The 72089-nt window shown below is 41.0% G+C and overlaps 3 protein-coding genes across 3 annotated transcripts; all 3 read right to left on the reverse strand.

The window, feature by feature from the left end:
* Nucleotides 1-9622: 9622 nt before the first annotated feature.
* Tas2r41 (taste 2 receptor member 41) lies at nt 9623-10549 on the reverse strand. The gene has a single exon (XM_021653279.2). The coding sequence runs from the start codon at nt 10547-10549 to the stop codon at nt 9623-9625; it is 927 nt and encodes a 308-aa protein (XP_021508954.1).
* A 30820-nt stretch (nt 10550-41369) lies between these two features.
* Tas2r60 (taste 2 receptor member 60) lies at nt 41370-45828 on the reverse strand. Its single transcript, XM_060380106.1, has one exon. The coding sequence runs from the start codon at nt 44016-44018 to the stop codon at nt 43053-43055; it is 966 nt and encodes a 321-aa protein (XP_060236089.1). The 5' UTR covers nt 44019-45828; the 3' UTR covers nt 41370-43052.
* A 1655-nt stretch (nt 45829-47483) lies between these two features.
* LOC110558411 (taste receptor type 2 member 143-like) lies at nt 47484-51587 on the reverse strand. Its single transcript, XM_060378687.1, has one exon. It carries the CDS (start codon nt 49381-49383, stop codon nt 48430-48432), a length of 954 nt encoding a protein of 317 aa, XP_060234670.1. The 5' UTR covers nt 49384-51587; the 3' UTR covers nt 47484-48429.
* Nucleotides 51588-72089: the final 20502 nt, after the last annotated feature.

Consider the following 72089-nt stretch of genomic DNA (forward strand, 5'->3'; position numbering starts at 1 on the left):
ATCTGAATAGTAATGGCATGTACCTTGGAATCTTTTTTTTTATAAATTTGTCCTTTTCATCTTATAAATCTTTTCATAATAAGATTCAAATGCAGTTTATGCCTTCCAGAAATTTAAGGCACATATTTGCTGAGTCAGTGAACATCAGGATAATTGCCCTAATCATTTTTGTCATTGACCTAAATATCAAGTTCTCCATCCACAATCAATCAATTCAATCAAATTCTTCATTTAACCAATACTTTTCTGTGTCTAACCACGGCCCCTGTCGTCACCACTATTGTCCCAACCTCCTTCCCTCTTGTGTGTCATAGGACCTGGAATACCACACAAGTCTTGGGAACAAATTCCACATCAAGCTCCAGGGAGTGCAGGGCCCAGTGTCAGAAACTCCAAGAAACATGTCCTCCCACAGCCTAGAGAGTATGTGGAGAAATTATTGTCAGAATAAGTAAATCATATGAAAGAAAGGAGAGTTAGTGTGACCTGGAGAGGACAGGAGCTCCAGAAGGACCAAATATATCTGGGCACAGGGGTCTTTTCTGAGACTATTTCTCCAACAAAGGATCATGCATGGATATACCTAGAACCCCTGCTTGGACGTAGCCCATGGCAGCTCAGTATCCAAGTGGGTACCCTAGTAAGGGGGACAGGGACTGCTTCTGACAAGAACTCAATGGCTGGTTCTTTGACTTCTCCCACCCCGAGGGAGGAACAGCCTTGCTAGGGCACAGAGGACATTGAAGCCAGTCCTGAAGAGACCTGATAAGCTAGGGTCAGATGGAAGGGGAGGAGGTCCTCCCCTATCAGTGGACTTAGAGAGGGGCAGGGCGGAGATGAGGGAGGGAGGGTAGGATTGAAAGGGAAAGAGGGAGGGGGCTAAAGCTGGGATACAAAGTTAATAAAATATAACTAATATTAAAAAAATTAATAAAAAACAAAAACAAATCCCAACATAATCTTGCAGTGCAGGGAGGACAGATTTATAGTAGCAGTTAAAGGCCAAACAAGAGACAGTTAGAAAACCTTAGAAGTTAGTGCAATTTCATCAGAGAGGTGATAAATCCCTGTGGTTTGAAATGGAATTAAAAGAGGAGAAAAACAGAGTGAATCTTGGTAGATAACTGAGTGGCATGACCCAGGTGGGGAAGCAGAGACCAGGAAGGCTCTGCCGAGAGTTGAGTAAACCAGTTTAGTAAAGATCTCATTCTGAGGAGTTGTGGGGAGAAGTGAGGTCTGTGGAAGGGGTATGTATGGTAGATCTCAAAAGATAAGGCCAAGGAAGTTGCTTTATAGGTGATAACCGCACAGCAGAGTTTTTGATATGGGACAAGCAAATCAACCTCAGTAACTAACAGATGTCTCCCTCCATGCCTGTGGGACTTAAAGGGATAGAACAAATATTGTATTGTCTTCTGTCGTTAGTCCAACGAGTCTCTATCTCATGCTTTCAGGGATGGAATAAGTGAAACAATATTTATAATTCAACTTCCCTTCATTAGGGTGGACTTCATAGACTGGGGAGGGTTAAGAGACCAAAATATTGGTGAGCTACAGCACACAGACTGGAAGGTATTCATAACTTAGAAAAATTTAGAAGCAAAATGGAATCTTGACATTGACAACTGAACCAAAGTTACAACTGTCTACAAAGTGCCATCTTCTTTCCAGTATCACACTTTGTTTTGTTTTGTTAATATGAGAAGACACCAAGGCATCTGGGAGGCACTCTGAAAACTCAGCAAAAATAAACAGAACTCTGTTGGTGTTTTCCCTATCATCTGTGATAGCAACCGTGTCTGACCTCATGCCATGCTTCAGAAAGACAACTCCTGACTAGACAAGTTCCACCAGGTGAGATTGGCCTTTGGAACCTGCTTTTCTGATACTGATTCACAAAGGACTCTGAATCTCACCTGTCCCTAGCCTGGAAAAGGGTTCAGATCATTTTTTTTTCAATGCAGTTTATTCAGGAACCTTGAACAATCATCGGACCCTGGGGAAAGCCAGCCCACAGCTTAAATAGCCTCTGGGTAGCCAACCCCAGCGTGCCACGTGGGCAATGCAGATAGGTCCACATACATGGAAGCAAGCCAGATCCTCAGCCTTAGCCAAATGTGGAGTTGTTTGTGACAGAGAGCACTCACCATCGGGAAGGTGGAAGGCAGAAACCAGCTCCATCTTTAAGGCACAGCATTCCACAGCTCTCTACAGTTCCCCCTTTTTGTTTTAGACTCATCAGGCAAGAGTAGAGGTCTGATCTCTGATATTAGAAATAAATTGGGACTTTGTATTTATGTTCATTTAGGTGTCATCCACCCAAAGAGCATCAGACCCATCCGATACCTTTTTCTCAGAGGCGGGACCTGGGGCATCAACCCGCATACAATCAGACTTGCTCTTCTCTGGGTCGAAAGCAGCTGACCCTGAGTGCAGTGCTTAGCCTCGCATCCTGAGCATAACATTTTAGCTTTTTATGGTAGCCAACCATGCTTGGGGAGACTGTCCTGCTTCAATGGCTGTAAAGGCCTGAATGATCATGGCTGCATTACACTGTTGTGAGACTCTAATCTTGCATATACACCACAGGCAAACCAAGGAGACCAACACCCTATCAGTGGACTTGGGGAGTGGCATGCATGCAGAGGGAGGAGGGAGGGTGGGATTGGGAGGGGAGGAGGGAGGGGCTTATAGGGGGATGCAGAATGAATAAAGTGTAATTGAGGAAAAATTTAAAAAAAAAAAGGGGGGGGGAATAATTTAAGAACCTTAAATGACTTTCAAAAGTGGAGCAAAACATGGAGTTAGTCAATTTACACGGAGCATGTCTCGCCCCTGGGGGCAATGGTCTCCTGAACCTACTCAGACCTCGGACACCACCACTGCTAGTTCTAGAACTGATGCAAGATGTTTCAACGAGGGGGTTAAGGCTTCTCATAATATTTCCTATAAGCCCACACCTGTTTGTTTATATCCCCCATTTTTATTCATTATTAGCCAGATAGAGCCAAGTAATTGTGGTGATGATACTTGCTTTTTTGCCCAAATGCTGGAATGCTAGTGAATTTAGGTATGCCCTGGTTACTCGCATGCCTCACTGGGTGCCTGTGCCCGTTGATGCCCCTCACGCTATGACTCTCTTCAGACAGAAAAGGGATCTTGGAACTACAGCCGCCACTGTTACTGCCATCTTGTTGGCGGCTATTGGAGCTACCACCATGGCATTAGCCATGAGTCATACTGTGCAGACTGCTCAGACCCTGAATAATCTTTTAGCCAATGTAGCTCATGCCTTAGATGTACAAAAAGGAATTAATGCTCAACTAAAAGGAGGCTTGATGGTGTTCAATCAGAGGATTGACCTCATGCAGGAGCAAATTGGCTCAACTTGGCTGTCAATGAAAGTATGCTGGACTTTGTGTCACTAGCATACAACATGAGAATTTTTCCTGTGCTGCAAATCTGTCTAAACAATTGTCTAGCTATATTTTAGGTAATTGGACTGGAGAATTCGATACTACGATGGAGCAGCTGAGAGTGGCCATTATCACAGTAAATTCTACCAGAATGGACACAGGACTAGCCACAGGATTATCACCATGGATTGCTGCAGCCATGAATCATCTGAAGGAATGGGCGGGCATGGGAGCGTTAGCAGGCCTTCTGGTTCAGATCATTTTAATAGAGGATAAACCAATGGGTGATGGCCCCGAGATCAAAACTCAGCATCCATGGTCATTGTGTGAGCAAGTACTCAGTCTCCTAAAGAGCAGTGAAGAGTCAGGCAATAGGGGCTTAAAATTAGGAAGTGGTTACAGAATCTTTTAGAGACAAGAAAGAAAGCAAATGACCTTTCTTGATATGCCTGAGTAACCCACAAACAGTGCTTCCCCAAGGCAACACAAACCCAAACTTCTGTCCAGAATACAATCGCCCCATTCAGTACTCTTCATTCCAAACACCCCCTACCAGGAAACCCACTAAGATAGCAGGGGATCTTAGCTGGAGCTACTGACAGCCTTCGGGGTGTGTCTACTCCGGGAGTTGTGTTTCCAAATGTAGATCTCATGCACTTATCACCTCATTAGGGAACTGCTCCTTGATGACAGTCTCACCCTGAGTCTCTACCATATAAAGCCATGTCTTCCTGCTGCAAACACTGATAGGCCATGCACTTTCCCTTCCAGGCACTTTTCCCGATGTGTAACCATATGATTACTCGTCTGACACTTAATTCCTGACTCCTACAGGACTGCTGACTCCCTGAGGAGGAGGCTCCACCTATGAGTCCACTCTGTTAACACTGATACAGTCATTGCCTTCACCGGCATATTCAAAGTATTAACTGAAGCAGTTCTCAACTAATTCTGACCGACAGATCATTCAGAGCACATGAACAGGCTTTTCTATTGTATGGAATGTCTTTCACAAAATATTTATCAGTGTTGGGTGCCTTTAAGCACAGCATTCTAGAGGCAGAGGCAGGTAGATCTCCGAGCTCAAGGGCAGCCTTATTATCAAATGAATTCTAAGCAAGCCAGAACACACAGTGAATCTCTGGCAGCTGAGGGGAGCTTTTTACCCTTGGAATTTCCTGCTAGTGAGGTTGAGGCTACAAAGACTTTCATAACACCAGGACACTGTACACCATGGAAGCACAGTGCATATGGCAGCCCTGATCCAGAATTAATTCAAGCATCTAATTTCTCATTAAAACAGTCTGATTTCAGAAAAAAAAAGGTTTGAAAAAATAGCCCTATTTGGAAACTCTTGATTTTCTTAAAATTTTCTTTTTCTCTTCAAAGGAATAAAAATCTCTTTTAGATCTTTCATTTCATCTTCATTAGCTGACATTAAAATACTCCTTGGGTAAGTTTTCTATTAGAACTACACCCAATTCCAAGCATGCTTCAGTATCAGAATCCCTCTCCAGTCGTTTTCTACCTGCCATAATAGTTTTTGTCACTTCAAACGCTTGGTTTTTTTTCCTGTTTGCAAGAAGACAAATGGAAAACCAGAGACAAAAGATCAGAGTCAGGGAAAGTGTTAGATTGTGGCTGGAAAACATCCTCACCATACTTTGCTTTCTTCATACCAATGCAGAAACTGAAAATAATGAAAATAGCAGCAATAATTATGAGTTATTATAATTATTCTTAAACTATGATGAGTATTACTTATGTGTCATGTTTCAACTCTTACACTATTAGAAAGTATCCACCTCATTTAACATACCAAGAAACTGAGACACAAAGGATTAATTATACTTAGGATTATGCATTTATGAATTTCCAGTAATATTGAAGATCTGCATTTTGGCTATTTTTAAATCAGACTTCAATTTTTTAATTTATTTATTTAATTAATTAATCACTTCACAACCTGATAGCAGCCTCCTCCCTTCTCTCCTCCCAGTCCCACCCTTATGCCCTCCTCCTCATTCCCCCTTCTCCTTCTTCTCAGAGATGGAAAGGCCCTCCATGGGTATCCCGGCATTCAAGTCACAGCAAGACTAAGTGCATCCTCTCCCATTGAGACCAGACGAGGCGGTTCAGCTAGGGGAAAGAGATCCAAAGGCATGAAATATAGTCAGAGGCAGCCCTCACTCACATTGGTAGGGGACCCACATGATGACCAAGCTGCACATCTGCTACATATGTATAGGGGCCCTAGGTCCAGCCCATCAATGTTCTCTGGTTGGTGTTTCAGCCTCTGTGAACCCAAGTGGGACCAGGTTAGTTTACTCTATAGGTCTTCTTGTGGTGTCCTTGTCCCCTCTGGCTCCCTCAATCCTTTCTCCCATTCTTCCTCACAACTCCCCTAGTTCAACCAATCATTTGGCTATGGGTCTCCAGATCTGTTTCCATCAGCTGCTGGGTGAAGCCTCTGAGAAGACAGTTATGCTAGGCTTCTGTCTGCAAGTATAACAGAGTATCATTAATAGTGACAGGGGTTAGCTCTACATTTGTGTTGTTGTTTGTTTGTTTGTTTGGGGAGGGTTGATGTTTGCTTTTTTTTTTAACAAGGTTTCTCTACATAGCCCTGGCTGTCCTGAAACTCACTCTGTAGACCAGGGTGGCTTTGAATCCAGATCCACCTGCCTCTGCTTCCTGAATGCTGTGATTAAAGGCATGTACCACCACCAAGCTCTAAGATCTCCACTTTTAAAAGTTAAAACACTCACAAGTATGATTATCATTTCATATGACCCATCATTCCTCCAAGTAAGTTTTTAAGTTATTACTAAAGTCAAGAAGAAAATTAAACTCCAAGATTTGGGGATTGATTTACTGCTCATGAGACAAAGGAAGATTTGATTTCTCCACAACAAGAGCTCCAACAACCAAAAGAAAAGGTCAAAGGCCAAGTAATAATAATAATAAGGCCTAAAACAAACATGTTTTAAAACATGTAAGATAATGACAATCCTATCATAGTGAGTCATATAAAGTATAAACATTTAAAACTTCTTGTGGGATTTTTAACCTAACAGGTTGGTCAAAAATAAAAAGGGTAAAAATAAGCTGCTTGCTGTGAGAAAATAAATTATTGTAAACCCAGGGATGGCAATTTTATCAAATGTAGATAGGTGCATGCCATTTGACTAAGCCCATTTCATAAAATGTGCACACATGCAGGATTATAATGTGTGTGTGGGGGGGGTCTTGTGGAGTATCTATATGATGCATGCACAAGAGTGTGCAAGTGTACACACTCATGTGTTCATGTACAAAAACCAGAGCAAGACATTGTATGTCTTCTTTCACTGCCTCAGCCTTGAGATAGGGTTTCTCTCTAAATCAGAAGCTCTCTGTTTTGCCCAGGCTGGCTTACCAGCAGCCTTTTAGGATCTATTGATCTTCATTGCCCTAGTGCCATGGTTACAAGCATTCACAGCCATATCAGCTTTTTATGGTGGTGCTGAGGATTCAAATTCAGGTCCTTATGCTTGCAGAACAAGCTTTCTTACCTGATGGCCCAGATCCTCAGTCCCTATATTGTCATAATACCAAAAGATAAGAAATATCATTGATGACCACAGTCAGGTCACTAAGTCATGTTCCATTATACCAAAGAAGAAGAAGAGAAGGAGGATGAGAAGGAGGAAGAGGAAGAGGAGGACAAGGAGAAGGAGGAAGCAGAGGAGGAGGACAAGGAGGAGGAGGAAGCAGAGGAGGAGGACAAGGAGGAGGAGGAAGCAGAGGAGGAGGACAAGAAGGAGGAGGAGGAAGAGGAAGATGAGGAGGAGGAAGAGGAAGAGGAAGAAGAAACTCATTGTTTGCATACACAAGCAGACCTCTGAGATATACTGTGAGGTGAGGAGAGCAAAGAGCTGAGCAACACACATATTACTCAACCATTTGCATAAAAAGACACAGATGCAGCATGGGTAATAAGGCATTTGGTTAGGAGTGTAGAGTTACCAGTTTGTAAGTCAATGGACTGGTTCTTTAGGTAGGTATTAATAAAGAATAAAATATTTCTAGAAACACAAACATAAAACTGATAAAAGTGCCCCCAAACAGGATAGGTAGAACAGGGACTTCCCACATATACTCATCAAATACAGTTTGAGTTCTTAACATTTCAGTGTACTGCATAAGGAAAATGTTTAAGTTTAATATGTAGAACCACTTTCTCCAACACTGTAGTCCACAAACCCATGTTCACCTAGTCACATATATGCTAGCTGACAGGGCAACCATTTTTATTCTCAGGGAAGAGTGCAATCTCTCTCTATCAGAAATCCAGTTATAAACTAGTCTCTGAAATCTACAACTTGATGCCTCTTATCAAAAGTTCTTCTTCCCTATAATGCCAGAGAGAGAGAGATAGTGAACTAACGAATGGCACAAAAGGGTAAAAAAGGCTACAGGATTCCGGGAAGCCCTGCTGAAGGCAAGAGCAATAAGCTGGGATTGACTACCAAGAGCTTTTTGTTTTGTCTTACATAGCCAATCACACTTTTTCAAAAATTACCTTTGAAGACATTTGTAAAACAATTAGAGCAAGTTATTTTAAAAACAATATTTTGGTGGGACTGGAAGGAGATGAGGGTGGGGGCTATAGCTGGCATACAAAGTGAATAAATTGTAATAAATAATAAATCAATAAAAATAATATTTGGGACATTTAATACAGTGATTTTTTTGAAGTGGCATTTGGATATAAAATAAGTGAGATTCTTGAGTCTGTTTTTCTGAATGAAATATCATGTTTATTCAATGTAGATGTCTTTGCAGCATTTGCTTGAGGGAGGTAAAAAGATTCCCAAAGACAGAAAAATGAAGAAATCACAATCTTTTTTTAATTTTTAATTTTTATTATTTTCTTCATGTTTTATTCATTATATATCCCGATTGAAGCCCCTCCCTCAACTCCCCCCAGTGCCACCCTCTCTACCTCTTCTTCCTATCCCCTTCCCCTAGTTCACTGAAAGGGGGAGTTCTCCACTATTGCCATCTGCCTATATCTTATTAAGCCTCATCAGGACTGCTGGAGAGATGGTTTGGTGGTTAAGAGCACTGTCTGCTCTTCCTTAGAGGTCCTGAATTCAATTCCCAGCAACCACATGGTGGTTCATGACCATCTGTAATGAGATCTGGTCCCCTCTTCTGGGCATGCAGGTAGAGTACTCACATATATATATATATATATAATAAATAAATATTTTTAAATTATCATTTATTACAATTTATTCAATTTGTATGCCTGCTGTGGCCCCCTCCCTTGTCTCCTCCCAATCCCTTCCCCATCCCTCATCTCCTCCACTTATACCTCTCCACTAGTCCACTAATAGGGGAGGACCTACTCCCCTTCTATTCGACCCTAGCCTATCAGGTCTCATCAGGGCTGACTGCATTGTCTTCCTCTGTGGTCTCCAAGGATGCACCACCCCCCAGGGGGCAGTGATCAGAGAGCCTGCCACTGAGTTCATGCCACAGAAAGTCCCTGCTCCCTAACGAGCAAGGGAAGCTGAAAGGGGGAAATTAAAGGAAGAAAAACATATTAATGAGAAATAAAACAGAGTAGCAGCAAGCATTTTCCCAGTAATCTTCATAAAAGTAAGGCCAAAGCTTCCAAATTTGGCAAGACAACAGCAATCTCCATAAGGGTGAAGAGTAATCAGGAGTCCTTGTCCCGGCCACTGCAGCCACAGCCACCTGTTGCTGGGGTTCTGGTATTGACTGCAACTCAGTCTCAAGAACACTGTTGCTTCCCCTGCACACATACATCCCAGTGCTGCTGTGACAAGCATCTTTTTTTTAACCTCCCCAGTAGCCAGCCAAGATGAGATGATCCAGTTGGTCAAGACTACTCTCTAATGAATTAATCAGCAGCAAAGGGTAACAGACACTAAAGCAACAGAGCATATTGTACTTTGCTCTTCAGATCAATACTGATCCAGGATTCAGAATATCCATTTTCACAATATCCCAAGGTAAGGAAGAATGCTCAGAGAAATGCCCTGTATTTTCTTCTCCTCTTTCCCAAGAAGGAACCCCACAGCACAACCCTATGTCTGCTTACAAAGACATTTCCATGCAGGTGAGCTTGCTTCCAAGAGAGCTGACCCTCACCTGAGTCTCCTCAAAGCATCTAGATAAAGAGACTGCGCCTTCTAGGCCACCCAGAAACCCCTGGCCAACAACAGTAGCTGCCTAAAGGTGCCTCGAAACCTGAGATTATTGGTGATAAGGATAAACGGGTGTACAGACATGCACAAGTAAAGTATTATTTGCCAGGGCCAATACCACATGGTATCTGTGGAGATGATGACTGTAGCATCAATGACCATGGACAAAAATGACAGTGCGTAAAGAACCAGGAATAAGACGAGTGACTTCAGAGCTTTGCTGTGAGTTTGGGCGCTGGGGTCCTGCAAGCTGTGGCCATTGTGCTGCATTCTCTGGGTATGTCTCCTGAGAGAATTGATCAACAGCAAAATTGAGACCAGAAAAAGAGAGCAAGGAATTGACAAGGTGACAAGTTTCAGAGGCATGAAATAGTCTATTTCCAACCTTCTGTTCCACTCCTTAAAGGTTACATTCCCAGAAATTTTTCTTCTTAAAAATGCCTGATATATAGTGTGGTTTCCCCAAAAAAACAGCAGAGTCACGACCAAGGACACCAGGACAGAGCCCAGCAAGAGCCAGGGTACCAATGCTGGGAGCCTCCATTTCAACCACAAGAAGGCTGGATGCGAGAAGTTAGCAATCTTGATACAGAACAGGACACTGAGCCAGGTGCCAAACCAAAAAGTAGCTGAGTTCAAGAAGTCCCAGTGGAGACTAATGAGCTGCCGGGCAAGTCCCCTGGAGTACTCCACCAGGTAGAGGAAATAGTATAAACTGCTCACCAGCCCAATACACTGCTGGCAGAATCGAGAGGTGCCCAAACTGAGGAGGATCATGTCCGAGGGGAGCAGCCTACCTCGCCGTCGCCATTCCCTGCTCAGCATTACCACAATGAAGCCGTTGGCCAGGATTCCCAGGAAACAGAGCAGGACAAAGAGCAACATGAAGAAAACTGTTAGTGTTGGTAGCATTTCAGCCTCCGGTCACCACTGGTTGCCTTGGCTCCTGGACTCCTCCCTGCCCTGCTACCCGCAGTCCCACACACTACCTTCTGGAGATGTGAGATGAGTGGCTGGGTGCCGCATCTGAGCCAGAACTTCAATTGGAAGGATGCTCAGGCAGTAGTAAAAGTGCTCTTGGCTCAGATATGATGCAAATATCTCCTGGCCTTGGGTACCATGGGGCACCAGCTGCCCATGATTTGCCTTCTTTTTGCCTATGCGCTGCCATGCTTGGAATAGCATCAGTAGGGAGAGATTTTCAGTCTTTTTAACTCAGTTGTCTTTCTTATCCCATCATTAGACTCAATGACCACTCCTCTTCCTATTAGATGTACATAGGTAAGTAGATAGGTAGGTAGGTAGATAGATAGACAGATACATAGATGCATAGATATCTGGCATAAGGGATACCTAGGAAAAATCATGACACTAATGAAGTCTGTCTTACCTGAGTTTCCCTGCCATGTATGTACCCTCAGTCATGGATAACCACCCCTTCAAAGTCAATAACTCCGTCTAATTTTCTACTCAAATCTCTACTTAAATCCCCTATTGCTCCTATGAAGTAGGTAATTTGTAACCGTTTAACACGGCTCTCTTTTCAGTGAGAATACATTTCCTTATAGTTGTAGGACTGAATGCATCACTTTCCTATTGGATATGGGTTGGGAAGTACTTAGGTCCCAGAGGCTGTCCTCAGTCTTTGCCAAGCGGCCATATAGAAGTATGGCCTTGCATACTTGATTAGACCAGCAGAGGGTGGTATGAGCAAGACAGAAACAACACAGTCCTGGGAATGTCAGCCTACCCTCCTTGGCCTACATTATTGACTAGAAACACACAGCTGTTACAGGGTACACAGCATTTTGGACTCCTTGGACTTGAATCAAGTCACAGCTCTTACCAACTGAAAAAGGGAGGGATCTACAAAGTCGCAAAAGTCATGGCTGGTGTTCATGAAGGCCGGCTTAGATCTGTCTACCACAAAGACACACGTGAGTGCCTGCCTACCAGCACCAACATGAAAGAGATCCCCACTAGCCCACATTGAAAAGTAAAACTGCTTTAACAGGTCTGTCATCTCAGAGAGACCTACTCTTTCCATTACTTTTATGTGTGACAAAGACACATAAGATCTACTCTTTCAGAAAATTGTAAATGTATTCTTTGGTACAACTAGCTGCTGTCACATGGCTCAGCCTTCAGGACTGACTTGTTTAGCATAGCTGAGATTTTTTAGCCCATGGCCAACGTCTCTCCAATCATCCCCTTATCCTACATTCCTGGCAACCTTGCTTTTCTTTCAACTTCTGTGAATTTGGCTGTTTTGGGTCCCACATGTGAAGTCCTGCAATATTTGTCTTTCTCTGTCTACAGTTCTTCACTTAATTTAATGTCTTCTAAAGCATAGTGCTCTAGTGTGTTGCTTCCAATAGCAGTGTTTTGTTTATTAAGACTGAATAATATTCTATAGTGGTCGTGTAGCATATTCTCTTTACCCATTTACTTATTAATACTTTATTAGGTTGTCACCATGTCTTGGCTACTGTAGCTGACACAGCAATTGACATGAAAATGGAGATATTTTTTATTTATGATTTTACTTCCTTTGGATATTTGTCGTTTTGGTTTGAATATGCTTGGTCCACATCAAAACTCATGCTGAGCCTTGGTTCCAATGTGGCTATATTAAAAAGGTGTCAAGAACTTTCAGCGGTAAGAAATTCATTAACAGAGTTTAATTATTTTTCATGTCCATTCTCACTCTTGTAGGACTGGGTTGATTTCCTTAAGAATATAAAGTGACAATTGTGTCTCCCTGGTTTCTTTTTAAAAAAAAAACAGCATTGTATTTGGACATAATCATAGGTTCACATGTAGCTGTAAGAAATAATAGATGTATAATTTTCTTTTTTTTCTTTATTAATTACACTTTATTCACTTTGTGTCCCCCCTGTGGTTCCCTCCCTCCTCCCCTCCCAATCCCTCCCTTCCTCCATCTTCTTCATGCATGCCCTTCCCCAAGTACACTGATAGGGGAGGGCTTTTTTTCCTTCCTTCTGATCCTAGTCAATTAGGTCTCATCAGGAGTGGCTGCATTGTCTTCTTCTGTGGCCTGGTAATGATGCTTCCTCCTCAGGGGAAGGTAATTAAAGAGCAGGCCAATCAGTTCATGTCAGAGACAGTCCCTGTTCCTATTACAGTGGAACCCACTTGACTACTGAACTGCCATGGCTACATCTGTGCAGGGGTCTTAGGTTATCTCCATGCATAGACCTTGGTTGGAATAGCAGTCTCAGGAAAGACCCCTGTGCTCAGATATTTTTGGTTCTGTTGCTCTCCTTGTGGAGTTCCTGTCCTCTCCAGATCTTACTGTTTCCCACTTCTTTCCTAAGATTCCCTGCACTCTGCCCAAAGGTTGCCCATAAGTCTCAGCATCTGCATTGATAGTCTGCAGGGCAGAGCCTTTCAGAGGTCCTCTGTGTCAGGCTCCTGACTTGTTTCCTCTTTTCTCCTTCTTCTGATGTCCAGCCTCTTTGCCTTTCTGGATAGGAATTGAGCATTTTAGCAAGAGTCCTCCCTCTTGATTAGTTTTCTTAGGTGTACAGATTTTAGTAGGTTTATCCTATATTTTATGTCTATATGAGTATATACCATGTGCATCTTTCTGCTTCTGGGATAGCTCACTCAGGATGATCTTTTCCAGATCCCACCATTTACCTGCAAATTTCATGATTTCCTTGTTTTTTATTGCTGAGTAGTATTCCATTGTGTAGATATACCACAATTTGTGCATCCATTCCTCCACTGAGGGGCATCTGGGCTGTTTCCAGCTTCTGGCTATTACAAATAAGGCTGCTACAAACATGGTTGAGCAAATGTCCTTATTGCGTACTTGAGAATCTTTTGGATATATGGGTAGGAGTGGTATAGCTGGATCTTGAGGAAGCGCTATTCCTAGTTGTCTGAGAAAGCGCCAGATTGCTTTCCAGAGTGGTTGTACAAGTTTACATTCCCACCAGCAGTGGAGGAGGGTTTCCCTTTCTCCACAACCTCTCCAGCATGTGTTGTCTCTTGAGTTTTTGATCTTAGCCATTCTGATGGGTGTAAGGTGAAATCTTAGGGTCGTTTTGATTTGCATTCCTTTGAGGTTGAGCATTCCTTTAAGTGTTTCTCTGCCATTTGATATTCCTCTGCAGAGAATTCTCTGTTTAGCTCTGTACCCCCATTTTTTAATTGGATTACTTGATTTTTTTTTTTTTTTGCTGTTTAACTTCTTTAGTTCTTAAAGTCCTAGCTAGAGCAATAAGACAATTGAAGGATATCAAGGGGATACAAATTGGAAAGGAAGAAGTCAAAGTATCACTATTTGCAGATGATATGATAGTATACCTGAGTGACACCAAAAACTCTACCAGGGAACTCCTACAGCTGATTAACACCTTCAACAAAGTGGCCAGAAACAAAATTAACTCAAAAAAATCAGTAGCCTTCCTGTATATAAAGGACAAATGGGCCGAGAAAGAAATTAGGGAAACAACACCCTTCACAATAGCCACAAAGGACATAAAGTACCTTGGTGTGAACCTAACCAAGCAAGTCAAAGACTTGTATGAAAAAAATTTCTAGTCTCTGAAGAAAGAATTAGAAGAAGATATCAGAAGATGGAAAGATCTCCCATGCTCATGGCTTGGCAGGATTAATATAGTAAAAATGGCCATGTTACCAAAAGCAATCTACAGATTCAATGCAATTCCCATCAAATTACCAACACAATTCTTTACAGACCTTGAAAAAAAATTCTCACCTTCATATGGAACAACAAGAAACTTAGAATTGCTAAAACAATTCTCTACAGTAAAAGATCTTCAGGAGGTATCTCCATCCCTGATCTCAAGCTGTACTATAGAACAACAATACTAAAAACTGCACGGTACTGGCATAGAAACAGACTGGTGGATCAATGGAATCGAATAGAAGACCCTGACATAAATCCACACACTTATGGACACCTGATTTTTGACAAAGATGCCAAAACCATTCAATGGAAAAAAAGAGCATCTTCAACAAATGGTGCTGGTCTAACTGGAAGTCTACATGTAGAAAAATGCAAATAGATCCATACTTATCACCCTGCACAAAACTAAAGTCCAAGTGGATCAAAGACCTCAACATAAAACTAGACACACTATACCGCTTAGAAGAAAAAGTGGGGAACAGCCTAGAACTCATTGGCACAGGAGACAACTTCATGAACTGAATATCAACAGCACAGGCTCTAAGAGCAACAATCAATAAATGGGACCTCATGAAACTGAAAACCTTCTGTAAAGCAAAGGACACTGTCCTCAGAACAAAAGGACAGCCTAGAGATTGGGAAAGGATCTTCACCAACCCTATATCTGACAGAGGGGTAATATCCAGTATATATAAAGAACTCCCTGGTCTCTTGATGTGGCATTCTCTTCCACATACGCCTGTTTTCTTTCCACCTTCCTCACATGACACCTTCCTTCACAAGAAGCTAAGCGAACACCAGCTACTAAACACTGAGTCAGAACAAACCTTCTGTTTAGAAATTACCCAGCCTAAGGTATTCTGTTAGGATGACCGAACGTGAACTAAGACATAACATGCATTCAGGAATGGAACTTCTGGATAATACATTAATTCTGTTCTCTGTTAATGTCTCTCTCTGTGTGTGTCTCCCTGTCTCTGTCTCTGTCTGTCTCTCTCTCTCTCTTCTGACATATTGTTTCCCAAACTGGCTATGCCAATTTACATTTCAACCAATGTATATAGGAACTTGTTTTCTCTGCCTCCTCCCCAACATTTATCTCTTTTTGATAACCACTAAGAGGTGTGAGGTAATGCTTCTTTGTGATTTGGATTTGCATGTCTCTGAAGCTAATGATGCTGGGCACATCATGCATTTCTTGTTTGTTTGTATGCCACTTTTGAAAATGATCATCTCCTCAGATCCTTTGCTCACATTTAAATTAAGTTCTTTGAGGGATGATTTTGCTATTGGGTTGGGTAATTCCCTTACCGTTTTCTCCTTTCTTGCTGAAGAAACCATTCTTTCCACATTGCATATTCTTGACATTTGAGTCAAAAATCAGTTGCCTGCATCTGTGTAAACATGAGTCTGAATTCCCTGTTGTGTTTCTTTGTGTCTGTATGTTGGGTTTTATTCCAGTACCATGTTGTTTGCATTCTTCTGGGCTAGTTACTGGAAATTTATCGTATTCCTTCTGTTTTGTTTTTCTTTGAGCTTCTGTGTCCCATATAACCTGAAGTGTTTGTATGCCTGAAGGAACAGTTATCTTTTCCACTGTACTGATTGTTTCCTTTGCTGTATATGGGCCTTTTAGTCTGATGTAATTCTCTTTCTCTATTTTAATTTTCCTTGTCTGTGCTCTTTGAGAGATGTTCTAAAGCTCAGAGTCCATATCATTGTCAGGAAGTGTTCACCTGTCTTTGCTTCTTACAGATTTATTATTTAAGATGTTAAACTTGAGCATTTAACCTACCTTAAGTCATTTTTGTGTATCATATGATATAAGGATATGACTTCATTTGTCTATCTCTGGAAATCCAGTTTCCCCATTTTCCCCAGAATCATTTCTTAAGGAAACCCTCTTTTCCCCACTGCATATTCGTTGCACTCTAGTCAAAATTCAGTTGATTACACATGTGTAAACTTATATCTGTGCTCTATATTGTGTTTCATTGTCTATGTGTCTGGTTTTCAGTACCATATTTGTATGCATTACTTTGAGATAGTTACTGGAAATTTATTGTGTTCTTTTAGTATGTGTGTTTTCTTGGCTTTTTTTTTAATGTTCGTATTACCTGAGGTGTGAGTTTTGCATAATCAAAGAAGCAATTATCTTTCCCAGATTCTACATGAAAAACCAAGCCAGATATGGTTATCCCAATAGAAACAGGGGGATTCAGGAGCCCATAATGATTCACAGCTATACAGTGAGTTCAAAGTCAGCTCTCATGAGACCCTGTGTCAAAACAGAAAAAATAAATAAATAAATAAATAAAGGTTTTAAGATATGAGTAGGTATGAAGTCACAGGCTAGATGGGACATTACCCTCCAGTTCCATGGAGGACAATGGTGGTTCCCGCTTCAGATGATGCAATGGCTCAGGCTCTGAGGCAGAGGGACAACAGGGCAGAACCATCAGCTGAGGTCCAAGTTGGTAAAAACAAAACAAACAAACAAAACTACAGGTAACCCCAATGGAAAGAGCTTCAGCTGTTTCTGATGGCAAAATGCTGCTAGAAACAGCAATGAAGGGTGCCATGTGCCTCCCGCTCCACTTTCCACTGCTGAGGAAGGAAGCGCTACAGCTGAATACCTCTGTCCCGGCTTGAGCTGTGATAATCGCTGGCAAGGGTCACGCACATCAAATGCTCCCTATGCTCTTCTGTGTAGGTGTCCTAGCTTTTGTCCTCTGCTGCATAGCTGCAGCTAATCATGGTCTGGAGCGCTCCCAGAACAACTGGTAACAGTAGCAAGTTACTACTGTGTTGTGGGAATATGTGGATTATGACCCTTAGTCCGCCATCTTGTTCCAAAAATATTTTTCTAAGTGAAAATATATTCAGGTTAAGCTACAGTAAGAGATTTTTTGGTTTAATAATTCAAATGTGTTCTAATTTGCCCGTGGCAGTTTTTTAAACATTCACATATATTTTAGAATATGATTTTATTATGAAAGTCACCTCAGAAAACTAGTCCAATTAATAATGTGAACATTGCCATCCCCACAGCATAACATCGGCGCGCACATCCATGCGCTTTAAGCATCTCTAGATACTTATAATGCCTGTTCAATGTCGACACTACATCGGCAGTGTGCTGGATTTCTTTTTAGGTAACAATGACAAGAAAAGGGTCCTTATGTGTTCACTACAGACGCAGTATTCATTGTGCTTTCTATCAATTCACACCCTGGACCCAGAGGTCACACTACCACTGTGTGAAAATTAGGGATCTACAATTAAAAAGGGGGGAGATTCCACTGAAATCATCTGAATATGCATCTCAATGTTTCTTATATTGCTTTTCATTTATTTATTTACCTCCTAAACAACATATATATAGATGTTTGCTTGTGATTCAGGGGACTCCTCCTAGAACCACGCATGTGCTAGAAGAACACTGTAAGACTAAGCCATATCTCTCACACTCGACACAATATTTATAAGTACTTTTATTTGCTATCACAATTCTGGTCCCTGAGCCCATAGCAGTTGACTAGCCAAGTACACCTTAGCTTTTATAGAAAGTCCTATAGGATGTAAGTGATGATAAGCAAACACATGAACAAGGTATTTTCAAATATTTATTAGTTCTTTGGAAACATAAAAGAATATCACTGGAGATTTCTGGAGAATGGAAGTTGTTCCTTTGTACTTATAGGAGATAAGAAGGCTAGGAGAAATTCTCTCAAGACAATATATGTAAGTTTAGAGGCCCAGGAAAGCAGAGGCTTTCTTTGTACCAATGTTCATTCTCATAATCTTATCTAATTGTAACTATAGTCATTCTCCCACTATTATTTTTTTATTTTTTCACAATTTATTCATTACATATCCCCATTGGAGTCCCCTCCCTAAACTCTCCCAGTTCACCTTCCCTCCCTCTTCCTCTCATCCCCTTCCCCTAGTCTACTGAAACGGACTAGTGGAGAACTCCAATTTCCACTATTGCCATCTGCCCATAGCTTGTTAAGTCTCATCAGGACTGCTTGGATCCTCTTCCTCTGTGGCCTGTCAAGGCTGCATCATTAAGGGCGAGTGATCAAAGAGCAGTCAACTGAGTTCATGATAGAGGCAGCCCCTGCTCCCCTCACTCAGAGATCCACTTGGAGACTGAGCTGCCAATCAGACATATCTGGGGCAAGGGGTCTACGTCCTCTCCATGCATGGTCTTCCATGGTACACCATTTGATTTCAAGAGAGAATATAAATTCTAAGAGAAAATATGAACCAAAGCAGAATGCACAGCTTTTTTTTTTTCATTCTGACCACATAGATTATCAGAAGATCACCTAAAGTATTAAACCAGCTTGAACTATCCACCCCAATATACAAATGCTAGATAGCAAGGTAGCAGCAGCTTCAGCTCCTCTGAGATGGGCTGATGATGAAGGAGAATGACAAAGGGACAAGAAAAAGCTTCTGGTATGAAAAATCTGACTTTGTGCTTCCCAGGCCTGGAAAATAATTGACATAGCCTTGCTTACAGTGACATTTTTAAGAATTCTGAAATTTTGGTTTCTTTAATAATTAAAAAAAAAAACAAATAGAGAAGTATTACAAGAAGATGCTTTTGTTTTAATCCCAAGTGTAGGGGTGTGAGGCTGCTTTGGACTTTCTGTAGCAGCTGACCACGATTTGACTCATGCTCTAGTAGAAGCATGGTTTTGTCAGCTGCAGGTAATTTCTGCACTTGTGTGATATTTGGGATGCTGGGAACTTTTCAAAGGGTACATAAATTTGAGGGCCCCTGAGAGGTGAGATTGGTGGTTGTTGGTAATTTAGGGAGGTTAGTTTCCGTTTGCTAGTTGCCATGGCCAAAGAAGCAACAAGAGCAAATAAATTATCTTCAGGAATTTTCCTAATTCCTCTTCTCCCCTCTACCCTTGTTTGGATTTTTTTTTTCTATCTATGGTTAGGAGGTGATACTGGAGAGGATACAGAGTAGGGAAAAAGGAACCCACAAAGTAGCAAAGACCAGCTACACTTCTTCCTGGGTTTCCTTCACAGAGTTGAAGATCGCCTATGGGACCTTTCTACTAGTGAATGCCCAGTTTCCCCAGCATAATTTATTGAGGAAGCTGTCATGACCACATTGGCTACAAGGGATGAGCCCACCCACAACAACCATTAATTAAGAAACTGCACTGCAGACTCGTCCACAGGTCTATCTTATGTTGAGATCAATTGACTATGCATGTGTAAACTTACATCTGTGTTCTCCAACATCTAGCCAACCAGCTTGTGTCTTACCTTATGTCTTAGTCTGGGTTTCTATCACTGTCATAAACATAACCAAAAGCAACTTGGGAAGCAAATGGTTTATTTGGCTTACAGGTGACACTCCATCACTGAGGAAAGTGAATACAAAAACTCAAGGTAGGAACTGACGCAGAGACCATGGATGGGGAGCTGTTTATTGACTTGTTCTTCATTGCTTGCTCAGTCTGCTTTCTTTTACAACTCAGAACCACTTTCCCAGGGGTAATATCAGTCTGCATAGGATGGGCTTACAACATGTCAATTACTAATCAAGAAACTGCATTGTAATCTTGACCACAGGTCAGTCTTCTGGACTCATTTCCTGAGTTGAAGTTCCCTCTTCCCAGATAACCCTACCTTGCGTCAAGTTGACAAAAACTACCCAGCACACCCTTTATATCCTTTTGACAAAGCAAGGCCCCAAATCTGTTATGACTCCCAACTGAACACATGACATATTAAGCTTTGTTGATAGCATAATGGAACCCCGGATCCCCACAAGTTGTGAGCAAAAAAAAAAAAAAAAAAAATTCCTTGTCTTTCCCAGCAGTACAAGATGAGACTCAGCAGAGTTTAATCAAGTATTTGATGTTCACAAAATATTCTATCCATAACCATTTCAACATTCCATCTGTTTTTTATCAAAGGGCATTAGAAGTGTTTGAATAGGTTTTTGTGAATCTTCTTTGAAAACCTGGAAAGGCTAAACTGGAGAAAAATCTCATATCCTCAAGTATTTGCTCCTCATTAAAAAAAAAATCAACATTTAGCATCATGTAATTAATAAGCAGCATCAAGAAATTTATGTTAGTCCTGGTAAGGAATTTGGATAGTATTCTAGTATCACTAAAATTTGTTTGAGGGTTTAAAATAAGGAATAACTGATCAAATTTATCTCTTTAGGTGGATTCCCTGAACAACTGTGTACATAACAGATTTAGGACAGGTTAGAGTAGAAGAAGCCAGTCATAATATACTACCCTTGACTGTACAAGTAGATCAGAGCTTTTCCTTAGGTAGAAACCCAAGGAGAGCAAAGCAATGGTAATGTAAGATGTTGCTGTATTATGAAAGTAGAGCTGATATAATTTGTTTGATAAATAGGGGGAATAAAAGAAAAAATCTGGCACCAATTCTTAAGTTTCAACTTTAGTCACTAGAAAGACTTTCATGGAGTCATTTTCTAAGATGAGAAGGAATGGAAGAACATGTCTGGGAGTGGAAATCTGTTTTGGTTGTGTAGCACTTGAGATGCCTATTAGATATCTAAGTTGAGACATGAGCTAGACAATTGAAATGTAAGTCTGGATCTCAGTGAGCAGCAAAGGCTGGAGTAACAGGTTTGGAGACTCAACACTTACATAGTATTTAAAGCTATTAAACTGGATGAGATCATCTGGACAAAGAATGTTGGTGGATACTGTAAAGGGGGCTGGAGTAAGCATTATACTTTCAGCTCTTAGAGGTTGAAAGCCCAAGGATCCAACTGGGCTGAAACGAATATTAAAGAGGTTCCTCCACCCTGAGCTTATACTGAGAACAAAGGAAAGAAGAAACAGAAAGGTGAGGATGGCAGAGCACTAGAATGGAAAACATGCCTAAGAGTTTCTATTCTGGGTCCCCAAGACGATCTGAACCCTGGGATTATAGGTCATGCTCTCTAGGACGATATCTCCAAAGAACATATGGCTGACATGTTCTAAGGTTTGAGTTGTCCTCCGCTTCCAAACCCAGTCCAATACAATAGAATTGTAAGTGTTGAGGATAGCATCTGCCTGGAGCCTTATGCACTGTCTCATCAGAAAAGGCCTGCTTCTCATCCATCCATTTAACAAAATCATTTCATCACATGTCCCTCAGACAATAGACAAGGCATATTGGTATAAAGACTAAGAAAGTCTCTTTGGAGAGAAAAACAAACAGACAGTTGTAATAAATGATTTAAAAAATTACTATTACTCCTCCTGCCCTATCCAAAATGCTTTAAATATACTAATATTTTGATTTTCACAAAAACTCAATGAGTTTCAAAATTGGTCCTAAGATGACTCCAAAAATGCAAAATGGATCATGGCTCTAAATTTGAGAACTAAAGCTATAAAGTTTTTAGAAGAAACCATAACAGTACATCTTCATGATATCGATAAAACAAAGTCTTCTTGGTTATAACACTGAACTACAAATGTCTACAAAGAAAAATAAATTGGGCTTAATCAAAACTAAAAAATGTGGTTTTTTGCTAGCATAACTCAAGAAAACAATCACATAATGATAAAAAAATATTTACAAATTACAAATCTGAGAAGAAATTTGTATCCCCCCCCCCAAAAAAAAGCAGAGCCTTTAAAATTCAGCAATAGAAAAAAAAGTAATGAAATTAGGGATGAAAACTTGGTAGGAAGAAGAGGAGAAAGAGTAGATAGAGTGGAAAATCAGAGAAGATGAAAAAATGAATACGACTAGAATCTATCATACATATTTGTCAAATAACATATTCATTAAAATATTTGAATAGAAATTTGTCCAAAGAAGAGACAAAAAAACAGCCAATAAACACAGAAGTCAGAAGTGGATGTTTTTGCTGTTATAAATTAAGCATTAATTGCTAATTGTAGTTCATGTACGACCATGTTTCTCAAGTCGAGACTTAGCAGTTACACCTGCACTATTCCAAGGTCTTCAAACCATGATGGGACCACATTTGTAGGAACAGAAATCATTATTTTTTTAATAGATGACTGTGAAGTTGTTTTTTTTTTTAAATAGAGACCTAAATTTCTCAGCTGTGAACTTTCTGGATCTCACTTTGTTTTTTGCCAACCCCTTCCCTACTCTGAGTGTATTTAATGATGGCCCCTATGGCCAAATCATCCTAAACACACCAGATCTCAAATAATACTATCACAATGCTTCATCATCATTCAGGGATGTTATAACATAGGCTTCCCAGTAAGAGTGTTTTAAGCCAGGCCAGAGGTACTCTTGCCAGTAATGTACATCTGATCCAAATCACTTTTTCATTGAAAGACAGAGGGGTTTTTTTTCCTGGTAGCTGAAAAGAGGAAGCCAGTAAGTGTTCACTTACATTAGGTCTAGCCTGGAGTAAAACAAATATGTAACAGTGGTTGTCCATGAAGGGCATGTGGCAAATAACTACTGGCTTTTAAGCACTGAGTAAAATTCCCAGACAAAAATGAGCAGAAATGAGGGTTTCATCTCACTTAGCAGTAGGTAGCCATCAAAGTAGAGACACACAATGCAACAAAGAGTGCTAAGAATAAGAGACTGCTAAGTATGATATAGATTCTATGAGCTCCAAGGTGAAGGAGACATTGTGAAAGAGGGTGAGGAAAGACTGTCGAGACAGACGTTGAGGAGGAATACTATAAATGGATAGCCTCTGAAGACAGCCTTTGTGATCATGCACACACAACAACTATGACCATATGCATAAGATGTGAAAACAGGAGGGGGTCCTAGTAAGGAGGAAGGAGGGAGTCAACAGGAATGGGAGGGTCATAAGAGAAGGTAATGAGGAAATATGATATTGTTACACTATATACAAATAAAAAAAACTGTCCACAATTTAACATCAATTTTAAACTGATGTCTTCAGTCTTACAGCTGAGGAAATGAATTCTTAGTCATCAGTGAGGCAGGAAGAGGGATTCAAGGATCAGATTAGAATCAGAATCAAGCCCAGGAAAATAAGCAGTGCTTCTGGGCCATGCAGAACACGGAATACTGACCAATAGATACATAAGCTAATAAGTGAGTGCTGTTCAAACCATGGAGTTTGTCATTTATTTTGTAGCAATAATAAATGAATACAGTCTGTTTAGCAAGTTCTCTGAAGCCTACAGTGCAGACCACTGACTGGTGGTAAGAATGACCAGAAAGAACACATTAGTCATCTCTGTGTCAAGCTCCAATATTTAGATAATATTGAGATAATTTTACAGATACATTTATCTGAATGCTTGAATAGGATTATTGGTACCAGAATATTTTGACTAGAAATAGCATCTTCATTTGTATTTTAACAATACTTATGAAATGGCTAAAAACAGCTAATCTCCATTATCACAGTTTATTCCCACAGTAGATAGCGAGGTAGGACTCAGCACAATCATAGCTTTAAAAGAAATGTATGTTGAAAAAAATATACATGACTCCTTCAAGCTCACTAAAGGAAGATCTAATTAGTTTTGGGTTTTTTCTGTTTTGATTCTTACACTCTGTCCATCATATCAGTGGTAGAGCAGAGATCTATCCCTGAAATGATACAACTCTATGCAAAATGAAACAGTCATAATAAGATTCCCCAAAGCAACACACAGCCAACTAATACAGTGTCTGGGCCTCTCTCTGATACTGGAATATGTGTCTGTAGTAGCTTGAAATAAGTGTTGTCAACCTACTTGCGCATATGCTGTTTGGGATTTGATGTTCCAGGGCAGAAAAGTCCAGGCTGAGTACACGGGTAGAATCACCCTTCCCATTCTTGCCTTGAATGTCCACTACAACAACCGTCACATTGTAGGTTTCAAACAGTGAACAAAAATGGAAAGATCTTGCAGGAAATCTGTGCCTGTTCTGACCATCCTTTTGAGTCACATGAAGGGTCACCAGCACCATCATGGGACAGTCCAGAAACATCACTGTATTTATATCACCCTGATACCACTTACATTTTTGTGGCGCTGTAAAAATAAAATTCAGTCAGTGACTGATTTAACCAAGTATTTTTACTCCACAGCACTATATAGGTGCTTTCCTTGCATTACAGCAAACTTCCTGGCATTTGGTTGTCCTGAACTTTGTCATCTGTTAAAACAGATGATATCTTTTGTGGAATGGAAAGAATTCTATGCTTGTTATTTATTGCTTGATATTTTTCATGCATCTCATTTATTTTCATAGTCATAGAGAGGCTTTCTTGTGGCTGTCACTACAAGACAAAAAATGTCCCAGCATGTTGAAAGATGATATAAATGTACTTTTCTAGTTTTGTAAAATGATCTGTATTTGTCTGTTATGTTGGAACTATATGTTTTTGCAGAATGCACATAGCCTAACAGAAGTCAAAGTGAGAAGATGTGTCTAGAAAAAGTAGTGGGTTCTCACTGCACTTATCTCTGGAGATCCATACAGAGCTTCAATTTTTTTTTTATTGAAAATAGATTCTTCTCTCATATAATACACCCCAAACACAGTTTCCCCTTCCTCCCACTCCCACTCCTCCCAGCTCCTCCCACTGCCTACCCTCTCCCCTAGATCCACTAGTCCTCCATCTCCTTTCAGAAAAAAAATGGAAAAGAAAAAACAGCCCCCAAGAGACAAAAACTAAACACAACAAAACAAAATAAAGTAAGGCAAGAGAAAAGCCCTCACACTGAGGTTGAACAAGGTAACCAAACAGGAGGAAAAGAGTCCCAAGAGCAAGCAAATGAGTCAAAGACACACCCGCTTTCACAGTTTGGTGCCCCACAAAAACAACAAGCTAAAAGCGACAACTTGTATCCAGAGGGCCTAGTGTAGACACCTACAAGTCCCATGCTTGCCGATTCAGTCTCTGCAAGCCTATTTGAGCCCTGCTTGCTTGACTCAATGGGCCATATTCTCCTGGTTTCTTCCCATGCCCTCTGACTCTTAAAATCCTTCCACTCCTTCTTCCATGGCATTCATGGAGCTAAGGGGAGGGACCCAATGGAAATATCCAATTCATATTCTGTTTGCATAATGTCTAGCTGTGGGTCTCTGCATCCACTCCCACCTGCTGCCAGAGGAAACCTTTCTGATGATGACTAGACAAACCCTGATCATTATTTGTCCTTCTGGGTCTGGGTTACCTCACTCAGGATGATTTTTTTTTCTAGTTTCATCCATTTACCTGCAGATTTCATGGTGTCATAATTTTTTAATATTTTTATTGACTCTTTGTTAATTTCACATCATGTACCCCAAACCCACTCATGCCCCATACTTTCTTTGTATCTACCCTCTGCCCTTGCAACCTCCCCCAAAAACAAAAAAGAAAAGAAAAATTTAAGGAAAAAAAATCTCATTGTGCAAGCTATAGTATGCCACAGTGTGTCACACAGTATGTACCCTTTTGTCTACACATCATTACTTCCAAATTTTCATCGCAATGAGTCATTGGTCTGGTTCGAGGCCTCTGGCTTCTTCTACACTCTCAATACTGGATCTTCACCAGGACTTCTCTCACATATCCTGCAAAGGAGCTCCTGAAGCTTTGGATCTGAATGACCAGGCCCTTCTTGTGCTCCAGAAGTCCATAGATGGAGTAGATGTAGGGGTGGTCCAACCCAGAGTCCTGGATCTCAGCCTGGGTTGTAGCTGAATTGGTTAACTTGCCAGCTCTCTCCCATTCCCACACCACCAGGATGAGCTCTCCAGCACCGTCCAAGCTAGCTCGTCCACTGCTACAGTGGCAAGGGGCAGGATCACGTCTCTCACTCACAGGCCGGCTCACCTGTTACATGGGCCAGCTCTACTGTGCCGCATGGGGAGGTGCAGGTCCCAGGGCCCTTGTTTCAGAGTGCTGTAGCTAGCAAGGGGAGGGGCAGCTCTATACAGCCCTTATTCATCAACTAGGTCTCAAGGGGCAGCCCAGGCCAGGGACATCTGCATGGGCTTTGGTGATAATATGCATCACAGACATCGACACAGACTCCTGCTGCTGCATGGCCACAAACCCAGACATGGCCCTCAGTGGCAGCATGGGCCAGGACTTTACCGTGGCCTCAGGGGGCAGGACAGACTATTTGGTTCCACCTCTCTTCATTGTGCTCAAACCCTTCTGCTTTTCTTTCTCTCCCATCTCTCCAGCACATACTTGCTCACGGTGGTGGATCCTGCTTCCGGCAGGCCTCTAGGTGTTCTCTGTCCACCCACCCATGTCATTTTTTTAACAGCCGAGTAATACTCCATTATGTAAATGTGCCACATTTTCTTTACTCATTCTTCAGTTGAGGGCCATATAGAAAGAGTAGTGGGTGCTCACTGCAGTAATCTCTGAAGATCCATAGAGATTTTTAAATTTCTTTATAACACTCAATTCTTCAAGTTTTCTTCAATGATCACATTACCAAAAAAGAACATCAAAGTTTTTAAATTGCTAAACAATTTATGATACTGCTATGACCTTCACTTGTCACCCAAAATCTATGTTAGATTTCTTTGTCAATATTATAGCATTGGGAAGTGGGGACTTTGAGGAGCTTATTAAGCCATGGGGATGAGTGCCCTTATACAAGAGTTTGAAGAGAAAACATTGCCTTCTACTTTTTTGTTACTTTTTTTGTTCTTACATCTTTCATGTTATGAAGATGATGTGAAGCAAAAGAATCACCAGCTAAATAAGCTCTCTCCAGATGAGGAACTCAGAACTTTGATCTAAGATTTCTCAGCCTCCAGAATGGCAATAAAATAAATGTCTGTTGTCTATAAATTACTCACTGTTACGTATTTCCTCATAGCAGTAGGAATGGAGTAAGTCTGATATATTTAACAAAGACTAAATGCCTCTGTGTCTTTATTAACCTTAAGTCATAAGATCCTATGACAGGAAGAATGGATTAATATGGCATGGGAGAAGCAGGTTGAAGAATGGGTGGAGCAGGGCTGACCTGATAGCAGGGTCACAGGGTCACAGGTCTCACCATTTTAAAGAGTTGTAGACTAATTACTTCTACACTTCTGTCAATCCCCTATTTCTGACTAATTGGCCCAACCAAACCCCTCAGCACATCTGCTCTGCCCCTCTCTGCAAACACATGTGGCCACCACCAATCACGAAAACTGCTGTCTTACCACCCACCAAAGTATGAGGACCACAACCTCCACTTCCCTCCAGTGCACATGGAATCTGAACACTGTGAAGGTCATGCCCTTATGGAAGTCATCACATAAGGAAGAACTACCACTTGAACATGAATCTTGACTGCAAGGCAATGTCACTTATTCTCTCAGATCTGTCACTTGTGTCAGCAGGTTTAACTTCTCATCTTTTGATTCATCTCTGGACAACTACTCTTCCTCTTTGCAAATTTCTGCTTGTTTATAAGGGGGATCAGGAGGCCTGCTGAAGGTGCTGATGTAGAACAGCCAAGCGACCGACTCTCGAGTGTGTTTTAGGAATGAGCCATTGGGAGGACGTCAGGCTGTGACCAATAATCCTTACTCTGCTATTATGAATTCTCTGGTCCTGGGGCCACAGGATTCCCTAAAGTCAGAGAAGTCATTCACAAATCTCAAATTGAGACTGAAGTGAGGAAGCCTCTTGGAGGTTTGACAACTTTGTTTCTCAAGATCCCATCATGACTAGTTGTTTTGCTACCAGGGTGATCAGGAAAACACAGAGGGGAAATAAGGGCGCTCCTTGAAGGATGACAGCATCAAAAACAAGGACAAAAGCAATAAGGACTAACAATGTGGGTCATAAACAGAGGCCCCAGGAGTGACCCAGGCTGGAGGAAAAATGTCAAAAGCAGTGTTTTCATTGGAAAGACCGTGTCTGGACTTTCCGAATTGTGTGCTTTACAGCAAAAGCTGGCACCTCATATTCAAAATAAGCAAACAAATGTGAATGGGAAGTAAAGAAAACTTCTCAAAGTTTTGATCAGTTTTGCCTGAGAATGAATGCTTTTGATGTCAGGGCAGGGATCATTTGCCCCAAATTTAGTGGCTTTAGAGCTCTTTTGATGTAAGAGAACCAGAGTTACACATAGGTGCCCTCTAGAGAAAACCAGGTCTCAGAAGCATGTTCAAGGCACACACTGCCTCTGTAACTTTCCAAAGTCTTGAAGTGATGTTCTATAAAGCAGTGTCCAAGCTGCTCCCCACAGCTGAAGGACTTCGTGTTTCTCACTTCCTGAGAGCTCTGCAATGTCTCCCCTCATTAGCAGCTTTAGTTTAAAATTTTTCTAAGAACATATATATATATAACATTATATAATATATGTCCCAGCAATAGGCACAAGTACGTCAATTAACTGTGACTCTCAACCCTTCCTTAAAAAGTATGTGTTATTCTTCAACTTCTGACTTTCAAAAAGATTTGCACAAAGAATGTTTGTTGAGTACAATGCAAGATCTGACTCATTTGAACACATGCTGCAACTACAGACCAGGCTCTGGGTCTTACAATTAACACGTCATCCTCCAGTGGACAATCCTGGTTTTCTTCCACTTTCACATAGCAGCACAAAAGAATACCTGTACTGTGACTGAGGATTAGCTCCTTCTTGAGATAATCTTGACCTGTGGCCACATCTTTTGGAGCAGATGCTCTCAGTATCTAGTAATCTGAGGGAAGTGGCTTGGTAAATCCTCTGATAGTGTTATGGCAGCCGATACCCACATTTTCATCTTCTCAATTTTCCTCATATACTTACTACTGATGTATCTGCATGTGATGCCCCTGCAAAGATCTTTGAAGATTAAGACGAGAAAATATGGAGTTGGAGGCCAAGACCCAGAGAGAGGGAGAGAGAGAGAGAGAGAGAGAGCCAAGGAGATGGATCAACAGGTAATAATACTTGCTGCCAGGACTGATGACCTGAGTATGGTCCCCAGGATCCACACAGTGAGAGGAAAAAACTGACTCTTGAAAGTTGTCTGACATACACCTCTGTGGCCTCCACATAAACGCAAAATAAATAAGGGTAGTTAAAAAGTAAATAAATAAATAAAGTGGGAGACTATTTGTAAAACATGAGAAGAAAATTGACTGTGTCATAGTGATTGCCTGTAATACCAGCAGTCAGAAAATACACACACACACACATATATATATGTATGTATTTTATTTAACATATATATATTTAACATTCTGTTGAGGCTCTGAAATCTGCTCTCGGTTGTGAAGGTTGAGGATGATTTTTCAAGAGCAATTATAATAATCACAATAATAGATTAACAAAACTGAGTGAGCATAAAGGAATGTTACTGATTCACTTACATACAAGGCACTGAGTCTAACTTGAGAAGTCAGCTCTTTCCTCGACTTCTTAGACAGTCCTGGGTTTAGGAAGCCAGAATCCAGATTCCTTCTAACTATGAATCTTTGAACTCCTTATTTTTCTTTCCCTTTGAAACTTCCTACCATTAAGGATGGTACAGTCATGCATTGCTTCACAACAGGGGTATTTTCTCAGAAATGAGTCACTGGGCAGTTTCATCTGGCATGCACCTCCCAGAGTACACTCACCTAAACCTGCGTGGTGCCGTCAGTCACTCCCCACAGCCTCCTGGTGCAATCAGTAAATGTGGCATATGATATGCACTGTGGCTGGCAGAATGCGCATACTCTTCTACTGTAAGCTTGCAGGTTTATAAACGGTAGTACACGCTAAAGTGACAGTAAGGCGTACAGCATGGTAAGTCCACAGAGCAGTAGCACAGTCATTGAGTCTCACTATCAAGTATTACATATTTGTATATTTGTGTTGCTGTCCTTCTATGACTGACAGTTCACTAGCTGTGTTTATACCTGCATTCCCATGAGCACATGAGTAATTCTTTGTGTTGCAATGTCTTTATGAACATTTTAGTTTCTTTATACTGTGAGACCTCCACCATATATATTCACAGTCTACTGCTGATGAGACGGCCATGACGCAGCACATAACGTGGTATTTCTGTATCAGAATTTGCTGGAGCCTACCTTCAGTGGTGCAGCAGAGCAGAGAGCCACTACCCTCAAATTTCAGTTTTAAACCTTCTATCCCTAGAGACAGAAATTGATCCCTCCTCCAGTTGAGCTGGCAAGAGGCCCCAGTAGTTAGAATATTTGCCATGCAAGTAGGAGGATCCGAGTCCAAATTCTTTCACTTTCAGAAAGTTCAGATGTTCAGACCTTTCTGCAATCCTACCACTGGGTGGAGTTAGGGGATTCCTTGAACCAAGCTGGACCAGTGGCCTCTGGGTTCAAATAAGAAACCAAAGAAACTCTGTCTCAATAGAAGAGGGGCAGGAATCAAAGAAAACATTAAACATCAGGCTCTGGCCTCTATACACATAGACTTGTGCCACACATGACAACATGCATGCACACACACACAGAGAGAAAAACTATATTTTAGTTCTGATACAAAAGGCATAATCATCTATTGGCACAGAAATAATTTTGCATTTTTTATATCTATGGTTGTGAGCCTAGCCTTTAACGGCTGAGCAATCTCTCCAGCCCAGTTTTGCATTTTTAAAAAATCATCACCAAGTGCAAAAATAGAGAGTGATCAGTAGTAGTATGTAAATATTTTATCTTAACTAGTTTATTCAGTCACTTAAGGAATCATTTCATTCACAAGACAAAAAATAAAAACTAAACTACTGGAAAAATAACTGGCCATCCACCCCATCCCTGCCTCCTCAGCCTTGATTCCATCATTTTCAAACAGAATAAGTTTTATTTATAGTTGAAAGTTGTGTCAGTCAGCTCAGCTTACTGAAGCTCAGAAACACATTCAAGCCACTCACTGCTAAAACCCACTGTCAAGTCTTTTATCTGTCACAAAGGCCAGTCAGCCAGACCATTAAAACTTTTCTTTATTACAAGCCTCTGGCAGAAGCCAGCCCCAGGGGAAGTAGCAGAGGACACATCCTGTTCACTCTCTGCCTCACAATTCTGATCTAACTTCAAAGCCTCAGCTCTCTTCACAGTTCTCCTCCCTCTCAGGGGCCCGTTCACATGGCTTTCTTCATCTGCAAAATACCTGGTTTTCACCTGAGTGATTCACACAAGAAGAGCCAATGAAGCAGATCGTTTACATCCAGGCAAAGAAATGCCATGATGACACTAGGAAATGTCAAACCACATGAGTTATTATAAGAAACGGATGAAAATTCTCCAAGATACAGTATCTGAAGAAACAAAATTTGCAGCAACTTATTACAAATAGATCACGCAAGACAATGGCCGTGCTTGGCTAATTTCCATTTTAGAATTCTCCCAGTCATAAACACTATTAGAACCTGACTTATGATTACTTTAGTTCTTTATCACCTTGTGTTCCTCCAACTGGTTTATACATACAGGAAGAAAAACTGCATGGAAGTTTTTTGAATGCTTTCACCCTCCTTTCACGTGCCCACTGCTCTCAGTAGACAGATATATGTCTAGATCACCATATCTAGATGTTTGATAAATTATTTTTTAATTAATTCAACTGAGATTTTTTTTTAAACAAGAACTCACTTATCTCATGCTTATCTTGTACTTAGTATAAGGCTCAGGATAATCTTGATCTCCTGGGCCTCCTGACCCTACCTTTTAGTGTGGGCATTACAGACACATAGCACCGGGCTGCTTATGCAATGCTAAGCATTGAGCACAGAGCTTTACACACATGAGCATTTTATCAGCTGAGCTATTTCCCTAGCCCCAATGAATTCCTGTTAAAAAGTGAAAGAAGTATAATGATTTTAATCTCTGTCTATCAATAGCTATAGACATTATAAGGGATAGGTGTTATATCAAGGAACCACTCAAAATCACTTACATTTCTAAATATATAAGATAATGTCAGTTGATGATCCAGCTTCTGATGGTCATTCTCACTGATATAGAAGAAAAAATTAGTCTCATTTATTATAATATCTATGCGTGTATTCAACTAATATGTATTGAGCACCTGTCATCTGCCAATAGAGGACAGGACAGGCACAAATCTCTGTCCTGTGGCGCTTGTATTACAGTGAAGGAATAAAGAGTAAACAATTCGAGTAAGTGCAGTAGGTAGTGATAATTATGGGAAAAACAGGATAGGCGGTATGGAGGACTGCAGTTTAGAGAGGGTGACAATGGAAATGCCGGGAAGAAGTGAAGGAGTAAGCCAGCCACTGTCTAGAGGAGAACATTCCAAGCACCAACAGCAAGGATCTGAGAAACATTCCTGACATCTTCAAGAAACATCAAGGAAGCTAATCAGGCCAGAGAAGTGTGAGAAAAATTTTGGTTGGATATAATCAAGATGTTGTGTATGCATGAAACTACACTAAATTAAAAGAACAAATTAAAAATATTCTTTGTTACAAAGTCTGAGAAGACAGTTGGGTGCAAGGAGATAACTTCAGATTTAAGCATTTCCTTTTACGCTCAGAGTTGAGCTTGAGGTAGAAAGCAAGCAGAGTTATGAAAGAGCTGCGACATGTTACAATTTGTGTTTTTAATGGAGCATACTGACTGTTGTGTTGAAAACAAACTCAAGGCAAAAGGACAGTAGAAGCTGCAGAACCAGTTAGGAGAGGGCAATCTTAACAACACAGTCGTGTGATAACAGTGGCTTGCACCAGACCGTAGCCAGGAAGGTGGGGAATTTCAGCAGAATTATAGATGCTCTTGGAAGGTCGACAGCTGTAACTCGAGCCCTAAAGTTTTCAGACCTTTGTGACACAATCTGACTTTCAATAGACGGAAGGAGCAGCTTGGCTTCCTATGGAACCACAACTCAGAAGCATGTCATCTAGAAATGGTTTAGCTCTAGGTTAAATGATGTGCCACCCAGTTGTTGAGTGATTGGAGATAGTCTGTAAATGTTTTGACCAAAGTGACTGAAAGATGAAGGTGGCACATACTGACCCAATGCCAATAAACTGAAAATTGAAAGAACTATGTTAGGGATGAGATTCACAGGATAGCAAGAGTTTCAATTTTGATACAGATTCGAAATAGACAGTCACAGATATGTAAAGAAGAGATATGCATGTGTAGATCACAGACATTTCTCATGAAACTATGAGATGGAAACATTTGAACAGCTGATATGTGCAAGAATTACTTTCAATTGAAAACCAACTATGAGTCATAGGAGAGGCAATGGAAGAAGCTAAACAACATACAGAGTGATTACATAGTCAATATCCATTATCTTTTATCCTGTTTGCTGTAGACTGAACCACAAAGCTTGTCTCACCCAAAATATGAACACCATACAATTACCATCCTGCATCAGACAGTCATTACCCCAGATCCACACAAGGAAATGTGTGGGAAAATCTCCTAGTCAACTCCTTTGGGTAAAGCAGCTCCCACAAACCAAAGGCAAAGCCCAAAAGTGAACTGCTGTTGATGAGTACATCAACTTTGTGTAGGGTGCTGAGAAAGGAAGAGGATGTTCAAAGGGTAGCCTCCCCTTATGCCATTCAGTTTTGCCTGACATGATGGATTCACTTCATCTCCTCATAGCTTTCCCCATGACTCTATTTGACTGAAATTTCTAAAGAAATTTACAAAGAGAGTTTTAATGAAACCAACTATGGACATCTTCTACTCTGAGATGCAGATATTGGATGTAAGATCAGAACTAGTATAAGAGATGTTCATCTCTCGGAGGTCCAAGACTATAAGTCTATTCCCTTATAAGCAGTGTAATTGACTTGTAAAATGTATACAATTTTAAAAGCCCCAAGAGATAGCTCAATGGTCCCATGAATGTGGTACATATTCCTCATGGCCCCTTTTCCTCATGATGATCATGGTCAATTATTTCTACCAAAAGGCATCTTTTCCTTGCCTCTTGGTCTTTTGGGACCAAGAATGTAAAATAACTAGGTAGAAACTGTAGAACTTTTAGGATTTTTTTTTTTTGAGACAGGGTTTCTCTATGTTGCCTTAGCTGTCTGGACTCACTTTGTAGACCAGGCTGTCCTCAAATTTACAGAGATATGCCTGCCTCTGCCTCCCTGAGTGCTGGGATTGAAAACGCAAGTTACCATGCCTGGCTTATGCTTTTTTTATGTCACTTTTTGGTAGTGTTCTTGAGCCTAGAAAGCAAGATTTCTATGTCCACTAGCTCCAAAGCAATGTAGACGGGAAGCATAGATTCTCTGAGTAGATCTTTTAGTGATATGATCAGAAAAATCACTCCCAGAAGCTTCTACACATTTACTCTACGTGTTGAGGATACTGTGCAAATTAATGCCTGTTACCTAAGGGTACTTTCTCCCATTTTAAGGAAAGCAGCCTACAGCCCCCCCACCCCAAGTCACCTCAAAGCCAGTATATCTGCTGCATGTGCAAGTCATTCTTCTTGTAGGGGTAGACAAATGGCAAGGCTATGACTCTGACAGTGTTAGAGAATGTGGCAAAGAGAAAGCAATTAGTGAAGGACTTGGAAAGTGCAACACAAGATCCAGGTAAAGAGCCAAAAAGTTTCTATGCCTGTCATACTTTAAAAAAAAAATCTCTCACATGTGATTGTGAGTCTGAGATTACAAAAAGTAGTCGATACAGTGAGCAGCTGAGTTGTGGTGTTATGTTAACTCTCTGAAAAACTCAGGACAGCAATCTGGAGACAGTGGGACACAGAAAACTAAGATGGGTATATACCAATAAAGCTAGCAATATAGACCTCTGCCTTCTTCCAGGTCTTCCTAAGCAACAGAGGCAGCTCTCCCTGACAATCCTGGAAGACACAGCACTCTTTCTCTGCAGATCCTACAATGGACTCCTTACAGCACGCTGGCAAGCCTGCTAACAACCAGGCTCCTTTCTTGCTGATTCGAGTCGCAGCAGGTCCAAGAGGGTGAGGCACAAACTGTAACCCATGAAGAGGCGTGCTCCACACTAAACTCCAAGGAGGATTGCTGAATCAAAGGGTGTAATTTCATATTGCTAAATTAACCTCTGATGTATTGTACCCAGTTTACACTCTCATCAGCAATGTATAAGAGCAATGCTTCCTTGACAACTTAGCAAAAGAAAATCTGGTCAGTGTTTAGAAGCTTTAACACTTGAGTAGTTTTTAAATGATATGACTACAGTCTTTTTAAATTTATATGTCCTCAATTATAAGCTAAATTTAAATGTATTTCCTTTGTTTCTTTTCCTTTCTGTGAATTTCTTGTTCAGAATCTTTGCCTTTTTTTCCCCTTCTTTTGTTTATTTTCCTTTTATTTCTAAGAGCTGTTTATATGTTGAAGATTAAAATTTTTTAATAATACAGATGGAAGGGAGTCTCCCAACTTGATCTTTTGGGTTTTTTATGCATTTTTGCTATGCAAATATATTAATTATTTCTTTATTTTTATTTTATGTGCATTGGTGTTCTGCCTACATGTATGCCTATGTGTGTGTCAGATGCCCTGGAACTGGAATTACTAACAGTTGTGAGCTGCCATGTGGGTGCTGGGAATTGAACCAGGGTCCTTTGGAAGAATAGCCACTGCTCTTAACCCCTGAGCTTATCTCTCCAATCTTGAGTCATGTATCATTTCTTGCAATAAAAATCTCTGATACATTTGGAGTTTATATTGTTTATGGTTTGAGATGAGGCAACATTTTTTTTAAGATAGCTATCTTGTTTTCAAGATAGCTATTAGCAACAGAATTTTCTTCTGATTTGAAATTGTAGTTTTAGCCACATTGAATTTATACTTAATTATATGCATATAGATTTGCTGTCCTGGACCATGTACTATATTTATGTATATTTTATAAGTCTACTTATTCATATTACATCATGAGCACAGCCTCTTAGCTCCTATCCACCCATCCCCATCCTCCCACCTTATTCCCCTTTTCCTCCCTCCCCTTCTTCTAAGAAAAGGGAAGACACCTCCAGGCCAATCCACCCCAGCACATCAAGTCACATCAAGACTGAGCACATCCTCTTTCACTGAGGCTAGACAAGGGAGCCCAGCTAGGGAAAAGTGACTCAAAAGCTTTTCTGAATGAGGATTAAGCATCTTACTCAGGGTCTTCCTTCTTGCTTAGCTTCTTTAGGTGTACATATTAAAGCAGATGCTGAGACTCATAGCCAAACTTTGGGCAGAGTGCAGGAATCTTACGAAAGAAGGGGGAGCTACTAAGACCTGGAGAGGACAGGAGCTCCACAAGGAGACCAACAGAACCAAGGGGTCCAGATTATTTCTGGACTGATACCCTAACCAAGGACTCCATGCATGGAGATAACCTAGAACCCATGCACAGCTGTAGCCCATGGCAGCTCAGTCTCCAAAATGCCCCTTAGTAATGGGAACAGGGGTTGTCTCTGACATGAACTCAGTGGAGGCTCTTTGATCACCTCTCCCTGAGGGCAGAGCAGCCTTACCAGGCCACAGAGGAAGACAATGCAGACAATCTTGATGAGACCTGATAGGCTATGGTCAAATAGAAGTGGAGGAGAACCTCCTCTACCAGTGGACTGGGGAAGGGGCATGGGAGGAGATAAGAGAGGAAGGATGGGATTGGGAGGGGGTGAGGGAAGGCTTACAGATGGGATACAAAGTAAATAAATTGTAATAAATTTAAAAATTCTTTTAAAAGAAAAAAGTTTATGCATATTTTTAAAATTGTGATGCTATGCTACATTTTAAAATTCCATAATAATCTTTGACTTTGTCTGCCGGAGACTGCCAACAGGGTCCAACAGTTCTTGAGAGGAGAGTGAGGATTGAAAAAAGATTTAAAAACCAACACACTGCATATGGGATCTGTTTGAGAGGGCTCCAGGAGAAACTGTCACACCAGTTTATTCTACAATCCCTTTTCATAGAGCAAAGCAACACAGCACAATGAAGGGTTCATAGAGTAGTGAAACTTGTTTACCTCAACCATCTGTCTATGTGATCCTCACACAAACAAAAGGAAGTGAACTTGATAAAACATCTGCCTACTGTCTCAAAAAGCAACTGATCTTGGCAAACATCCTGTCTATCCTTGTCTCCAGGTGAAGACCAGGGTGAGCTCAATAACAGAGCAGCCTGACAAACAAGCAGCTTTCCACATTTGTCCACATTTCTTACATAGATTATTTGATATTTCTGCAATCGTATGTTAAATGAACAAGTTCACCTAAGGACAACTGATATACTTATAATGCCAAATATTCTTATAAAAGCACAGAGTGTAGAATTCCATTTATTGGGTGTTTTAAGTTGTCTTTCATATAAATGTTCTACATTTGATATAAGTTTTATTTCTGGGTATTTGTTCTTATTGCAAAAAAAAATTCTTTCTTTTATTCTGTATTCTAGCTAGTAGCTATTAAATCTTATTTCTGTATATCTACTTTGTACCTCAACACCTTACTAAATTATTTTTGTTCTATGGTAGTTTTGTGACACTTTAATTTATTTATGTGGAAGGAGAATATGAGTGTCAGGGTCAGGGTAAACAAGTGAAAGTCAGACGACAGATTTTAGGAATCTGTCAGTTTTCTTTTTCCACCCAGTGAGTCCCAGGGCCTCAGGTTTGGCAGGAGACTCCTCTACCTACTGCCCCTATGATCCTCAGTGATCTTAATGTTGCTTTGGGTCCTTTGAATTTACATATATATATATGTAAATATTTATATAAATATTTATACAAGTATTTTTTTTCTGTGCTGGAGAAATGGCTCAGCAGTTAAGAGCACATGGTTTTAATCCCCCATACCTACATGGTAAGTCACAACCATCCTTAAATCCACTTCCAGGAAATTTGAAGATCTTCTGATCTCTTGGGCGCCAGGCCATACACATGTTGGACATTCATATATGCAGGCAAAACACTCGCATTTATTTAATAAATAAATAAATATTTTTTTAAAAAAGATTGTCCAATTGCTTTCTCTAACTTAGGAATTTTCACTAAAATGAAAGCAGTGGCAGTTATAGACATTCTTAAAATTATTTTAAACTTTGAAAAACTGTCTCAAGATTCATAAATATGCTGTGAGTTTTTAGATAATATAAATATGTCATATTGCTAAATGTATTACGTGTTTATCAAAACAGCATTAAAACTTTTCCAATAGTGTTCTAAGATATTTGACAATAATCACAAATTTTCTTAGAATTTATTCATATAGTAAACTGTAATGATTACTTTCCTGAAAATATTTTCATTATTATTGACATTTCTAGTCTTTGGCTTAAAAAAAAAACAAGGTTTCTCTATTTAAGATAATTAAAGAATATATGCCAACTGTGTAACAACATCAAAGAAATAAAAAATGTTTAGAAATACTTCCTTAAATTATTAATACCTTTGTTTATTTATTCATTTATTAGCTTCTTATTTTCAGACAGTATTTCACTCTAGCCCAGGCTGACCTGTAACTCACTATATAGCCCAGGCTGGCCTTGAGCTAGTAGCAATCCTACTGCCTCAGCCTCCTGAGTATTAGGATTACAAGCTATATTAGGCTTCTTAAAATTTACAGTGTTTTACAGGATAAAACATAGAAAATACATTAATTCATTTGTAAGAAATAAACAGCTTTAAATTGTAGGCATCATTTATATTAAATATCATCCACTTGGAAATTATTTCCTTTTTGTTCTTTCGGGTTGAATTTTGCTGGTGCATTGTTAAATGCTCCTTTCCCCCATGACATACAATGCTTTGGCTATATATGTGGGGTTTTGCATATGTGCTGTCTGGTAGCAATGGTCATTCTGTGCTGGAAAATCAAACTCAAGGCCCTGTGCATAGCAGGCAAGCATTCTATCTCTGAACCGCATCCTCAGACCGCACTGTTTTAGGTACTGTAGCAGTCAGTCATTTCACTTTTACTACTTACTAGCCATAATATCGATAAAACTAGATTGCAATTTCCACTTTGCTAAGGTATTTAAAAGTCAAGCATATAGAGGCTGGAGAGACGGCTCAATGGTTTAGAGTACTTGTTTCTCTTGAAGAGGACCTGAGTTTGTTTCCCAGCATTCACAGGATACCTCACAGCCATGTGTAACTTCAGTTACAGGAAATTGGATGTCTTCTTCCGGCCTTTGCATACATTCAGGCAAAACATTCATATAAATAAATAGTCAAGCATGTAAAAGATCTAAGTTAATATTCCAACCTCAGGCATTACAAAACTATATACTCAATTAGTGAGCATCCTTAATGTCCTCAATGTAATATATACAAAAATTGGTCTGTGAACAAAGGTTAGTGATAATTACAAATTATCATTAGATATTCTGGCATGCAACAAATTTTGCTTCTTGGGTATTTTCCTATGTGTTCAAGTTCCCCATGGGGAGGTCTATGGATTCTGGGCTTTCCGTAGATAATGATGTGAAAAACCAAAAGGAACAAAGAAAAGCTTCTATAGGGCACTTTGCAGAGGAAGAGTGGGTCACTAACAAAGGCAAGAATGGGCTTCTCATGTAGATGTGATATGAAGTATCTAATAGCAAATGATGCACGGTTGCTTAGCAACACACCAGTGTATAAAAAAGGATAGAAAGACGTTACAAAATGGTACACTCACTCTCAGCTCTACATTTATTATTTCTCCATGATACATATCTCAAATAAAAAGTTAAAAACAGGTTTGACTTACAGAAAGCAAGCCAGTGACTGAATAAAAGAGTTACAGCTTAAATCTAGGTGTTAAGTCACAGGCAGCCCACATATAAATGTGCAGGCAAGTGTATGTCTGTCATAGCTGGTTTTCAGGTGCAATAGTCCAACTGTTTAAGTGCTTATAAGCACTGCAGAGGACACATGGAAAAACATGAATCATCCTTTCCTTCAAGAAGTTAGTATCTCCTAGGAAGGACAAAGCATACAAATAACAGCACCATGAGGTAGAATTCAGGTCACACCTGGAGAATACCAACTTTGATATCCTCAAAGGTGGGAAAGATCAAAGCTTGGGGAGCTCCCTAAAAGGCTTCAATGGGGAAGTAGCATGTAGGCCAACCTTTAAAAGTCAAAGAAAAAATACAAAATGTTCACTAGGATTCTGACAGGCACCTGCGATAGGGAAACCCTTCCCAGCATCAGAGAGGAAGCTTTTGGTTCACTCATCACAATGACAACCCAAATTCACTGAAACAGGATTGTCCTGGAAGCTGTTACCACATTGTACAGGCACTTGACTCGAGTTAGAGGCCTGTGTTTTGTCTGATAGGCACCAAGACATGGTTAGGTATTCTTGAAATGGATCTCAGTTATGCCTTCCAGAGATTAATTTGGTAATAGTAGTCATCTTAGTCCAGTTAGCACTGCAATAATAAAACGCCCAAAGTGAGGTTTTTTCCTTTCATAATTGATATTTTATTGATTGTATTGAGATACAGTAACCTTTCAATTCATACATAATTATTGACACACATACTTAAAACAACATAAAAAGCCATGTATAATTTTTTTTTTCTTTTGAAACAGTGTTTCTAAAAACTTTCCAGCTTCCAATATAGAAACAATTCAGCACGTGGAAGAAGTCAAGACAGGACATTATCCTCAGTTCCATAATAGGGCTACATGAGACCCTACCTCAAAAAAGTTTGTAGTGGGCTGGAGAGATGGCTCTATGGTTAAGAGCACTTGCACATGGTGTACAGACATACATGCAAGCAAAACACTCATACACATAAAAATAAATAAATCTTTTAAAGTGTGTATAGACATATATGTATGCATATATAATAAAGACAATTTTAGAAAAATGTCACTTATTAATATTATATATATGGTGCTATGGAGCTAGTAGGAAAACAAAGAAAGAATGTTTGTGTGTGTGTGTGTGTGTGTGACTGTGTGTGTGCTGTATATGGCTAAGTGCACAAATGTCAATCTGGAAAATCCAAAAGCAGGGATTTATCTTCTAATGCAGAGGATTTGGGAGCAGCAGTCACAAACAGAAAGTAAAGCTGTCTGAGATTTTTAATTTTTTTATATTTAAAAATCAGTTTATTTATTACAATTTATTCATTTTATATCCCAATTACAGCCCCCTCCCTCATCTTCTCCCCATCCTACCCTCCCTCCCTTATCTTCCCTATCCCTTTCCCTTAGTCCATTGATAGAGGGAGTCCCCCTCCCCTGCCGGCTGACCATAGCTTACCAAGTCTCATCAGGACTGCCTGGATCCTCTTCCTCTGTGGCCTGGGAAGACCACATTGCCGGGGGGGGGGGGGTGGTGGTGATCAAAGAGCAGGAAACTGAGTTCATATCAGAAATAGCCCCTGCTCTCCTCACTCAGAAACCCACATGGAGACTGAGCTGCCTATGGGGGTCTGAGCAGGGGGTCTAAGTCCTCTCCGTGCATGATCCTTAGTTGGTGCATCAGTCTCTGCAGGGCCCCCTGAGCTCAGATTTTTTTTAGCTTTGTTGCTCTCCTTGTGCAGCTCCTCTCCCCTCTGGGTCCTTCTATCTATTTACACAATAGAATACTACTCAGCTATTAAAGACAAGGAAATCATGAAATCTGCATGCAAATGAATGGAACTGAAAAAGATCATCCTGAGTTAGGTAAGCCTGAACTGGAAAGACACACATAGTATATACTCACATATAAGTGGATATTAACCATAATTATATTTATATTATGTTATAATTATATTATAGGAAAACCACACTAAAATCTGTACACCTAAAGAAGCTAAATAACAATGAGGACCCTAGAGAGGATGCTTAAATCTCATTCAGAATGGCAAACAGGATAGACACCAGAAGCAGTGAAAGAGAGGGAACAGGACAGGAGCCTACTATAGAGGATCTCAGAAAGGCTGTGCCCAACAAGGGATGCTGAGACTCATAGCCAAACTCTGGGCAGAGAGCAGGGTCTTATGTCTGACATATTTTGGCAGGACCAGAACTTGAGAAATGTCAGTTTGAATTGCTTTAGGGATAAATGAGTGTAGCAAAGGCTGGAAAACAATTAAGAAAAGGAAAGTTGCAATGTGCAGTTCCTCATTAAAGCAAGAGTCTTTCTCTTCTTAAACCTAAATTCTAGAACAACATAGAAGATCTTGCCCATATCAAAAACTTCAGTACATCCATATGTCGACACAAAAGGAGGCAAATATAACCCACAACCTTAACTCACAAACCAGGCCATTGTAGAGAACTGCAACAATAAACAGATTCAAGATGCTGGGCTTTCAGGGGGCTCATTTGAGGTCATTTGAAACTATGAACCTTTAAGATGGTACACACTGCCGCACCCAAGCACAAACTATACCATGGTCTGTCTACAGACTTCAGATCAAGGAGTGTCTTAGTTTCTCTGTGATGACAGAAGGAATCCCCAAGGCAAATGGCTAAACTGCTGAGAAGGAAGGGTGGTTCACGGGATGTGTCCAGAGGGAAAAAGAAAGTTCTAAGCATCTTCTCCAGTCTGACTCAGCACAGAAAATATCACTTGGTGTGTCAGGGTCTCTTCACCTAGGGAATAGTTTTAACCTCCAGGAGATAAGTGCATCACAGGGAATGTCAAAGCTTCCAGGTCCATTGATGACATCAAGTCCCCCAGATAACACGGTACATATCAGTGACAGTAGCTCATTTTCAAGATCATGGAGCTCACCTCTTGCACTGAGGTTACTCATATATTAGTGCATGTAGTAAAATTGGAATAAATATCAAATGCAACAACAAAAAAAAAGAAGCTGTGTCCATTGCTCTCATGCCTTCTGTCCCACTGTCCAAGGGTTATCAACTGCCCCTCAGGTTGCCCCTTATCTTCAGCAGCAACCCCTCTTCATCACCACTCTCAGCCCAGAGTTGCTGGAGAGTATAACAAAGGGGTGTATCACTGTGGACAGATTAATCACCACCTGCCACATCCAATACCTGAATTCCTGAAATGGTGTACTGCTGGCAGAACTGACTATCAGTGTCAGAAAACAGGAAATAAAAAGGATGATGAAGGACAGCAGAAGAAGGAGAGCTATGATGTGGGCCTGTGTCCAGATATCCTGATGTTTTGAGAGGGTCAAGAGAGTTTTCTTCATGTGTCTTACCAACGATATGAGGAGCAAACTCATAAAAATGCTAAAGATAACAGTAGGGATTGTCCACATAATTATTTTTGTAGAAAAGAAGTAGAATTTCTCAAGCGAGTTTATTAAGCTATTCCCAGTGACATTCCAAGGTTGCTGGCCACTCCTTACATAGTTCTGATATACCATATGATTGCCTATGAAACACAGGATACTAGTTAAGCTTGACATTGCCACAGCACTGAGCAACATCCATGGTACCCACCCAGGCACCCTGTACTTTAGCCAGACGAATGCAGGGTGAGTTAAGGTTGCAATCTTCACACAATAGAAGAATCCTAGCAAGGAGCAGAACCAGATAGTAACAGCAATCAGGAAGTCCCCAATTAAACTTAGGAGCTGCATCACAGGGTTGTATGGGAAGCTTGCTGGATTCAGGAAAACATAAATATTCTTACCTATCACCACCCATTGGAGACAGAAGCGAGAGGCTGCTAGACTGATCAGTAACTTATTATGAGCTGACAGTGTTCTCCGGAGCAACCATTTCATGCCCAGTGCTACGGTGATAAATCCATTGCCTGCCACTGCTACCAGGCACAAAAGGACTAAAATGATGAATAAAGTGATAACTGTCTTATCAGTAGTCTGACATCCCAGAACTGTATGACCTGTGCTCATTTCTCCTGTGGGCATGATGGGTCCCATGAAGAGATATTTGTTGCTCTAAGAAGTCTCTCCCCAAGCCTGAGGTAGAGAAGGGATGTCAGATCTGAAGGTGCAGGGGCTCCTCTCTTCAGAAGAGATGCAAATGTTGCCAAGGCTAACTTTCTAAAGTCTCCCTGCCTGCCTGCCTGTAATTTGCCTGCTCGCTTCCCTATCCCTTACCCATTGTCAACATCAGTGTGAATAATGGATCAGGGCCTTGCATGTGTTGTCTCTTACATTGGCAGTTATGCTTCTCTAACCTGATATTTAAGATCACACAGCTGGGGCTGCTTGGTAATGAAATCCACAGAGCATGCATCTTACGGAACGTCAGAGCTCATATCCATGATGGGGGTGACAGGTGATTTCCTGGTTCTAGACATTGTTCTAGGTGCCCCCAAAATATTTAATTCTTGCAGCAACTCTACATGAAAGAGGTACAATAAGAACATCACTTGACAGAGAGATAGAAACTGATCTAAACTTCTCCTGAGAGAGCTTAGCTCAAGTTCTAATCAGTTGAGGACTCAGCATCACAGAATAGAGTGGAAGAGAGGCAATTACACAGAATGAAGCAGGAAATTTCTCTCAAAACTTTAGAAAATATTTTGTTAGCAGTGACATTCACAGTGGTATCTCACCAAGATAGCTCTAAACCAGTGGGACAGGCAGTGAGTGCCCTCACCTAGAGACAGACTTCCACCCAAGCCCAATCTTCTCTGTGAGTGTTTGAGCAAAACAGTGAGCCCTCTGGCTCCTTACGTCCTTCTCTGTAATGTGAAAAGTACTTGTTCTAAGGCGGAGGCTTTCTTTGGGGTCTTCATTATGTTGCATGAAGACATCAAGGTTAATTTCATAGAAAAAAGAAATTAAGCCTCAAATAACAGATGAAGACTCATATTTAAGTCACAGCAGAAGACCAAGAGCCACACTGATTCCAAGACCAGCCCCTCCTGCCACAGGTAGCAACATAATATACACCTCTATCTGCTTCAACCTTAGCAACTCTGCATTCCACCTGGATCCCTCTTTCTTTGCTGATTAGTCATGAGGCTGACTAGATGTGGAAGTGGAGCGAAATGCTTGACAACAAGCCTGAAAGACTTGAGTTCCTTCCCTGGAAACTACACAAGGGGGGAAGGAAAGGAACAGCTCCACAGAGTTGTCTTCAGGTCTCCACATGGACACCTTATTGAGAGCACAGGACCACACATACGCAGACAAATGAAAAATATTTTTTAAAAATTAAAAAGCTGAGGAAACGGCTCACTAAGTGCTTCTCACACAAGTATAAGGTTCTGTGTTTATCTCCCCAGAAATCATGGAAAAATCCACGCATGGCTGAGAATCAGTAATCCCAATGTTGGCCACTAGCCTGGGAAAGGGCGGGGGCACAGGCATTTGGGGAGCTCCAGGTTCCCTCCTTGTGTCCTGGTTTCTTTGGCTGACTTTTGACTGTTTTCTTCTGGAACCTGGAGAAATGAGGCAAACCAGGTCTTTGAACTCTGGAGCTTGGGCAGCCAAAAACCTTTCAGTTTAGAAAACTCCCATCTCTTCCTTCTACCTCCCACACCATCAATGGCTCAGAAGATTAAAGATATGTAATTAACCCTAGTTGATTTAAAAACTATTTGTGAACATCTCCTATTCCGTAATAATGCTATGAAAAGCACTAGGCTATAACAGTAAATTACTTGCTGTCAAAGTGCTTTCATGCACAAATCATAAACCATAAACATTTACTGTGCATATATTATGTGTAAATTAAGTTCATTCAAAAAGATGAGTAGTATTTTATTTAAACACATAATTATTTTGTGGTATGTTTTTAATATTTACTTACTTAATTTTGTGTGTAAAAGTGTTTTGCAATATATGTATGTATCTGTATCTATATCTATATATCTATATCTATATATATAATATGCATGGTATGCATGCCTGTTGCTCATAAAGGTCAGAAGAGGGCATCAGATACCTTGGAAGTGGAGTTACAGTTGGTTGTGAGCTACCATGTGGGTGCAAGGAACCGAACTTGAGTCTTCTGCAAGAGCAATATGTACTCTTAGCCACTGAGTCATCTCTTCAGCCTCATAATCCATGGTGATTTTCATCACTGCTTGTATTTGTGATGTTTTGCTTTCTCTTATTTAGATTTAGCTTCCAGGTAGACAAAAAAAATCTGATAAATTTAAATTTTTCATAGTTTTCATAAGCATAAATCAGAAAATAGTTTGATAGGAATCTAGAATAGATGTTCTGAATAGAAATGCTCAACTCAAAAGAGGAAACAGCACCCTGCATTCTATCTGTTGAATACTATGTATCATCCTATTCATCCCAGGAACTCTTAGACACGTTCAGCAGGACTGGTGACATGGTTTAGCAAGTAAAGGCACTCGTCAAACCTAACAAGCTGAGGTCCATCCCCAAGACCCATACAGTGAAAGGAGAGAACCTATTTCTGAAATCTGTCCTCTGAAACCCTACAGAATCATGTGGCCTTCAGCCTAAACACACACACACACACACACACACACACACACACTAACACCACAAATAAATGTTAAAAAGTAGTTCGGCAGCCCAGCGTAGTGGTTACATGCATGTAATCCCAACACTTGAGGAGGCAGAGGCAGGCAGATTTCTGTGGGTTCAAAGACAGCCTGTCTACAAAGTGAGTCCAGGGCAGCCAAAGCTACACAGAGAAACCTTGCCCCACCCCCAAAAAAGATAGTTCAGCAACACTGAAATGCATAAAATGCTGTGTTGTATATCAGAAGAGTAAGACAATAGTAAAGGTGGTGAAAACACAAGTACGTAGTCTGGAAATGTGGTTTTATGGTTGAGGTGTGCTTAGTGCTTGCTTCTCTTTCAGGAAACCTGAGTTTGGTTCCTAGTACCCATGTCAGCAGGCTCACATAGCTTATAACTGCGGTCTCCTGGCTTTTGTGGGCATCCACACATGCACACACACACACACACACACACACACACACACACGCACACACAAAGACACATACACACAAGAAAAAGTAGTAGTAATTTTAAAAGAAGTCCATTTATGTTAGGAATGGTTAATATGCTCAGGTTCTGTCAGGGATTCACTTAAGGCCATGATAGTGTCTCTGGCTAAAAAGTTAGCCTATAAAATGGATCTCAGTTTCCTCTCTGTCATATTAATATACAGATAGATGTTTGCAATCAGAAAGAAGGCTGTCACCAGAATCCAACCACACTGGCAACCTACATTTCAGACTCTAGACCTGTAAGAAATTGTCACTCAGTTTATGGTATTCTGATAAAGAGCCTAAACCAACCAAGACACAGCCATATGCATATTTATTAATTATATTCATTCCCTGCTTCATCATTGTGTTATGTACATAGTAAAACACACACAGAGTGATGGGAACTTAAGATAAGAGTTAACAGAAATTGAAATTGCCACATTTTTTCTTTCCATTCCCAGTATTCTGGTCTGGAGAATGTTAATGTGAGCCGCAGTGCCCAGGAAATACCCTCTGCCAAGTGCAAACAGGAGGACTAAGATCATCAAAGCCAACAGTTGCCATGTAGCTTAGCACTTGCCTTAGCATGTTGCCAGAAGGCTGAAGCAGGAAGGTTGAGACCAGCCTGAGCTTCATACGAACTGGTCTCAAAAATACCAAGTTATTAGGCTGTAGTTTCATCTTAAAGTCCTCATCTAGCCATCAGCAGTGCCCCCGTCCAGCAAGAATGTACGCACAGCAACAAAACAAAACATCTGAGAATTCCCTTTGTCTTTCATCTGCCTTCAATTGGCCAAAACCTAAAAGGCTTTTCACATCAGACGGTGCAATTCCATTGGACATGAGGTCAGGAACTAGACCTACAGTAGCACAAACTCTTACTGCCCTAGAGGAATCTGAAAAGGGCCTTGTGATGAGATCAGTTTTAGTCAGCTTACAAATAATTATGGTGGCAAAGATTGGTAAGAGCAAGGAAAGAAGGAAAAAAGAAAAGAAAAGTAAAAGAAAGGCATTGAAAAGAGACGGGGCTTAGCAGAGCAGTGGCTGAGGGGACAGCCGGGGTCACAAGGTGGGTGGCCTGCAGGAATCTGTTCTATGGAAACAACTGATAATGGCTATACGTCTTCATAAAGGTAGTGCAGACTGAAATGAGGCTTGAAGAAGACAATTTCATGTAGAACTACAGGAGCATCTGAGGAAATGAGGCCATTAGCTACAAAAAGCCTGGGTGATTTAGAACTCACTCCAGGGACAATGAAGGGGACAATAGGAGCACAGAGACTTAGAAAAAGATCTTGTGGAGCATGGAAGAAGTGAGAAAAAGGAAGAAAATGAGAGTGTACCCAAACCTTATGAATTCTTGCTGTGCATGAGCTCATTTGTCACAGTACTGATACTGATCACTTGAGAGCAGAGACACCTTTGGTCCAAGGCCTTGAAAGCTTATGATCGGGCAACATGTACATCCTAATTGTCATCCTGAGGGCCTTTCGTAGCTTGGGGTTACTAAGCACAAGGATGATGGAGTTCAAAGAGATGCCCATGTAGATTATGACTTCCCTGGCCCAATACCAGTAACTCTGAGTGGTTTTAATTTTTGTAGAAGTAGTTATCAGGGACAGAAAAAAGAATATATAGAAGATGAAGAAGAGTGTAAGGGATTTCAGAGCCATGGTATGAGCCTGAGTATGGGGATCACAAGGTCCAAGCCTGTGATCCCTCATCTTCCCCACATGCTGGTACAGTGAGAACATGAGCAAGGTAATGGACACTAGAAACAGGAAGAAAGGAGTGAACCACATGAGCACTGCATGGGACAGGTAATAGTACCGATAGAAGTCCAGTGACAGGTGACCAAAGGTGCAGTAGTTTCCTTGTAAACCCTGGGAGATGGTCATCTGAGTCGCAATGTTGTTTCCAGTAGCAGATATGATGGCTGACAGGCCACCCATGATGAGAGAACCAATCAGCAGCCTGGGAATTAACCGGGAAATCCGCCACTTGAGCCAAAAGAGGATCGGGTGGGAAAATACGGAGACCTTCACACAGTAGAAGATGGCAAGCCAGGCGGTAAGCCAGAAAATTAGAGTGGTGATGAAGTCCCAAAGGACGCCAAAAAGGTTTGCTTGGTAACAAAAATCAAAGAAGGCCAAGAGATTAGTCAGGGTGGCTATCCCATGCAGGCAGAACCGGGAGGATGCAAGAGAGACCACAATCATGTCAGCTGCAGGCAGTGCCCGGCTCTGCACCCACTCTTTGCCCAGCACTATGATCACGAAGCTATTCTGCAGCATAGAAACCAACGACACCAGGCAAAAGATGATCATGAAGCTCAGTGTGGGTGTGGAGGGCATCTCGTTGGGGAAGGATCTGTTCAGGCAGGCTCCAGAGTACTGAAACACAGCCACGGGGGAAAACAGAATCTATAGCCAAACCGCTGTTGGGAGCAGAAACATGGAAACGCCCACCCTAGACTCATGCGAAAGCCCACCCATCAGCAGAGCTCCGGTACCTAGGACTTGAACCATAATTACAGTCTTCCTAGACATGTAAATCACTCCCATTTCAATGACACCTGTCTCAATTTGTATAACCTCTATTTGCCTATTCTGCTGCAACCAGGTGTATGCAAATGCTAGCAGGAGATACTATGCAGTGGTTAGGAATACTCCTATTTTGCAGGGGTATTCTTTTTTTTCTTTACATTTATTCTTTGACAATTCCATACATATATACAATGTATCTTGATCATATATATCCCTAAAGCCCCCTTCTATTCCTTCAGCACCCACCTACACTCTCATCCTCCTCCCCCTGCATGTCTCCTTTTAGTAATCTGCGGCATCCAACTGTGTGTTGCCTGAATATACCCCGATGTAGGACCATTCACTGGGGAACAGGCAACCTACACACACACACACACACACACAAAGACTCTTCATCCCCCAACATCTTCCAAATTAAAATAGCTCCTCAGTAAACAGTGAACCTCTTCCCTCCTTGCTAGAATGTTGACTGGCTTCATTCTTTTAAAAAAAATTTTTTTGAGAACTTTATACATGAGCAAGTATATTTTGACCATATTCTGATAGGGGCTCCTGATATCCAGGGAAATGAAAAGACAAAATAATAATAATAATAATAATAATAATAATAATAATAATAATAGGCACAAGGGCCAACCAATGTTCTTGTATACACATAAACTTGACCACATCTCTCCTGCAACTCTGTTCTTGCTTCCACAGACCTTGAAGGAAGAACAGAGAGACAGCCATGTGATTTAGTCTCTGCCAAAATGCTCATGTGAAACCTTGATACATCCCCCCAAGTGACCTTCCCTTCCTCCAGGCCATCTTTAGACTCTTACCTTACAACTATAAAATAATCGATGACAGTGTGAGTTACCAGTATATGGAAGCAAACAAAAATCATAAAAAGCCCTGTTTTACTGTATTCGTCTCTCTGTTTCTTTACAAGACAGAGTACCTCTGAGCCTGTGTGTGCACATTAAAGCTGTTTTCCTAAAAACTCAGTATCCCGTCTCTTCACCCAAAAATCACCAACCATATCCACTCCATTCCTACAACTCCCTCAGAACCTCTCAGTGTCTTGTCATGCACACACCCAATTTCATGTCTTTGGAGTTTTTGTTTGCTTTCTTGCTTTGTATATTTGGTTCCAATTGGTGCTTCCCAAATAGATATGGGGCCTTCCAGTCCTACATCAGCAACCCACCAGTGGCCACATTGCTGAAGAAAAATGACTCACTTTCTCAGGTAAGGGTGGGGCTTTATGACCCTCCTTTGCTCATGCTGGAATTTTGATTTTCTTGACTACGTAAAGAGTTTGTGCAAGTAACCACAGCTGTTGTGAGTCCATCAGTGTAATGGCCCTGTCATATCCGTTTTACAACAGCCTTCTCCATTCTGCTCTTATATTCTTTCTATCACTTCTTCCATGAGGTTCTCTAAGCCTTGGGTCAGGGAAAGTGATATAAATGTCTGATTTAGAGCTGAATCTCATAGTCAGTTACTCTCAGCACCTTAGCAGTTAGGAATTTCTGAATTAATTATAACCAATGCAAAAAGAAGCTTTTTTGACCAATGTTAAATCTCTGGGTATAAGGCACAAATATTTAGAAAGCTGTTTGATATTCTCGGATACAGTCTATGACCTCCCCAGCCATGGGCTTTTGGCCAGGTTTACAGAAGTAGGCAACTACTTCTGCACGTCCCTACTACACAGCAAGCCTCAAATCCATTCAGAAAACAGTTGGTTACCCCTAAAAAAAGTCAGACCACTATTGGACCAGTGGGTACATTTTGACTGGCAAGCACATTGTTGCTTAATGTGCTATTTCCTTCTAAAGGACTTCTTAAAAGATACTGTTACTCATATTCCCTTCTCTGAGACATAACTTATCTGGAGACCTTCATGTCCTGAGTAAGTGTCATTAAGTGCCCTTTAGACACTACACTAAGGCTTAGGCCCTAGGTCAGTGTCATATGGAGACAGTATTTGTGCAAGGCTTGGAAAATCTCCCTACCCAGTGACCTTTCACATTGCCTACCAGACTCCATAGTACAGTTTCTAGCTAAGATATGAATTTCCCTGGTGTATTACTTTCAGATATGCTGTCCATTAACACCTTAGCTTTGATGTGTTTGAAAAATAAATTTTATTTGTTCCTAAAATGGCTCAGAGGAAATGAGTAGACAAGTATGAGGGGGAACAAGTAACAGAGAAGGAAAAGTGACCCAGAAAGTACAGCACAGTAGGAGCTGAGAAATAAAACTACAAGAAAAGCTCAAGACAAGTCTGGGACCAAAAGAAGAGCCTGCCTCATATGGAGTAAACTCCATTCTACAACAACACCTAAGATCATAATAACTATCCTGCGAGAAGCCTTGCCATTCATCTAGTGATTTATGTCACACAGGTTACATCTTGCCTTCACCACCAACCACACAAAATAAGCTGGTCCAGATCAGCCACCCCAGCTCAGGGAACAGTGCAGAGATCTAACCTATGCATATGAACAATGGAAGAAACAACAAGGAAAAGAGTGAAGAGGAAGTGAAGATGCAGCATAAGGTGGAGATGCGAAGACAAAGGTAAGACAGGAATTCCCTCTTGAGATGCCAATAAGCCTAAAGTCAGGGTCTTCTAGGATGGCTCACAGAGAACGCTCTGGCTGCTGACTTTATTGACCCCCCCCCACATACACACACACACTCAAGATGACACAAGTGAGAGGGCTATGCATAAAATATCGAAGAGAAATGAAAACAAGAACAAGAATGTACAGGTTTAAAGTGAAAACTATAAGGAAAGAATATACAGCCAACTGGATAACACCATTTGTTTGGAGAATTGCTTTGTGTTTTAGTAAGTCTTCAAAAGGTTATGGAAGGAACGATAAGCTAAATGACTCAGTAGGCAGCTCCAGAGTCTAGGCTGAGTGCTTTGCAGGCTTCCCACTGGTTTTCCTTGGAGATGGCAGCAGAGAGCAGCAGCCTCTGAGCATTTCACAATGTTTTGGCTCTTCTCGAAATTCCTGGGCTAGAGGCCAACTTCCTGATGTCATCATCATGCAAGTTGAGGCCATAACACACACGCCCTGTTGTAGCCATGTGTAACTAAGTGTACATTGTGTGCTCGCAGGCAGCTTCATGTTACTTGCTCTACCACCAAGGCATATCCCTGGCCAGAACCCGTGACTTCTTCCCAAAGCCTGCACCTTCACTGTTGCAGTTGATGGCTCCACAATCTCGTGTCTCAGTCCCTTTCATGAGAAAGCTGGATCCAGGCCTGGGATGTAGGTGAGCTGGTAGAATGCTTGCCTTGCCTGAGTTCAGTCATCAGCAGCTGCACACAGTGGTATATGCTTGTAATCCCAACACTTAGGAACTGGAGGCAAGAAGACTCAGTGGTGAATTGGAGGCCAGCCTGGGCTAAAGAGTTGGTCTCAGAAAAACAAAGATGAAGAAGAGGAGAGTGAGGATTTTCCCCAAACACCTGTTTTACCTCACAGTGGTTCGTCTGACAAGTCTCAGAGAGCCCCTAATCCATTCACAGTCTACCACCAAAAGACAGAATAAGCAGACCCATCCCTTTGGCTGTTTTCAACAGTCCTTCATGTATATATAGAACAGTATTCAAAACATCAAATCTTATAAAACTTTAGATCATGTTTCTCTTCCTGAAGGTGTCTGAAGCAAATAGATTCTTTTCTGCGACACAATTGACAATGTTGTTTTTCAGGATGCTGCCTGAGTCATCTCCAAGAAGACCGGCATCAAATAAGTCACAGCAGGATCTTGGGTTCCAGATGGAAAATTCTGCAAAGAGCTATACATATTTCCTTCCTTTTAATTCTCTATGCTAATAAATGTTTTTGTTTGTTCGTTTCTGTTCATTAATTTTTCATTTTGTTTTGCTTTTCCTTATTACATTGTAATGCATTGTGTCCTCTTTGAGACATATAAAATGTGCTACATGTGGCAAATTTCCTGAATCCTTCAGCTCGTTCTCCAATGGACCTCTGTGTACCCTGTAGTGAATGCATCAGGACTTCCATATTCGTACATGGTTTCTGCCGCTAGCTGTGCCAGGGAAAGGTGGATGGAGAAGGAAATGTTTTAATGTCTAAGCTACATATATGTGTTAGGCGAAACCATGCATAGAGTTAAGAATTGTTTTTCTTAAAAATGTTCTAAATATCTTCTTCTGGCCCTACAAACTTCTTCTCACTCTCTTCAGGTAAATAATTTAACATTGTAACATTGATTTTGATAAAATGCTACTATAAAATAGAACACATTTGAAAAATTCCAATACTGTCATTCATCAAAATACACATCTGAGTGTGGACCTACCAGCCTCTAATCCCAGCACCCACGAGGAAGGACGATTTCAAATACAGAGTCAGCTTATCCTATTTATACAGTGAGATCCTATCTCAAAAACAGGATGAGTCCAGAGAGATGACTCAGATGACCAGAGTTCGATTCCCTGCGTGTTGCGTAGCTCACAACTGCCTACAACTCCAGCTCCAGGAGATCTGGCCCTCTCCACTGGCCAGCGTGGGAAACAGCATATATGTTAACATCCACATACAAAGACACATACATAAAAATAAAAATAAATCTTAAAAAAGCAAAAAAAAATTTTTCAAATATCAAAAATTATAACTTAGCACAAAAAAATCTAGAGATAGTTAACATTGTTAACATTCAAATAAATCACTATATTTTCCTTTCTACTGAAAAACAGGACTTCCTGGGTACTTTTACAATTATAATATTATCCTGTAAGGAGATCATTCATACACTTTTATTTTACTCATTGAAATGCTGCCTTTTCATTTTCTTTTTTCATGTTTATTTCAAGCATTTTTAATTATGTATACATTGGAGGTAAGTATGTCTACGTGAGTACAATGCCTAAGGAGGACAGTGTCCTGGAACTAAAGTTACAGGAAGTTATAAGCTGCCCAACATGGGTGCTGGGAAGCAAACTCAAGTCCTTCTGCAAGGACAGTACAAGATCTTAACCACTGAGCTATCTCCCAAGCCCTCTTTCTCACTTTCTTATACCATTTAAATAACCAGGAGCAATACCAGAGATCTTTAAAGGAATAAATCAATGTTCCCTCCTTGGTATCATAAAGTTCATTAAGGCATTCCATCTCTGGTAGAGAGGATAATGTGCAGAGTCTCTGTCTCCATGGTTTGCAGACTATGTCTAGAATGTTCTCATGGGCTACAACTAAAAAGAAATAGAGAAGGAAAAGCTTGGTATTCTCATCCAACACAGCTGATCTATTGACAATTATTAAATATACTGCATATCCACAGGAGATTTCAAAATCAAGATTTCACTCCACCGTAAGAAAACAAATCTGAAACTATTGTCCTTGATCAAAACTCAACCAAATGGACAAGGACAGATAGAACCTGGGTTTTTGTTGTTGTTTTGTTTATTTCTCAAAACTCTTCTAAAATGCCAGCAATGGGATTTTTTTTAATTATTTTAGGCCATTAAGCCACAATAACAAAGAAATGGAAAACAACACTTGTTTGGAAAGCTGAAAAGAAGATGGGCCAGTGATCAAAGACATAGCCTCTCTGTGAGAACTGAATCCTTCATGATAAGAAGGAAGAGTCAAGAATGAACCTGACCTGAACCTGGGGAGAATGGCACCAGCTACCACTGAAGAAAAGAGAAGAGTCAGCTTAGAATGAGGACTCCAAGAGCGGGGTTTAGTAGTAGAGCTTTTGCCTGGCGTGCAGAAGGACCTAGGTTGGTCTTCAACACTGCAGTAAAGGGAGAAAAGATGGGAAGAAGTGGAGAGGAAAAAAACCAAGTTCCCAAATCATCTCCTGTATTTTGCATACCTGGGGCCTCCACCTGTCCCTCGCCCTAGGAAAAGATTTAGGTATATTTAGATGATAAAAAAGCTCTCTGAGATGTATTGTCATAGGCCATAGTGTATATATATATATATATATATATATATATATATATATATATACACACACATACACATATATATATATACTGACAAAATCCATTATGTTTTATTGTATTGTAAAAAATAAAATCAAGAAAAGTTTTCTCTATTTTCACTTTTCCTGGGAGCCACTGAAGAACCTGTTCTCCAGTGTTAGAAGATCTGCTGAGACAAAGGAAAACATGAGCAGAGCCAACATGCTTTGAGATGTGGAAGAGAGACAGGGAGCACCATAGGGACAAGACAGTACTGAGGGAAGGAGGAGGGTGTTGAGCATGACAAGTCTGAGCTGGAGCAGAGCAAGAAATCTTGGGAGGATGATCCCAGGCAAATAAAACTCTGTTGTACCTGTTTATTCTACTTTTCTTTCTGTCGCTGTGATGAAACACTGACAAAAGTAACTCAAAGAAGGAAAGGGCTTTTTCAGGGCAAATTTTGAGTTCATTGCCAAGGGAAGTCAGAGCAGGAACGCAAGCTGAAACCATGGATAAACACGTCACTGGCTTGTTCTCCTCTGGCTCACGCTCAGCCCTACACCTTATATGACCTAGGACCACCATCCCACAGGTGGCAATATCCACATTGGGATGGAACCTCCCACATCAATCATCAGCCAAGACAATTCCCTGCAGACATGGCTACAGGCCAATCTGAGCTGAGAAATGGCTCAGTTGAGACTATCTTCCCAGTGCCTCTTACTGTGTCAAGCTGACAATAAAAACTAACCAGAATGTCTAGGCATACAAAATTATTGGGAAAGACGCAGGTTTAAGAGTGAAACAACAACTGTTGTTAAGACGAAAGAAAACAAACTATGTACACAAGAGAAGCAGTCTTAGTTTCAAATATGTTTTCGATATAAAGAGCATTTCTACTGTTAGAGCTAAATACTGCGTATGTATTTTTAAAACATTAGAACTGCAATGAAGAGTGGGATAAAGGAAGGGTGTAACACTGTCACAGGTGAAGAACTACAGTTCCACTTTCCACAATGGGAAGCAGGCTCATAACTGAAAAATTAAAAGCAGTAGGGTATATAATTTAGACACACACATACACATGCTCACATGTACATACATGCATGCACTCAAGCGAGCATGTACACGTGCGGGGCGCAAACATGGACGCACACAGGAGCAAGTAAACACACAAGCTAACGGTGGTCAAAACAGCTTTCTTTAAAAAGGGAAAAGGTGAAGAAAGTGAGAGCAAGAATTAATTGTTCTCAGCGGTATTTTTTTCTTTTGTTTGTTTTTTTGCAAAATTTTATCTCATACAAATATCTGGTTCCTTGGAACAGATACATATGTAATTTTGACAAAAATCTCAGGGGGAAAATGAGAAAAAGCAGCAAATGGAGTGAAGTCTACACACAAAAAATAGTCAAATTATGTTCCCTTGATACTTACCAATGTTGATGTCTTTAAATGTAAGTATTCATTTTCTTCTTTCAATTAAGTTTTGGACTTTGTCCTCCATGAATAAGAATCATAATCATCTAATACTCGTAACTTTGTTAAAATCTTCCAAGTATGTGTTTCTCATTAGCACTTGGAGGAAGAAAGGAGTAGAAATCAATATGAGTCATATTTGCTGAAATGGCTTAATCTTCTTACTTACAGAGAAAAAACATAATTCAAAATTTCCATTTCACAAATTGTAAATTTCTCCTGATTTTTTTTCTACCCTCTGCCCTCTTCCTGACCCTCCCCCCATCCTGAAAAGCCCACATGCCTTCACAGCCTTTCCTGCATTCAGGTCTATCTGAGGAGAATGTTAGTGATAGCAGGTAATAAAACATCATCTTGCCATGAGACCAAAACGTGACCTACATACCAGTCTGAGGTAGTGCTGGGAACTGGAGCCTGAAAGAGAGGCAAATTATTTCCCCCAAAATTTCCCTTGAACTCAGTGGGGGGGGGGGAGTAAAATTAAATGCTATAGTGCAGCTTCCCTTGACAATCCTTAACCAAAAATCAATTAATTAGTTAATTACTTAGTTAGTTAATAATAAAATAAAATAAAATTCCCAGTCTCTGTGTTTATCTGCATGAGATAAAAAGAGAGGTTCCAGTGTGGCTAGACCAGGCAGCTTACAGAGACTACCAAGGGCTTCACAAACACCAGGTACATTCAGTATGAGCGAACAGTAGAGAAGCTTTCTGTTCTCAGGTAGGTGGGCTGGTGGGTGAACGCAGTTCCTCCCATCATACCAGGGAAACAAAAATAAAGGCAGAACAATGACAACAAAAATAATTCTAATCACAAGGTACTAAATGGCCCTAGAAGAGAAACTAGAGCTCCAACTGACTAACCTGATTTGAAAGCTATATGGCTGGCATGGTATTAAGCCCATTTGCAATCATCTTTTCCTGTGTAATCTTATTTTAAAATGCCATATGTGGTCCACTTTTGCTCTTTATTATTAGACACATAGTCTATGCCTCCACCTTGTCCTCAGAAAAATATAAAGCTCTGTAACTAAACCTTTGCCCTGAACTGAGCTTCCTAAAACCACAGGCTTCACTGTGTTCTCTACTGCTGGCCTGGCCAAAACAAACAGGTTTTATCTCGTTGCCATTTTTTTTCAGGGACTACATTTCACATTTCTGAACAAAATTGCTATTTTGAGTCACTGACAACTGTTTTCTCACCTTCTTGCTTCTCTTGTTCCTCATAATATTTCTTATTTACCACCAGGTGGCAATGAATAAATACGCCTAAGCAGCCAAACATTAGAAGCAGTCTAAGAAAATAGCATGCCATTCCAAAGAAGGTTGCAAAATAAAAATGCTCATCTTGACAGCATCAGAATAAAATTAACTTAGAACTAGTTTGTGATAAAGGAGCATGGAGTTCAGATTTTCATCTGCCTTCAGTTTGGTATCTGTTGCTTTCTCATTCTAATATAAGATGTCCACTGTAACCACAACACTAGACAAGGTCATGATCATGCAGTGAACAAATTGGAGGGGAGCGGATTCCAGCTATAACCCAGTTGGTAGCATGTTTGCCTGGCATGCATGAGCCTCTAGGCTCAATTACCAGCACTGAATAATCTGGATGGTGGTACACATCTATGATTTGAGCAATTGGGAGTTGGAAACAAGAAAATCAGAAGTTCAAGGTCATCTTCAGCTATGCAGAAAGTATGTGAGACCTTGTCTTAAATAGATAAATAAAGGTTTGTGCCTTGATAAGCTCCTTAGGGACACTGACAAGACAGATACAGCACACACATATACACATAAAAGGTTGTGGATATGAAACACAAGAATCAGAATGCAAGCCTAAAAATGCTACCTGTGGTTCTCCTTTTTCTGCAGGGAAATTCTCCCACTACATTCCTATACCAAAGTACTCTGAAATTATTTTTTTCATTTTTAGAGTTTTTATTTTGCCTGTACATGTATGGGAAGGAGGCATTCCATGGCACACGGGAGAAATGAGAGACAGCTTGTGGAAGTTGCACCCGTGTCTTTCCATCCATAACATGAGTTCCAGGGATTGAACTCCGGTCATTAGACTTGGCAGCGAGCACTTTCATCCAGTGAGCTATCTTACCAATGTGCTTTCTTCAGGTTAACAACAACAACAAAAATGATTACAGGTTTTAATGTATAAACACATCTCCAGTCTTTTAACCACATCTTTTCAGTAATTTGGAGTCCCACTTCTTCCTTTCAGAAGACTCAGCAGCTTCCTCCTTCATCTGTGGTATCCTAAAAGGTTCCCCCTTCTCGGCATTCCATTCAAAGCCCAAAACCAATCCTCAAAGCTTCCTGCTAGGTGTAACTCCAGGATTCTGATTCTTCTCTCTCTTCTGGTTACTATCTAGAAACCTTAATCCCTTTCCTTTTCATCAGCTTCTCTGGAAGAAAAAAGAAATAGTCCAACTTTACTACCTATCATAGTCCCTTTGCTGTGCTGTAGCAGAATTTCTGACACTGTCTGAAATTTTTGTCTAACAATTCTGGGGATTAGAAAATGCAAGAAAATGATATTGGTACCTTATGGAGGTTTTCTTACTGTACCATCCTATGTCAGAAGGTGGATGGGCAAGAGAGGACAAAGGGGACAGAGCCCACCATTACAGCAAATGCACTATTATGAAGATGCCAATAACCTGTTCATGGATCTGAGCCTTATGACCTAATCACCTTTCAAAAGCCCTATCCGTCATTGCCAATGCACTGGGGAGTGAGGTTCCACATAGAAGCTTTAGGCACACATCCAAACCCTAGTATTGTCTCTCCAAGAAATGCCTCCAGCTATCTGCAATCTTCAATATGCGCAATCAAGTTGCCTTACTCATCAAAGGCAGCCTAAAAACATTAGCTTCTGCCTATTTTGTCTGGAACTGACATTTATCCACGTCATCACGTGCCCACCAAAAAGGTGGCCCCATGAGGATTAAACCTCTGTATAGAATTCATGCATTAAATTAAAGGAGCTGAGTCAGAATACCTGAAAGGACCATTCTTGGTAGAGTAGGGTGAGCTCTTTGAAATTATGAGCATGTCCCCATACAGAAAAGAGCAGATTCAAAGAAACTAGAGTCCGAGAGAAGGGAAGGATGATGGGGTTCTGGATGTTCCAAGTGAAACCAGATCTTGGAGTCATACAGAGAGGAGAAAGGAAAAGTGTAACAGAAAAATTCCTCTGTAGAAGTCACACCTCATGCTCTAACATAAGCATGAGGTTGGTTAAAATGGCAGAAGCTACATTTTTCCTCAGGATTTTCCTAACATATAAGGATGCCACTTGATGCTTTCTTTTAAACAAGAGTTTAAGGGCAAGGAAAATAATAAACATCATAATTAAAGAATTTCTGCTAAATGAGGACAGTACCACCCCCTTGAACATTCTTAGGAAATTTATCTAGGTGTTTCTGATTGTCATCAGTTGGGGGAGGAAGGGTGCTATTGGTACATATTTGCTCATTGGTTGGGACCAAGATGTGTCTGTCCCACACAACAAAATGGTCCCCCATCCCCAGCAATGACATTGAGTTTCCCACCAGACATCTGTGTGGGTGAAAAATATCTGAGCTAAGAATTTAACCAAACTAAATATAAACACAAAGTAATTTTTGCACTGCTCTAAGATGTAATGATTTTTCCAGGAATAGAACAACCAAATAAATTCAGGAGTTTTGAAATGTTGTTTGGTTTGAATCTCTCCCATGAGTTCATGATCATCTGAGCAAAGGCAAGAATTAGTGACAACTCATCCACAGTGTTTAAGTTAGAAACACATAACTTCAACTGCCTATATCTGGATCTGAACCCTACATATAGGGGCAAGCAACTGTCTGCTTCATTATACCACCTGCTATGTGTGTCCATGAGAATGATCAAAATGAATATTTGTTTATTATAAGTAGATTTTCTTTATATATTTATGTTATAATTAAGGCAATATTTCTTTGTTTTTAATCATACTTAAAACAAACTGTATTATTTGTTAATTTAATTTCACTAATATATAGTGGTCATTCCCTCAGATTTTCCTTGGAAAAGGCTGTGTGACAATTAAAGTAATATATTTGATTTTTTGAAAACACTTAATTTAGCTCACAGCCTTGGAGTTCCAAAGCCCAATATCAGGAGGTCCTGACTGTTCTGACCTCATGAGGGTAGGAGATGGTGGCACAAATAGCAGGACTGTCTCCAGGAAAAATGCTCAAGAAAGAGAAAAGGACAGACACTGCGTCCTGCAGTCTCTTTTCAAGGCATAACTGCAATGGCTTTAAAACCTCTGCCACTGTCCAGCTTCCAAAGTTTCTAAACCTTTCAGCATGCACCACCCTGGGGACCAAGCCCATAATATGTGGGCCTTTGGAGGATCCTGCCCATATTCATAGCAGAGAAGAGGCACTGGTCCAGAGTTGCTGGAGACGATTACTTGGCCTCTGCTAACTTCAACTTCCTCAGCCATCAAATGAGCAAAGGAGGGGCTGGAGACATAGCTCAGTGGTTAAGAGCACTGGCTGCTCTTACAGAGGACCCAGGTTTGACTCTCAGCACCTGTATGGTAGCTCACAACCATCCCTAACACCAGTTCCAGGGATACTTCCCCTCCTGAACTGGAGCATTGCATGTATCTGGTACACAGACATTCATACACATAAAATAAAACAGGTAAATCTAAAAAAGAAAAATAAATAAATAAACTTCATCTCCTGGAGAAGGAATAGTGACTCACAGGTTAAGAGTTACTACACTTGCAATAAGTTCCCAGCACCCACATCAGGTGGCCCACAAACACCTGCCACTTCAGTTCCAGGACATCCATTGCCCTTTTGACCTGTGCAGGCACTGTGCACATATAAAATGCACACAGGCACAGGCATATAAAACATATGCATAAAACTAAAGTGGAAAATCTTCCAAAGAAATGAAAGTGTGTCTTTTGTGGGAAAACAGGTCTCAGCGGTCATTTAAAGAATCTGCTTTTCAAAGTTGACAGAGAGAGCATCTTTCTGGTAGATGGGCCATCTCCTCCCTGGGAGCAGCAGGAAGCTGGTGGTGAGGTGAGGTGAAGGGCAGGAAGCAGCTGCTGAGATGGATAGCAACAGCAGGAACATAACAGCTGTGGTGGAAGCAGCAGCTGTGTGGGGGCGTGCAAGCCCACAAAGGGAGGTCCCTGGACTGCAGATCCACACAACAAGTTGGTGAGGTGCACAAAGTCCAGTGCCATTGTCATGTGTCATCTGTCCCACAAGCTTTGTACAAATTGATTTTTTAAGTGTAAAAGATCTTCCTTCAAACCGGACGATGTACTGTACTGTATTTGCATAAGCAGCCTTGTCCTAGGGTAAGACTTTCTTTTTCTGATGTCCCTAACATTGACAACAGCCCCTGTTCTGAGCTTCTGACAGGGATGCTTTCTGTTGCTCCATCACCTTGAGACTGCTATGATTCAGGGACCTACATTTGTGTGTGTGTGTTCTCTACATTAATAAACAAGCATATGTATCAGTTTTTCTGAAATGCCTTCATTTATTCAACTACTAGTCTTACAGCTTTTTCCATATTAGTATATTAGGTAGGCTTAACTAACTCTTTGACAGTAGCAGAGAATTCTCAAGTAACAATGTCCTATAACTGCTTAGGGGGCTCTGAGATGGCCATGGATTGCTCTCTAGGTGGGCTCACTTGAGCCAGAATTCTCCTGAGTACTATATACAATGCAGTTTGAGCTCATAGGAACTCATGTGACTCTCTCACTTGGTCACTCTTTTATATTCATTTTATTTTATAAATATGAATGTTTCATATATATGCATGTGTGGTGTTCAGAGAGTTTAGAATAGGGTGTCAAATGCCCTGAAACTAGAGTTGTAGATGGTTGCGAGCAATCATGTGAGTCCTAGAAACAGAACCTCTATTATCTACAATAGCAACAAGTACTCTTGACTTCTGGGCCACCTCTCAGAAGTTAAGGAGACACCTCAGATGGGCATCACATTGTGCCTCGGCTTCTTCCCAGAGACCAGTGGTCCATGTTACTTGGTTACCATCATTCTCTCCAGACCTGGATGCTATTTCCCTGACACCCAGTGTTCTTTACCATCTCTATATTTTGTGAATACTCTCAATCTATGGATCCCAAAGAACTTGGTCACACCTACCAAGATAATCAGATCCCTATTGTCCACAGACAAGTAGCAAATACAGCAGTTAATATTCTGGTTTCAGATTATCTGTGTTTGAAGGTTGCCCCTCCCCCTTTTGACCTGATGCAGACAGAACTTTGAGCCAGTTACTTGACCTTTGCTGAATTAAGTGTCATTATCCATCAGAAGAGTGAGGGGATCATGAGTTCCTATAAGATCGAACTGCAGTGAATGTAGAGTTTTCAGGACAATTATTACAGAGTCAGGCTAAAAGATATCTGCTCTTAGAGTTATACAGATGAAGATCCTTTTCTAATGTCCCCAGAGAGCACCTTATTTCTTCCATGTTGCCTTGTCTCAGAGATCTTCTATGAGAAAGGAAATTGTTCTGAAATCGTGCAAGATCACCAATGACTTTGTTGCTGAGAGCTAATTCTTTAATAGGTACTCTTAATGTTAAAGGGCCTTTATATCACACCATGAAGTCCTGCCCCAGATTTCAGGTAAGATCTTCTACCCCTGGACATAAAGTGAATAAACTATAAAAAATAAATTTAAATTAAAAATCTTCTACCCAAAGCAAAGAGAACTCAAAACATTTGCTCACAGATCAAAGGCCATAAGATAGTAGGGTTGACAACTAGGAAATATGGTTGCTTTAATTGTACATGAATGCCCATGGATCTCGGTATTATACTCTCAACTCTTCAAGGACCAAAAGAGCTCCCTTCCCATACAAGACTTATGCTTGTTTCTTGCTCTCCTTATCAGCCAGCTACAACTGTGTGCTTTGTAAAGAATTGTGACAAAGGTTAAAGTAGTTTTGATAATGACATGGTGTGCCATTTTTCCAGTAGGGGTTTTGTCAATGTTTTGATTTGTTTTCAGGTCTCAAAGTTGCACAAAGACAGTGTAGGATGTATTTCAAGCTGGAAAGGTAGTTTTAAAAAAAGGTGAAAATTAACTATAATTAATTATAAGGAGGTAAGAGACAAGTAAAGAAATGAGTAAACTTCAGATCCCTATATGCACAAATATAAGCTTTCGGTGAGGCTTGCACCCAAGGAAAAGAACCAGAAAGGTGCAGGGAAGCCCGCAGAAAGTACCTTTTATTTCCATTCCAGCCACTGCTGGTGGATTCAAACAAAACTCAAATCACACAGCAGACACATGGAGCAAAACACAAGGCTAGAAGAGCAGTCAGCTAGAATGTGACATATTAAAAGAAGAAAGGAGGGGGGGACCATCAGTGTTTTGGTGGAAATTTCTACTTGCTCTGTCCTCCTACCAGGTAAGAGGCAGCAGAGGAGAGCGAAGCCTGCCCTTGCTGCACTCACACTGTTCTTTCCAACCCATTCTTCCCAGGAAACTAACTGCACAGTTGAATAAAAACTCCGTGGGAGGACCATGCATGGACTGAACCTAGGTGCCGTACACATATGTACCCAACAAGCAGCTTAGTCTTCATGTGGGTTCCCTAGTAAGAGGAGCTGGGACAGTCTCTGACAGAGTCTTCTGTGCATGCTTTTCAATCACTTTCCTCCCAGCCCCCGGCAGGGTTGTCTTGCCAGGCCACCATGGAAAAGGATGTGCCCTTTCTTGATGTGACTTGATGGTAGGGATAGGTAATTAGGGGTAGGGGACAGGGAATAGGAAGACGAGAGAGGGAGGGTGGGACTGGGAAAAGAGGAAGGAAGAGGCTACAATCGAAATGTAAAAGTGAATAAATTAATAAATTAAAAAAAAAAAAACCTCTGTGGGGAGACAGAAAGTTGCCTCCCAACCCACACCATTCTGCAAACCTTCACAAATGTCCTTTAAGAATCTCCCCTGCTCTTAAACAATGCTAGGCTTCTAAATATTTTGTTTTCTCTAAAGTATCCTTTTTCAGGCCTTTCTAGAAGGCTCACTTGCCCTGATTCTACCTAATTAACCCCATTTCTCAAAACCCTATACTCAATATCATGCCCTGCTTGGACAATCAGAACTCATCTGTATTTTTTGTTGTTGTTGTTTTTCTTTATTTTAGGTGTGTGTGTGTGTGTGTGTGTGTTTGTGCAGGAAGCCACAGAGATCAGAAGAGGTATGAATACCCTGGAAATGCAGCTCACAACAGAGGATGGTTGTGAGCTACGTGTGAGTTGTGGGAACCAAACTCCAGTCCCTTCTAGAGTAGTCATCCTCCTAAGTCCCTGTTCACCCTGTCTTTAAAGCATTTTCCTAGGGCATGGGGGAGAGAAATGCTTTCACCTCCCCTACTTTTATGATCATATGCATGTTTTTAAATAAACACAACTGTCAGTATCTTCCCAGGAAATTGTCAACATCTCTCACCTCCACATCTAACCAGCCAACATTCCCTATGATTCTGTGAGCGTCACGCTTGCTCCATCCGTCCTTCTACAAGTAGTTCTTCCCTGAACTAGTGAGTCTGACCAACCTCTGCCCTCTGCCTCTTCTTCCTTGATGCAGCCACTAAAGCTAAGAACACCCATCTAAACAAATGGCTTCCATGTGCAGAATTATTACTGACTCTGACTCAGAGTAGGATGTTCAAATGCCACAAGCCGGTCCCCAAGGCCAGTCCAGCCCACATCATTGAGCTTATCTCCGATTCTCCTTGCTGACCTCAGCCTAGCCCACCACACACTACACAAAAGATCTTGGGCAGATGCCATTCTCCCAGTGTGTACTTTATCAAGCTTTGCCTGCCCAGACCTGAAGTGGCGTCTGTATCCAACTGACTTGTCTCCAGTCCCAGCATGCTCCACTGCTTCCGGGCTTCTCCTCTCCTGTTATGCTTAGGCCACGGCCCTCCTCCTATGTCCCAGCTTCCTCCCTCAGCAATTGCTCTTCCTTTGATAGTTCATAGAGCCGGTTCCCGTTCTTTACTCTCCAATCAAGCCTCATTCTCCCTACATACAGATACCTCCTCCAATAATCTAACTTCCCTTTCACCTGTTTTAATTCTCTCCTAGTCTTCTTAACAACTGAAAAATGTGTTCTGCTGCTGATTGAGGTGCTGCCTGTCTCTGCCTCTTCCTAACAGGTGAGCGTGATGCCAGATGTAGGGTTTCTATCTTCTTCTTTGCCACTGTGTCTGCAATGCTGAGAACAGTGTCCAGTCTACAAGAAGACTTGATTAAATTTCTGTCGAATGAATGGCCCAAAACTGGAACATTGAAGTCGCACTGCCAGCGTGGATGTAAAAATTGCCTTTTCCATATGTATGTATGTATGTATGTCTTGCCAAAGTTAGCTTTTTGAATTTCCCTCAGCCTTCCCTTTCTGCCTCTAACAAGTGTCTTTCATATGAGTGCAGCCATTAGCCACAGAAGTAGCAGATCATAGAAATCTATGAAATCTACCGGGAAAGGGTCTCAGACTCGGGGAGGTTAGCTCAGGGTCTTACACCCTTTCCACTAACCCCAGTGTCTCTCAAGAAAGGAGTAGTGGGGTGAAGGGGTGGAGGAAGAAAATGAAGACCGCCACACTTTTTGTTTGTGCCCCACCCAGAGGTTAGCATAAGAATACTCAGAGTGTGTAAATCCCTCTCCCCAGCTCACAGCAGAGCACAGGCCACTAACAGAGGCTGTCCTTTTCTCTCAGCAGGCGATTCCTGGACCATTTGTTTTCTGCTTTTTGTTGTAGTTGAAGCTCCAAGTTCAAGAGTTAAGCCATTTCATCCCAAACTCCTCTTTTCCTTCCTGGCCTGGTTGGAAGATTGCTTTTAGTGAGATGAAAAAACAAGAAGGCTTTCTGCCTCACGGCCTACTCATCTGTAAATAATCATGATAATATGTGAAAGTCATATTACTAACACATCACACTGAAAAGTATTCACATGGTTTTCTATGATTTTTGTAAACAAATTTCACGGGGAAATTTGAAGGAGCCGATGCAGTTACCAACACTGATCACTAGATGGCTCTCAGAGTGTGATTTTGGGGGCTGGGGGAACTCAAGCTTCGGGGTACTTTTAGAAAGGTGTACATTAGTTTCTTTCCGGGCGTTGTTGTTGTCTGTATGAGCAAATGTGTATGCATCAGTGTGTCCATAGAATAGTAACTTTAAAATCGTATCTAGAATATATGTGATCTATAGTATGCATAGTAGTAACTTTATAATAGTATTTGGGATATATGTATAATATATAATGCATATGTAACAGTGTATAAGCTGTATATACAATTTATAGTATATATAACAGTAACTTAATATTTAATAACTTTCCAAGGAGGTTAGAAGAAATTGTGGTGGTTTGAATGGGATGTCGCTCATAAGTCTCAGGAATGTGAATACTTGGTAGCTGTTTGGGAAGGATTAGGCTGCTCAGCTGGAAGAAGAATGTTAGTAGGATTCACACCATTTTGATCTCCATTTGGTGTCCATGATGTGTGCTCTCAGTTGCTGCCCCAGCTGCCTGCTCCCTGCTACCTGTGGTCTGCCATAGACTCCAGCCCTCGAAGCCCAAAATAAACCTTTCTTTCTGTAAGTTGCCTTGTTCAGATCATAACAGAAAGGAAACTGAGACAAATTTTTAAGTTATCTGTTAGAATTCTTTGATAAAAACTTCTTCAGATCAAAGTTTGAAAAATAAAATTCAATCTATACTCAAATGAGAGGTCTGGTACTATTAAGTCATTTATCTGTTCGTTTGGTTGGTTGGTTGGTTTTGGCTACTCTGAGACAGGTTTCCCTGTGTATCCCTGACTGTCCTGGAACTTACTATGTAGACAAGGCTGGCCTTCGCATCCCAAGTGCTGGGAGTACTTCTTTCATAAGACAAAACAGTAAGATTTTAAAATCAAGGGATTTTTAATTTTAAAAACAAGTGTGGCTTATGCCAGTTTCCTTCCTGGCTCTCTATAGAAGTGAACTCCCTAGAGATTCTAGCCTAGACTGGCAATACATTCTAGAAGTCAACAATACTGGCCTGGACAACATAGTTCACAGTGTATTTTAGCTCTCTCCCCTCCCATGCTTGCTAAACTAAAGATCAGCTCCCAACCACGATCAGTTTGCTGTTTTCCTTTTCCCTCCCAAGATCTACGCAGTTACCTTTGACAATGACCAAGATCTCACCGTGTTCCTGAGGGGCTGTGTTTGCCACTTGCCTCAGCCTGCCCTTATTAAATTTTTGACACGCCTCAGTGCACTAAGACATGAGTTCTCTTCCTTTCCCTCCCGCCCATCTGCCTGCCTGGGTGTTAGGAAAACCACACGTTAATTCTCGGGGCTGGCATTGCTGTCTTCTCAGGCAGTCATGCAAACAAGTCAGGGTAGGAGGGCAGGGTTTCTCACAACACACACAAATGTCACTGCGAGGAATCTGAATCACAGCTTCTTCGCAGGAGCGACGTGTCCACTCTTAGACTCCACTGGCACATAAGTGAATTGAAATATTAAAGTGGTTGTGCATTGGTGGCTTTGTTTTCACTTTGCTGTGAGATCTGATAAGAATGGAGGTAAGAAGGTATTTAGGTAAAGGCTCCTCTCTAAATACACACTTTGATGTGAGGCATAACTCCAAGCTAATTCCCACACAACCCTCCCCTCAACACACACCCCTTTCCTCTTCCGTCAGCCTCAGAGTCAGATCGCCTCCCTACCATGGCTTCTTCTAACCATTTTTCTTTTTTTATTTAACTAAAATATTTATTATTTATACAGTATTCTGACTGTATGTGTGCCTGCATGCCAGCACACGGTACTAGTTCTCATTATGGATGGTTTGAGCCACCCTGCAGTTGCTGGGAATTGAACTTAGGACCCTTGAAAATACAGCCAGAGCTCTTAACCTCTGAGCCGTCTCTCCAGCCCTTTCTAACGATTTTTCAACCTGAGATTCCTCTTCCACGTAACCCTAAGGAAGAAGCAATAGCCCACAGCTTCTTTTCTTCTTTTTTGCCCTTAGAAAAACAGCATACTTTAGAGAACTTTAATACTTCAGAGCTATCTAGGTAGTTTATAGAGTAAATAAACACAGAGAAAAATACAGCACATCCTGGAAGTGTCAGCAGGGGAGGTACTTAGCTGCCTGATGCTTTTCAACCTAGATGGATTGAGGGGTTTCTCTTAGCTTCTCTTTAAGTTTCAGCTTTCCCTACTCTGGTCTTGAGCTGAGCTTCAGCCAAACGTCCTTCTTAACCTAGAGACTAACTTAAATCAGTGCCTTTCTTTCTTTTGGAAGACTTCACCATTGATTCTCTCGAGCCTACTTTACAAATACACCTGGACATATCTTCAAGTCACATACTGTATCTTCAAGTCACATACTGGTTACAGAGCTTCCATTCCCATATTTCATTATATTTTCTTTGCCTTATCTGTGACCAACATCGTTGTCACCTTTCTTAGATTTTTATTGTTGTTGTTGTTGTTTTGTTTGTTTCCGTTGCTGTAACAAATACCCAAGATTGAGTAGTTTATGAAGAAGAGAAGTTGATTTAGGTTCTGGAGCTGGAGAAATCAAAAGTATGGAGCAAGCATCTTAGCAAAAGACCTTTTTGAGCTAAGGGCCTTTTGATTGTATCACAACATGACAAGACAGATCCAGGGCAAAAACTTGAGCTTCTTCTGCCTTGTGTAAAGCTACCTAAGCCTTCATAACAACTTCCCTCCTGTTGGCATCTAATCCCAGTTGCCTCCCAAAGGCCTCACCCCCAGTATCATTGCATATGGACTGGGGGATTAAATTCCCAATGCATAAAGTTTTTTTTGGAGGGGCACACTCACACCATAGCATCACCATCCCCCTCATTTTGTACACTAGCAAGCTGGTGCTAAAGAGGCATGTAGTCTGCATAATGCCAAACAGCTATTAAGTATTAAAACCTCCCATGAGATCTCAGAAAAACTTCAAGCCGACACTATCACAGGTACCTGAACAATTTGAGTGTCTTCGTCCTAGCAAAGTGGTGTGGATCAGAAGTAAAACATTTGGGCCACAGGCTGCCTCAGTATATATTAATCAGTCGATGGCTATAAGGTTGGCAAAACCTTAGTGGAAGTACCTTTCAGTGGGATTAAACTCGCTTAGAAGGCACACGGACAAGCAGGATAAACAATGGGAGTCACCCAGTGTAGCAACTCAAGCATAGAACATTTAACCATACAGCAAGAGACCTTTAAAAATAAGATGTTCCTCATACAATGAAAGAGTGAATCATACATTTTGAGAACAAATCAACATACCATCATGTGAATAAATCTCACACCTGTAATATAAGCCAAAGATCTCAGATGCCAAACAATACATTCCAGGTGACTCCATTGTATAAAACTCAAAAATAGGAAAATCGATTTGATAGTACTTTACATTGTGATAAGTGTTAGTTTTGAGTACGCAAGAGTAGGAGGAGTGAGGCCAAAATTCGGTGACGCTGGCATCTTTGCTTCAGAAAACCCTGAGTTAGGGGCGCTAGCCAGAGAGTCCTACAGAATTGAGTTCTACGACAACTGCGTGACTTTAACAAGTGACTTCCACTGTCTGTGCCTTGGATTTTTCCATCTATAAAATGGACTAATAATATGCTGCTCAAAGGGTTGGTGTGAGAAGAGACGTAATATATGTAAAGTGCCCAGCAGCATGCGTAGGTGCTGTAATAAACGGTAACTATTATTATCCCCGCCCCTGTGCCTGATGGTAAACCAGGATCAGAGGGGAGATAGGGAAGCACACAGCTGAGAAGGGAAGGGAAGGACCAGACCAGACTATGATCAAAGTCGTACAGAATCCACTCCAACTCCGCACAGACAAGAGCTGGGTTTCCCTCCCACGGCCCACACAATCTCCTAAACCTTGCCTCTGCAAGTGTGGGCCGGCCCAATGTAAGCAGCAAGGGTGTTCTGGTCAAGTCCACGGCGGGCTCTTGTTAGGAGACCTGACACTGATCTGATAAGTTAATTTGTACTAATGCTCTCAGAGTAGTTACCAGCAGTTGTACAAGCCACCCTTCTAGGGATCTAAGTTGCATTTTAACCAGAGCTTTATGGGTGTAGAATGCCTTGACCAAAGCTGGGTGTAACTTAACCTTATCTGGGGTCAGAAAGGAAGCAGACAGGGAAAGAAGTAGGAGACTATATAACCAATGAAGCGTGAAGTTCAAGGCTACAGGAACAAGCAAGAATTCAGGGGAGGGCTGGAGAGATGGCTCAGTGGTTAAGAGCACTGTCTGTTCTTCCTCAAAGACCCCAATTCAACTCCCAGCACCCACATGACAGCTCAAAACTGTCTGTAATGCCAATTCCAAGGGAACTGACACCTTTACGCTAATGCACATAAAATAAAATTAAAATTAAAACAGAAGTGCTATAATTAAACAAAAAAATATTCAGGGGAAGCTCCAGCTAGAGACTGAAGCTCTCCCTCCTGACTGCTGTGTAAGGATGGAGCCGGGCAATTTCATCAAGGAATGAGCAGAGTCCCATGTGAGGACCCTAGGATCAGAGGCCCAGGATGCTAGGGACACAGTTTTCACTTTGATTTGTTCAGTAATGTCTTAGGACATCCACACAGAGGGTGCTGCTTGGCAACAAGTGCCAACACCTGACACAGGTGCAGTGGGGAGAGACCTGGCAGCACCCTGCTAAAGAGGAAAAGCCAGACCCCAGAGACTAATGAAATTCTGAAAGAATACATGCTTATCTACACCGACAGATGCCTGGGGCCACAAGTGGGACTGTTCAAAGAAGCACAAGAAAATATTTCTAAGTAATGGGAGCAGTTTGTGCCTGGGTTGAGGTGGCCTTAATGAGTGCTATGCATTTGTCAGAGCCAATTGAACTGCACACTCAGAATGGGTGCAATTTATTTTATGTCTATGATGCCTCAATAAAGTTAATTTTAAAAGGAAAAAAGAATATCTTAGTCACAAAGGTTGTTGAGCTCAGGAGTAAGGTAAGAGGCATATGGGAGA

This window comes from Meriones unguiculatus, chromosome 3, assembly GCF_030254825.1.
Source record: "Meriones unguiculatus strain TT.TT164.6M chromosome 3, Bangor_MerUng_6.1, whole genome shotgun sequence".
NCBI classification, from domain to species: domain Eukaryota; kingdom Metazoa; phylum Chordata; class Mammalia; order Rodentia; family Muridae; genus Meriones; species Meriones unguiculatus.

Excerpts from the sequence above, each read along its gene's own strand:
- Tas2r41 (XM_021653279.2), bottom strand. The coding sequence starts at position 10,549 with ATGCTACCAACACTAACAGTTTTCTTCATGTTGCTCTTTGTCCTGCTC.
- Tas2r60 (XM_060380106.1), bottom strand. The coding sequence starts at position 44,018 with ATGGGACCCATCATGCCCACAGGAGAAATGAGCACAGGTCATACAGTT.
- LOC110558411 (XM_060378687.1), bottom strand. The coding sequence starts at position 49,383 with ATGCCCTCCACACCCACACTGAGCTTCATGATCATCTTTTGCCTGGTG.